Genomic DNA, 72,089 nt, shown 5'->3' on the forward strand with positions numbered 1-72,089 from the left:
GTGTGATAAAATTTTAATATCCATGTAATCTTCTTATGATTTGTATGAATATCCACTTTGTCCCTTGTGATTTTTATATTTATTCATATAATCTCCCAATATTTTTATACAAGGTAGTTAAACTGTCGATTAATTTAACTTTTAAGTAAGGGCACTATTAATATTTCAACTAATGATGTTACATAGATATTTTTCGTCAAATTTTTATAAAAAATCATAAGGAGATGAAGTGAACATTTTGAAACATCAGAGAAGTCGTGTAATAATAGATGAAAGCACAAGGGATAATCAAATTTGAAACTTTAACAATAAGTAGCAAATGATAGTGGACGATCTAATAGTTTTATTTCTATGGATTGATTTTCATAGTGAAGTGCCAAAAAGTAGTTATAGGTACCACTATAACAAGTCTAGCACACAACTCCTTATCGTAGCAAAGTAAGTGAATTAATCATTGGAGGTCAATTGAGAGAATGGTTTCCCAAAGGAACTATAAAATCTTTCAAGGGAAAAAAAAAGAAACAAAGAAAACGGCTTTGTGGCAATCAATGGGTTCCTAATCCTCTGAGACCCAAAAGAGGAGTCCCTGGCCTTCAATCGATATAGATATATAGAGGAGCCACTATTAGGTTTGGTTACAAAAAATTGATAAATGAGAATAATAGGATTCTTGTCAACTTAATAAAGATAATAAGAAAACAAATAAAAAAAACAGGAAGATACAAAATTTTATGTGATTCGATTGAATTGACTTACATATATGGGTGAAGGGGCAGCAGATTTACTCTAACAAAATAGAGTACAAAATCTAGGAAATAATTCCAAAGTCTAAAGGCACCTAAAATTGAAACACGCAAGAGGCAAAAGAGTATAAATAGTGCAAAATGTTTAACGATCCTAGGACCCGCTAATTTACTTTTTTGCTTTGATTCCTAACCAAAATTTCTTTTAAATCAGGGCATGAGCCGCCCAAAACTCTCTTGGGTTGGTACCTTTAGCATACTTAAAATTATTTAAATCCAATATATTTATAACCACCAAAAGGAGAGATTTCTTTGTAAAAATTTTAATATGGGATACAAAGGCAAACTCAATACCCATTTTGGCTTATAATTCTAAACCAAGTGTTCATTCTTAATCTAAGATTGCCCAACTAAGAGAAATTTTATTCTTCTAATTAATATTTCGAATTCACGCAATCCTACATGCTTCCATCTTAGCTGCTGACAACAGAATCTTCAACTAGGTTTTATTAGAATTTACACGTTCTAATGGCCCTGATTAGAGGTGGCTAATTGAATTCATATCCATTTATCCCCTCAATAAACCAAGCTTAAATGGATTTGGATGAATAAAAAAATGCAGAACGGTTTTAAATAGATGACCATTTATGACCAATTAAATTGGTGGAATCAGACTAGTGAAGAGGGATCTTTATTGAAACCAGCTGATGGATTGGAGAAAGACGTTCCTATTTTCAGACTTCATCCTAAGTAAAAGAAGAAGTTTCCTCGTGGGCCTGCTTGAATTTGAAAAGAGAATATGTTTTTAGACAATCACAATCACTGAAAATAAAAATACATGTAGTCAAACATTTGATACCGGTTTACAATTTAAGAAAAATCTTTTTCTTGTCTTTACTTCATTTTATCTTGTTTTCCTTTTCTTGATTTTCGCGTAATTGCTAACTGCTCACATGTTCTTTGTTTTCAATTGAATATGTGCTAATTATTAAATACATCAGAACCAAAAGATGCGACTTGTAACCACAAGTTGCTTTTTTTTTGCCCTTTTTTTTTTTTGATAAGATACTTTGTCTAAATTTCCATCCCAACACTCGGGTAAAAAATTCTTTTACACATAATGGAGATGGAAAAAGAATCGCTCTAATCTTTCCTTTCTCTAATTGGTAATAATATGGGATACATTTTAAGTATTAAGAGTCAGAACATTTTGATAACATTAATTTTATTAGATTTATTGGATTGCATTCTAATAATTTTCAACAAATACATTTAGTGGATTACATTCTAATCGTTTTAACAAATTATTAATTTAATAAATAGGAATAGAATAAGTTAAAAAAAGAGCTATGATAAAAGAATTTTTGTCAAACACCATCATCAACTAACCATGAAAAAATTCCAAGCAAAAACTAGTCTAGTATAGATGAAGAGATATTGTATGGACTGGAACTAAGAAATAACATACACTACAATTCAAAGGCAATATACACGGGAATTAAAAAAGACCACAATAGAATGCATGGAATCTCACTAGCCCTAAGACTAGTAAATGGTAAAAGGGGTGGATTATGGTTTTATTCTATCCGTTTAAATCCAAACCATTTGTATCCATTTATTAAATGATTGTAACTGGATTGAATTAAACTTATCCACTATCCATTTAAGAAGATCCATTTATCAACCATTTACCCATTTTACAGCTTATAGCCCTGATGATACATTTTTTATTGTGATACAGATAAAAAGGCAAAATAATATTGCAAGTGAAACAGAACCTTGACCTAATTCTTTCAGTTGTTTGTTCTCATGTGATCCAGTTGGCTTTTGCCATCAAGTTTGGTGCTTAGCATCAGTCTGACATAGTCCTCCAATCCTAATGTCTTGTATTGTGCTCCATTTTCTTTGACAAGCTCCGGTAGAGGACCGATTTTTGCTGTCAAATTTGCAATGTGAAATGCAGCAATTGACAGCCTTTCTATCTGGAAATCCACAACAGCTCTATGCTCTATGCTTCTATATTCCCCATTACTCATTATCTGCATTCCACCAAAAATAAAAGCAACATGAACTGAAAAGCAAGTTATAGATGTTCTTCAGAAGCACTCTTAACTTCTTTTTTTCCAGTTGTTTAGTCTTTATCTATTCATGTATCGAGTTATTATCTTTTTATGGTTAGGTACCTCCATCATATCACCAATGTTGACTATAATTGCTCCAGGAATGGGTTTAATGGGCACCCATGTATTACTTTTCTTGATTTGCAGGCCTTGAACATCATTCACTTGAACTAATAAGGTCAGTCCTGTTCCATCAGAGTGTGGAGAGAGGCCAATAACTTTGTCTGATTGCCTGCAGGGTGGATAGTAATTCATTCTTATTCCTTGCGTGCCGTCCTGATAAATGCTGCATAGTTTGCCTGGCTCCAACCCAAGATTCAACTCGATAAGTTTGAAGAGGCTCATGCAAACCTTGTGAATTTGAAGTGAGTATTCATCCAAGGTTGATCTGACATCATCGGAAAATTGCAGTTAGCATTGTGATGAAATTTTTGCGCACAACTTTTTGGCTTTTTGTCGCCTAAAAAAATCCTCGTCGCTTTCTAATCGAAGCAAAAGATGCTTCATCATAACGACTAAAATGTCTTATGTTTTATAATTGTGCGCAGATAGAGGATAAATTCCCATGACTAATGGGAGATTATCAAAGCAGAAAGGACCTTGAGTCCTTGAAAACAGGACTAGCCATCAAGATTGATTAGGCTATTGAAGAGACTGATTATAGAGCAGTAGTTATTATTATTTTTTTTTAAAAAAAATTCTTTTAGCGGGGGTGCGGTTGAGTATAAAAAGTGGGGACGGAGAAGAGTAGAATTCAACCCATGACCTCTGATTCCTTTTCTTTTTTTTTTTTTTTCAACGACAACATTTCATTCATAAATTTGACATGGTCCAGAGCAACTGCCCTTACAATCCGCTTGAACTAACTCAAGCAACCACACTGGGAAGTCAGACTTCCATTCAGCCGTATTCTGCAAGCTTAATGCTACTTAGCTAGACCATGACCTCTAATTCCTTGATCTTCAATTTTAGCCACTAGACCAAGGCCTCCTTGGCCAATAATAAAGTAAGATAATTTTGCTGCAAATGTGGGGGAAAATTGTGATAATGTGTACTATTCATGGTTTACCTAAAAGATGTTGGCGAATTAGGCCAGAATCTCAAGTTTCTTTGAGAAACTGGCAATGAATTGAGGAAGAGCATGTCCCCCCAGTCAAGCTTTTGATCCTCTGATACAACAAATGCTTGGCCATAGCCTTCAATACGATTTGGTTCTTGTGCTCAAGCCATTTTCTGCTGTAATGGCAGCTTGAAGAAATCCTCTGTCACCACCTTCATTTTCTCGATTACCATTGAGGCCCCATGGTTGACTAACTGTTGCAGGATTACTCATGGATCGATAGTTAATTCGCAAGGGAAATTAATCGCACTATCTAGGTATTGCAAGTTATTCTAAACGAGCAAAATTTCGTACAAGGAAATTGTGCCTGGCAAAAGTCTGTGATAAACTTAACTGATAAGGTAATATACAGAATTTTCTTGAATTTACCTGAAAGAAACCCCACTCTTTACATGCCTGATGAAGTTTTGCCATTTCATTTTGGTATTTTGAATGACTAGTTGCAAGTTTCTCCATGTCAATGACTGGAACCTGTGAAGGATCATCGGTTGAAATTTCATCAAGGATCATTTCAGGCCGGATGTATCGATGCGGGATCTCTTTGGAGCAATTAGAAGCTAGTTCTTGCACATTCTCCACAGGGAGAGAACCACCAAGGTCAGCTCCATTTATGGCTACCTCAGTTTCCATCGATCAATAATGTCCCAGATGTCAATCACCATTCCCTTAGTGCTGTTGTTGTTTGATCGATCTTTGGCTTAATTGTATGACGAGAAAGAAATTTTGCTGTCTACAACTATGTACTTAGATGGACAAGAGAATGCAGCATTAAAAGTATAGAATTATTTCCATTGTGGACTCCAAACTATACCTCCTTTTCTATTCTTAAACTTAAAATTGTCTCATTATAGTCCAATTATTGATGGAATTATGCATGTGTCTTTCTTTAATTAATTCAATGTTCCATAATTTTTTAATGTTGGACAGGTCATGATTCTCCATTACTAGCTCAATATTGTGCTAGGCTTGTCTGGTCCAGCTCATTTGTGGGCCAAACCACAAAACAAATCCCGTTAGGTTAAAATCAAATTTGACTTGGAAAGCTTGACTTTTCTTTCTTGAAAAACAAAGGACAAAAACTTCAATCAAGAAATTAATCAACAGGAAAAAAGAGTAGCCACCATTTTTTGCCTTGTCTTGGTGAGGAACGAAGAGAGAGAAATAACTTCAAGATCTTGATTTGAGGGTGATTCGAAATCTGATTGAGACGAAATTTTGTCCACGCGATTCTCTCGTCAAACTCTATCCATCTATTGGTTCAGATTTTTGGATTTCCTCTTCGTTTGGTAACACCCTTCTAAACCTACTTCTTTGATAATTGTAGGTTTTTGGGGTGATTTTGTAACGATTTAATTTGGTTGATATTGGTGATATTATTGTCATCTGGATATTCTAGATAGATCTGTGCATTTCCATTATTGTGATAGTCAAGATTTTTTGACTGGATTAGATCTCATGATTTTTTCAATTTGGATTTTTACGTAAAAATCTTGGTGTCCTATACCTTTTATTTTTCTATATTTTATTATTACTGTTGGTATTGTTATTTGGTGATTTGATTTATTCCTCTTTTAATTGATATTTGGAAAAAGAGTAATTTGTCCTGAGTTAACTCGGATATTGTGTGTCCGCACCAGTACTCCTTTCCCAACAAAGTGGCATCAGAGTAGATAGGTTGGGTTGCTCAATTGTACAGGTTAAAATGGAGGACTCAAATAGTGGTTGTATGATCAAATTAAATGCAACTAATTATTCGACTTAGAGGTCTAGAATGGAAGACTATTTGTATTCTAGAGATTTGTTTGATCATGTTATAAGAGATATGGCTAAAACAAAGTGACATAAGTGATGATAAATGGACAGTTATGCATAGGAAAACTATTGGTAATATTAGAAAGTGGATTGGAGAGAATATCTTCCAACACTTTGCTAATGACACCAGAATTGCTGTATTGTGAAAAAAGCTTGAGAGTGTGTACGGACAGAAGATCGGTTTGAATAACGCTAGTTGTCTGAAGCAGATTACTCGGATGAGATATAAAAATGAGGAAGATATGACTGAGCACTTGAGTAATTTCTAGAGATTGATAAACCAGGCAGCTACGTTGAATTTGAATTTGGATAATGAGGTGTAGACTTTATTATTGTTCAGTTCACTATCAGATAGTTGGGAAACCATGGTGGTCTCCATCAGCAATTCAGTTCCTAATGGTGTGTTGACCATAGTTATTGCAAAAGAAGCCATGATGAATGAAAAGTTTAGGAGGACGGAACAAGGAATTATTTGAGTCCCAAACCCTGGAGATAGAAAAGAAAGAAAGAGAAGAAGCAAAAGCAGAGGACTCCACAACAGGATTGACAAATCCAAAGGCAGTTCTAAGTTGCGAAAAAATATTGCATGCTTTTATTGCATAAAGAATGAGTATTATATGAAGGAGTACAGAATTTTAAAACGGGAACAAACTGAGAAAAAAGGTAAGTTAAATGAAAAAGATGATGAGGAAACTACACCAGTTGTGGCAGCTCATGATGGTATATTTGTGTTATGTGATGATGATCATGTGAATATTATCTGTTATGACAGTGATTGAGTAGTTAATTTGAGTGCATCCTATCATGTTATTTCTCATAGGCATTTCTTCTCAGCCTATACTGAAGGAGACTTTGTAATATTAGGATGAGAAATGACGTCTCATGCAAAGTTGTTGGCATGAGAGACATATATTTGGACACAGATATTGGTGCCAGTTGATCTCAAGAAATACGCAACATGTTATCCTACACTTTCTTGTGTGAATGAAAAATTTGGTGGTTAGAAGAAAAGCTCAAGCATCATTTAGAAACACCTTTATATCACTTCAAATGATCTAGATTCCATGGAGTCACAATTCTTGACTTGTGAAGCCAACTTTTGTCAAGAGTTTACATTAGAGGACACAAAGAGGTTTGAAAATTTCCTTATAAATAGGGATTGTGTCTTTCATTTGAGCTAAGTTTGAGAGATTGGAGAGAAGAGAAGCACCATAAAATATTGCTCTTAAGCTCCTAGTTCTTTAATTTAATGTAGAATAGGTTAGTATACTTTATCCATCTTATATTGTAGTTAAACAAAGATAAAGTTGAGGATGAAAATGGAGTGTTTGGAACTCAAGTGACATGGGTGACATCTTTTTTAGCACTTTATTTCTTGTATTGATTCTCATGTTTAGTGAGTATTCAAGTTTGGTTCTTGTTGTGTTTTATTTATGTCTTGCTAGTTTTTATACCTAGGGAATGGATGAAATTCTATTATTGTTATGTGGGGTTTTTCATGGTCATTTGAGCTTATTTCTTATGCAAGTTATTTAGTACTATCGTTATTTCAATCATGATTAACTTGATCCATTAATTGTGATTATCTAAAAATGTTGTATCATCAATAACTATTTTGATTCAATGCTAGTTCATGGAAGTGTTATATTTAGGGAGTTAACTCACTAATATACGTTGCACCGTTGAAGCCTTGGTGGCTTGTCTATGTAATTTTGTAGAATTTAATGAATCTATAGCTAGTTTCATGTCATGTTAGTAGATTTGAAGTAGTTATTGGTATAGTTGGTACATCAGCGATAGCGTGCATCACGTATATTTGAAAATTACACGATAACTACCCAAGGTAAATAAACTTAATTAACTGGTAATTTCATTTGCATGAGTAGTTGGTAAGTCCATGACTCTATGAGTGTCTTAGTTGTTGTTTTTCCTACTTTCATTGCATGTTGGTAGAGTAGATTTACATGCTTTATTTGCGGTAGTCTAGATAATAGAGAAGTTGAAAATCACTAGTAGTTGAATATCTTTCCTGTGGGATCGACATCTTAATTATCTCTATACTTGTCTCGATCCGTACACTGTCGTGAAAGTGTGGCAATTGGGCATAATTAATTTAATAATTAAAAATTTTAACTTGTAAGATGTAAACCACTCCAAGTTTTGGCACTATTGCTAGTGAAGATTTGGTTCAATATCAATGTTAAGAATGACTTTGTTAGTTTAGGTATTTTGTTGGTATTTCTTTTGCTTGAAGTTTTGTCTTAGTAGAGTCTTTTTGTGTGTTTTTTTAATGTTTTGTTTGTGAGTTTTATTAGCTATTCTTCTTGATTAATTTTGCTTTTGAATTGATTGAAAGAATTTTTAGGTTCTAAATGAGAGTCAAAAAAGGAGAATCAAGACTTGAGAGAAAGAAGTTTGGCAATAGATCCCAACTACTTGAATACTTCTACACTAGTGGTAACTAAGGAAGACCCATAAGTATGTATGAAAATGATGGTATTAGTGCATTAAATGCTCAAGTAGATATGTTGACATCTATTCTTGAACAAAAAAAGATACTATTGCTTTCAATTTTAATCATATGATTTGTGACTTGTGTGAACGTTATCATGCAAGCATAAAATGTGGATTACTATGGTGAATTTGGATATTAAATTCTTGTTTGATCAATGCAAACTTAATTGGGATAATTCTTATGAATATGGTTGGAATACTCAATGTATATATATAGTAATTCTTCAATTATTTATTATTATCAACCCGAATGTGTGTCCAATATGAATTTAAGTCATCTTGGAGATTAGCTATAGAAAAGTTAGCTAATACATTTTTATCTTAGAAGAAAACTAGTGAAAGAGTAGCTAACGAATCTAAACCATCTTGGGAGATAACTATAAAAAGGTTAACTAATCAAATTCAGTCAAATTTAGAAAAGTTAGCTAATGCATCTAATGGCCATTTTGATAGTGCTAAGGAAATGCTAGATGAATTAGCTTCTCATTTTAGCACAATACAAAACTAATTGCATGTTTTGTGTAAAGCTATTGCTTCTAATAATATACAAAACAACCCTAACATAAATGACGGGAATGTTGCATGTTAAAATGGATATCTTTATTGTGAGAATGATGAAACTAATTTGCATTTTAGTGAGGAAATATCTACTTCACATAATAATATCTATCGAGCTAACTTTCAACCTCAAGAAGCAAGTATAAATGATGTATATTTAACTTCCCTTGAGGAATAGTTTGAAAATGTAGGTTCCAAAAGTCATAATTATCCAAGAAAGTCTTGCAGATATTGCTTTGGTGAGTTCTCAAGTGGTGTAAATGTAAGGTGAAATCTATGAAACATTTGAGATAGGTAAGCCACTCTTGACTCTCAAATCATTTGGAGATAGGGTTCATGAGGTGGAGCCATTGTTCATTGACCTGTCACGTTCAAAGTTGATAGATTATTCACTAACGAAGCCACCTTAACAAGGGCACAAGAATAGTTAAGTTAATAATTATAAAGAAGCGCTTGTTGGAGGCAACCCAACATTTTTATAATTTTATTCCATTTTGGTGTATTTTTACATTTCTTATGGGTCTTAAAGTTCATTTATTATGCTTGTTTTGCAGGAGTTCGAGAAAGCAGCAAAATGTGCTTTTAAGAGGAGCGAAGATGAGGGAACTTTCATGCTCAATTTGCATTTTCAAGTTTCTAATGTTAGTTTCATTGAAATGAGAATGGAATCATTGAACACAAATGTGTTTTTGTAAATAAAAGATGGTTTTGAAGTGAAATTACATATTTGAATCAAAGTTGGAAAAATGACCTTTATGCATGTGAAACTAGGTTTTGTGTTAAAAAAATAGGGGAGAGAATCAGGAGAATAAACCATTTGATACTTCACCTGATTTTAGACTGGTTTCTCTTGAATGATTTTGCAAAAAACTCAAAAAACCAATCTAACAGAAATCAATCAATGAAAGAAGCTGAAGGTTCCATGGTTTTGTGTGAATAGGAGAAGAAACCAGTTACAGAATGGGCTGATGTAACTCATGATTCAAAGATGGTTATGAGCGTATGAAGTTTGTATATCCTTTTGTTCACATTGAATTTCAATTTAACACTTCCCTCCTTTCTTCTTTACTTCACACATTCACACTTCCTCTTCATACCATCTCCTCAATCTCCAATTTCATCCATGTTTCTTACTAAAAATTACCATAAAATCATTCTAAACATCTTGGGAAGCAACTCCCATTGATTTAAATCCAACAAAAATAACTTTTGTGGGATTTTTGCTCAAGTAATTAGGATTTTCAAAATCTAAAAGTCTTGAGTTTGGAGTTGTTTTTGAAGCAAATTCTTGGGCCTTTTTGCATCAATAGCTTATTCTAGCATCATTCTACAGATTAGAGGTAACATCTTTCAACTTAACTCCATAGTTTATATTTCAATATTTTTGCATTTCTTGAGTTTTTTTTATTAACTTTGCAATGCTGATTATATGATGCTTTTTGTTGAAGTTTTTGGACTTCCTTGAGTTTATTACCATCTATGAACATGTCAAAAAGGATAGATTAGGAAAATTGTTGAAGAAGTTAAATTGTCAAGTTTCTAATTTGTTGATCATTGTAGATATTTGGCATGTGGTGATGTTTATTGATGTTTATGGGCTTAAATAGACACAATTGGACCCTATAAATGTTCTTACTTTCTTAACTTTAGAAATAGGGTGAAAATTGTGAAAATACCAAATTGTCGTTTTCCCAAAATTTGACAAAAATGAATATTGTGTAGAAAAAAGTACCTAAGTTTCATTAGGCTTTATTGTTAACTCCACATGACCTGATTATCATCTTTAAATATCTATATTTTGTGTGTATGGAGAACTTTTGGGTGAAATTGGCAACTTAAGGATAATTTTGCATAAATTGGGGAATGGTGAATTTGAGCATTGGGTGAAATTTGTGATGCATATTTGTAACATAAAAAAACTTGTTAAACGTACTTTATACTACCTTTTTATCTTATATAGGTACAATGGTGATGCCTAGGACTGTCAATGGGGTTGGGCAAGCCCGAGCTCAGCTTGTTCAACCCAACAAAAAGCTTGATGAGCCCGACATTTTAGTAAGCCGGTCTGAGTTTGAGTCTAAAGACTCTTCCATAAGCTTTCTTGAGAGCCAATATTAGTGATGCATAACTGAATCTCTAACTTTTCTTATTGGTTGAATAAATTTTTGTGTTGGCATAATATTGGTTGATTTCTTTTTGATCTACAAACACATATCATCAAGCATGTTTGGATTCAAATCACAAGATTATGAAAAAAGTTTCAACTTTTAAAGATGTATTGGCTTATGATCGCATGTTTTATTACTATTTTTCATGCATTTTGAACAAATTAAATGTAAATATTGTTGAAAAAGTTTTGGTTTATATAATTTTTAAGAACTATTATTTGTTCATGTTTAGTTTTAATATTATAGTCTTGTAAATGTTAAATTAGTTTTACAACTTAATAGTTGTAGTTGTTATATTAAGAAAATTAAGGAGTAATAAGTGAACTTGGGCTAAACCCGATTAAGCCTCACAATCCGAATATTATGTGAGTTGAGTATGAGTTTCATATTTATGAATTCGAAACTCATAACCCGAAACCCGAAAATGTTCCAAATTAAATGAGCTGAGCTTGAACTTATGAAAGCCCGACTCATTAGGCCCGATTGACAGGCCTAGACTGATGCCTAAGGAGGAGATGGAGTGCCGATGACTCTTGTTGATAAGCTTGCATTTTGTGTGTTTAAGTGTATTTTATTATATAGTTTTAATGTGTTTTAGTCATTTTTATAGCTAATTAATGCGGGTTCTAGTGAAGTTTACATTTTATCGTTTAAAGTGTAAAACATTACATTTCTATGGATTAAAGTGGTGAAAATTTTATGTTTTTATAGGTTTAATGATTCAATCATCAATTGGGGTGAATTAAGAAGATATTTGAATGCTTGTTGATAATTTGAAACAATATAAAGAGAATATGAAGTGCAAAATAATCAAAAGATTGAAATGCAATCAAATATAAAAGAAGAGAAATTTGACAGTTTTGATACCTGTTGGTATTTTAGTTATATCTTGAGCTAAAAGTATCATAGTGAGGTGATTCTTGAGTTATTTTGAAAATAACACATATCTCTACATTTCTTGTGAGACATCAAAATCTAGTTCATGAGTTTTCCTAGTCAAAAAGTCGAAATACAGTCATCCATTTTTGTTGTCAAAAGTTGAAATAGGGGATTGATTAATCAAGGGTATTTTGGTCATTTATCAGTCTACAGAGCTCCAAATTAGGTGATTATTAAAGCATTGAAAAGCCAACTCAAAGGGCTGAAACTTTGATGTTTTGTACAAGAGCTAGTTCAGCCTCTATTATCAAGAAAAAATCAGTTGAAATTGATACAAAAACATAGTAAAGTTGAAAATTGATAAAAAATGAGGAAATCTGCAATAAGGCAAAACAAGGGGTGATACGCAACCTCATGCCCATATTTTATGCCCACGTAATCTTCAAACAAACCTGCAACATACATATCAACTTGTTCTGCATTCACACAGCTATTCTAGGTTATCTCCAGCTCAAAATTTCAGTTGTATTTGTAAAGAAAAGTGTGAAAACTTGTAGAAGCATATTTGGGAATCTCAAGATGTATTTTACATCAACTTTAACAACTCATTTGTAACTTGAATTCCTCTATAAATAAGGGACTTGGAGAACATTTTTCATAACTGATGAATGCCTAGAGACACTATCAAAATGTAGTTTTTGCTAGTTTTTCTTAGTTCATTAATTTAGTTCATTAGTATAGTATAGTTAGTATAGTTTATTCATCTTGTACTTGTAGTTAGATATGGATGAAGAATTGAGAAGCAAAGATAGAGAGTTGGATCTCATGTGACAAGAGTGACTTTTCTCTATCATTTTTTCTTTTGTATTTGATTTCATGTTTTGTTATAATACAATTTTGGATTTATCACATTTTGCTGAAGTTTATGTGACGCCCCCACTTCTTCCAAGGGCGAACCCAAGGGTATTGGCGAGACGCCTGCCTAACTCTCGCCAGGACTCGGTACAATTTCAATTCAAGATTAAAGATAAATAACCGAGTAATAAAAGTTGAAGGTAATAAAGAAAAGTTGCTTCCTTAATAAGTATTCAATTCTTACAGTTCAAGATACCAAGTACATCACGTTACCCAAAATATAGAACTTTCAAAAGTCATCTAATCAATTACATTCAAAACCTTAATCAAAAGTGCATCAAGTCAGCTTTTCCATAATTCCTTTCAATTCGGTTCTTGTTAAGGAAAACAAATCTAATGGGGTGAGCGAATACTCGTGAGACCAAGAAAAAATGCAAAACACATAGTTCAATCAACGATAGCACTTATACGAGAATTAAAGTTTTAACATTCAAGTAGTTCACATTCAATAATAAAAAACACTTGATAAGGATACGGGAGCTCTTAAGAGCTATATTCCATTTGCTTCGCCAAGACTCGATCAAATACTGCCCCCGCGATGACACTCCGTCAACCGGGTGGGTATTAAATCTATAGAACTTCACTTACACTTCTCCATTCACCGTTACACCTCTGCTCCGGCCCGTATTTCTTTTATATAAGGCGATACAACTCGAGTATGCCCAGTGAGATCTCTCCAATAGATCAAGTTTATCACTTTTTTTTTCTCATGACTCACCAAGCTTCATGACCAAGCCCATGCTGGCTTGAGTTGCAAGGTCGACTGATGAGTTTGGACGTCCCCCACTATTATCACTATAAGTTGAGGAGATTCACTTCAATCAACATATGTAACCATAGTATAATTCACTTTTGCAACACTTCACTTAATTCACTTAGCAATTCAAATACACTTCACTTAAACGAAAGCGAGTGCGATAAAGTACACACTCGACTCGACACTTTCAAAATACTCAATCAATGAGAACAATTAAGCACGTAACAACATTTCATACACTTGACACTCACCAAGTCAAAACAAAAGTGAGTGAGTGAGCAATTAAGTCTTTAGGCATCCGCTTCGAGATTCTCTTGAAAATCTCCTTGAGCGCCTGAACAAATAACAAGTACTTTCGCTCATAATCACATATTAACCAAGAAAGAAGATACACTTATTTAAACTAATTGATGCCTCAAAAGAGAACCTTAACCACTCAAAAATAGAGGTTCAAAAGTGAGGATTTATTGATACAAGAGAATCTGATTTCCTCCATGAAATCGAGTTTAAAACGATCAATCAATATCAAAGGATAGGGAAAAGTCTCCAAAAACTCATTTCCCAATAAGTCGGCAAATTTCAGTTTTACGCGTCAAATTTAAAAAAATCAGAACTTGCACTCAATAGGTCCAAAACTGGAAAAATTTATATCGTTGAAAATCTTGGTTCAGAGTACTAAAAGTTCCTAGAAGACACCTTTCCAAGATTCTAAATGGAAAGCACTCATTTTTCAACTCAAATATTCAGTTCTAATAGGATAGGTTTGAACCAGTCTTGGTTTTGCAGTCATCTTTGGAAATTCGATATAATTCGTAGAAAGCAAACTAGCCTTTGAAATTTGTAGTACAATAAGAGTTCCAAACAAGATTTTCAACACGGCAAACGGAACTAAATTTGGAGTCTTGAGTAGCAAGATATAGCAATTCAAAGTCGGTAAATTTTCACTACTAAAACAGTGGATTTCCAGATTTAAAAGCCAACTTTGGGGCATTATTTGGGTATCAAAAGGTTATTGAAATAACACCAAATTTAGTACACTTAAATCTCTATAGGTGGACTACCCCTATATCAAATTCACGCAAAAACTCACGTGGGAAGGCAGCTAACAAAATGACTAAAGTTCGTAAAATGTTTCAAGAACAATCTGCCTTCTTGCTTTTATTTTTTTTCCAAACATTTTGCACAATGAAATCAGTCCAAATTCAATCCATTTTTGAAATCAAGGTCCTAGAAACCTTTAATAAGCGCTTGATGGTTGATTTACATCAAAATTTTTGAATTAAAGTATCCCACAACAAACTAGACTAGTCGGCCAGCAAGAAGGAAAAGCTTTCCAGTTTTCCAGCTTTATCGCACTTTCAAAATCAGGCCATATCTCACTCAATACAAGTTCAAATTATGAATTGGTTGGTGGTGTTGGAAATTAGGTTCAAAATACTTCATTTCATCAAAAGAAAACATTTCCAGAATCAGTTCACAAGTAGTTTGAATTCAAGCCATAAGTTGCAGATTCTCATGTCCATTCGAATGGAACAGGCAGACAGAACAAAACAGAACAGCCGAATTTATCAATTCACTACAGTTCACTCAGATCGAACTAGCAAGTGATTTTTATACCGTTAGAAAGCTACGGATGTCTATTTTTGAATTCCGCTAACGGCACTTAATTTTGACTTTTATACAAAGAGTTATGTTCGATCAAAGGATCACTGTACGACTGCCCTGAACCCATTTCCAGATTTCTTTTAATTTCGAAAACTTGAGTTTTGCTCAACCAAATCAAATGATTTTCGGACGAAACTTTGCATACAAAATATACCACATATAACCATAAATTTCACAGCAAAATAAGTACCAAAAATTCAAAATAATCACTGAGCAACAAGGACAGATTTTCAGCCAGCTCTAGTGCACCACTTCTTTCGATTTTTCCTTTACTTTCTAACTGTATTCAACTCAATTAACACATAAACAATCACAAATAACTAATTACACCTCAAACCAGCTATCTAAAGGTATCATCAAGCCCGCTAGCTTAGAGTTAAAATAAGATAAAATGGGTTTTCTCAAGTCCTCTATCTATTTCATGCTTTGGGTTATCAAACCCATGAAATCTAAACTTGATTCTTGAAGGAAAATGGGGAGATTGTAAAAGTCGTTGGTTACCTCCTTAGTTCTTGAAGAAACCAGAATTTTCACCACAAAAACCTCCAAGAATTTCCACTAGATGATGTCTTCCACCAAGCTAAAGTTAATCTCCAAGAAGTATGGACGTTGGATGGTGATTTGTGAGAGATGGAAGCAAATATGGTGCAAGATGAAGGAGCTTTCTTCCTCTTCTTCCTTTGCTATTTTCGGCCGGCTCCAAGAGAGAGAAGAGAGAGGGTTTTGTGTTAAGTGAAGCTTCTCTTGGAAGCTTTAAGAATTTGTGGCCAAAAGTTGTACAAAAATCAACTAGGAATAGTGCGCGAATAGTGTCATGAACTACCACTTTTCTCTCTTGTTTGTTGCACTTGTGTACTAATTCTTAAATGTAATTCCTTTAACACTATAATTATTCACTCTTAGTAGTCTAGTATAAGTTTCTTAAATCTCAACTTAATCGATTAGATACAAAATACGCGAACCTCCGATTCGCGCGCGATAGTGCGAAATTTGAACTCACTCACCTCAAATCCCTCAATTAACTTTTCTTAGTCTACTATTGATCATTCTTAATTCTCCAAGATTATTGTACTTTCGAATCGAATATTGCCTTGAAAAATGTGTATTCACTATTTCTCGTTAAACGAGCCTTCAAAAAATTAAATTTGCTAACGGAACGTTTTAAAAATATGAGTGAGACATCGCTCCATATAAATGGATTTAAAATAGTCGAAATAAATTTTTTGGAAAAAATGGGTGAATAAATAATTAAATAGACCTGTAAAATAGAATTAAAAGTAAGAAAAATTCGGGTCCTCAAATCATTTCCTCCTTAAAAGGAATTTCGTTCTCGAAATTCATACTTAAGACAACATCGCACCTCTTAATCACTAGGTTTATCAAATCGATCAACGACTTATACTTTCCATCCCATATCTCACATTTAACAATTAAACTTTGATCCCCAATAGGCATTTGAACTTCCAAGTCATAGGGTAACTTAATCGGTCTCACGTCTACCTCATATAGGTAATGTCTCCACTTCTTTAATGCAAATATCGCCGTCGCTAAATCCAAATCATGTGTTGGATAATTTCTCTCGTGAGATTTTAACTTTCTGGAGGCATATGCAATCACCTTATCATGTAGTATTAATACATATTCTAAACCATCCTTTGAAGCATTTGTATAAATCACAAAACTATCTCCTCCGCTCGGTAAGGCTAACACAGGTGCATCGGTTAAGCACTTTTTTACTCTTGAAAAATTTTCTCACATTTAGAATCCCAAATAACTTACCATACTTCTTAGTCAACTTAGTTAAGGGTCTTGCAGTCTTTGAAAAATCCTTGATAAATCGAAGGTAATATTCAGCTAATTCTAAGAACTCCGAATTTCGGTAGGGTTTTCTGGTCGTTTCCTCTTAACACAACCTCCACTTTAGCTGAATCTATAACAATTTCTTTTTTAGATATTTTATAACCTAGAAAGGCTACTTCTTTCAATCGAACTCATATTTATTGAATTTAACGAAAGTATGAGCTCTCTCGGGTTTATAAAATGATCATCAGGTGTCTTTCATGATCTTCTCGAATTTTAGACTATACCGATATACCATTAATAAATGCCACCACAGATTAATCCAAATACGGTTTAAAACTTCAATGCATTAGGTCCATAAATGCTGCTAGTGCCTTCGTCAATCTTAAGGACGTAACTGAAAATTCAAAGTGCCCATATCTTGGATTGAAAGCGGTCTTAAGCACATCAGTTTTTAGGATCCTCAACTGGTAATAGTTCTACTTTAAATCCAACTTAGATAGTATCATGGCTCCTTACAATTGATCGAATTCTTACCCATGTAAGGTAAAACGGTATTTGTTCTTAATGGTCATGTTGTTCAAGTCTCGATAGTCTATGTATAGTTTCAAACTTCCATTCCAAATATTATATCCAGTCCCTTAATCGTTAAATTCATTAAATTTATCAAATATTTCTTTTCACCCACTCGAATCTCACAATTTTACTATATCAAGTTGGCAATCAAGCATTGGGTCCCAGTTTTAACCCTAAGTTCTTGATTTTTGGTCTACCGCCGATCCCTGGTCACCTCCAAGACCTCAGGTTTGCCTACGCTCTCAAGTACAATCTCGACCACATCTACTACTGGTCATCTCTTATCACCAATCTAAAGGTGTGGAGCAAAGTTTAAATATACCTGTAAGTCATGAAATTAATTGAAAGCAAGTAAATTATCATATGTTATAAAATATCATAATAGTTACCTCAAGTTGAAATAAGTTTATCAAATCATTTCAAAAGAAAAAGGGAACAAAAGATCAAAACAGAACATGCCGAGTCACCAAAATACAAAACAACAAAAGGACTTTTTCCTTTTACAAAAGATTACCACCTCTAAAATGCCAGTTTAGACTAGGTAAAACTACAACCTCTATTCCTTGAGTGGAGTCAATTCCATCCCCACTTGTATTACTTCCATTATTTGGATCTCTCTCACAGCCATTAGCATTAATCACCCCTTCTGGCCCTCGACTGCTTTGCTATAGATCTAATAGACTGCCGAGTATTTTTTCTTTTCTTAGAAACTCTAAGACAATTCGAAAACTTATACTCGGTACTACCGCACCTCAGACATTTTCTTTACTTTTTTGAGCACTCGGCCTTAGCATGGTTAATCTTGCCACAGTTTTCACAAGTTACGTGAGCAATCACGGCTTGATCAGTTTGAGAATTTCATTTGTATTTCTTCTCCAATTCTACGTTCTTGCGTAGCAAATCAATTTTCTCTGCATATTCTTGTTTTCACTGTTCTTCCCATTAGTCAACCAATTTCTTTTGAAATTCTATTTCCTTCCGAAGAATGTCCATTTTCTTATGCATCTCTCCCAAATTTGTCATCTCACCGGTTAGATTAAGTCAACTGCTAGCCTGCCAGGCAAACTAAGGAATCAAAATAAGTATTATTTACAATGGGAGCTCTGGCCATATTACTCTTTTATTCTTTTACTTCTAGGTTACCCCAAAATATAAATCTTAACTATTCTCTAGTTAATATAGACGAGCTCTTGAGTCTCCACCAGATTACTATTACTGCTTATAAACATAACAAAATACGGAGATCTTATCCTTAATATAAAAGTTCCATGCCCTAATTCATTCTCCAATTCTCATCTACAAAGTTGCTCGAGAAGAAAACCTAATCTCTTACTTTCACTAGTGCCTCATTTCATCCTCTCAAACCAATCTACTATTTTGAGGTTAGACCCTCCGTGAAACTTAGATGGGCGAACTTCAAGAATCGTTCAATTTTCACACCTCTCTTGGTTCCTAGGTTGGTTGACTGGTTTAGGGCTTTGGTGCTCAACTAATCATGCTAAGATATCAATCATATAGTTAATAACAATAGCTACTTAATTATCTCCTTCATTCCTAGGGTTTCGATTTGGTCTAGATGCCATTCTCTAGTCATCCCCTTGAACTTAGGGTTTGCCCAGTCCCACACCCTTGGCCCCTACCACTCTTTCGAGCATCCATGATCTTAGTTATGTCCAAATGCAAGAATAGAATTAATCACTTGAGAAAATATTTAAAATACAAGTCAATGCGAAAAACATTTGAAATAACGATAATTAGCATATATTAACAATTAAAGATCCATACAAGATCAGTAAGTCATGGGGTATTTACAAAAATATAACACATATGTGTCACAAAAGTGCAATTAGTCATGTAATAGACGCCAAGAGCTTTACAAGCGTCACCCTAACTAATTCTAATCACAAAAGTCAAAAGTCAACATCCTAGTCTAGTTCGCATCCGAACCACTAGTTTGAACATCCTCCTTCGAATCTCTTCGAAAGGTTCCTCCTCAGGAGCGCCCTCACAAACCGGGCTCTCGACAGCCTCTATCGTCTCCTCTATCAATATGGTGATGTTAACTAAAATCCTGGCGGCCCGATCCCGAACCTCTTCGCCTATCCTAACCAGTCGAACCCTAATCCTCTGGAGCTCAACACCAGCGGCCCTAGCCCTAGTCCTCTCCTCTACCATTGTTTCCTCAAGCTCAATGATCCTAGCATCTTGGGTATCTATCATAGCATTTAGTTCCTCGATCTCCTGAAGTAAGGTTCTGTTGGTATTCACCAACTGCTGACGTTCATCGTCAAGGGACAATACCAGCTCATTAGGGTAGGTGTACATCGTCCTACAGGAACAACGAAAAATTCTTGAAGAAGGCGAGTATCGGATACAAGATTCTCCTTCATGCACTCTATATCGAATAGACCTAAGAGGCACCACATGTCCATTAGCATGCCCATTGTCATTAGCAGCGTGACCTCCGTTACCATTCTCCATCTCTACAAAACAACCATAAATTCTAGGTTTGAAATTTAAAGTCACTAATTCGCTCAAATATCACTTACAGTATAACTAAATCATTTAATCCCTATTCTCAACAGTAAAGTTTCTAATACATTTTTCAAATAGATCTCTAAACCTAGTCTCTTTTCCACCAATGCCGTTCAAAAAAACTCTCGAGTACTAATTCTCTTTAACCACTGGAATACAATAAGTTAATGTTCAAGTGAATCTCATGGTTCGGTATCCTAAAATTTTAGCCTAAAATACACTACAAAGATCTGAAACCTAAACTCTGATACCAACTGTGACGCTCCCACTTCTACCAAGGGCGAACCTAAGGGTATCGGCGAGACGCCTGCCCAACTCTCACTAGGACTCGGTACAATTTCAATTCAAATTTAAAGATAAATAACCGAGTAATAAAAGTTGAAGGTAATAAAGAAAAGTCGCTTCCTTAATAAGTATTCAATTCTTACAGTTCAAGATACCAAGTACATCACTTTATACAAAATATATAACTTTCAAAAGTCATCTAATTAATTACATTCAAAACCCTAATTAAAAGTGTATCAAGTCAGTTTCTCTATAATTCCTTCCAATTTGGCTCCTGTTAAGGAAAACAAATCTAATGGGGTGAGCGAATACTCGTGAGACCAAGAAAACATGCAAAACATATAGTTCAATCAACGATAGCACTTATACGAGAATTAAAATTTTAACATTCAAGTAGTTCACATTCAATAATAAAACACACTTGATAAGGATAGGGAGCTCTCAGGACTTATGTTCCACTTGTTTCGCCAAAACTCGATCAAATACTTCCCCCGCGATGACACTCCATCAACTGGGTGGGTATTAAGTCCGTTGAACTTCACTTACACTTCCTCGTTCGCCGTTAAACCCCCTGCTTCGGGCCCGCACTTCTTTTATATAATACAATACTACTCGAGTATGCCAAAGGAGATCTCTCCAATAGATCAAGTTTATCATTTTTTTTTCTCATGGCTCACCAAACTTCACGACCAAACCCATGCTGGCTTGAGTCACAAGGTTGGCCGATGAGTTTGGGCGTCCCCCACTATTATCACTATAAGTCGTGGAGATTCTCTCCAATCGACATATGCAATCATAGCATAATTCACTTTTGCAACACTTCACTTAATTCACTTAGCAATTCACTTTAAGCAATTCAAATACACTTCATTTAAACGAGAACGAGTGCGATAAAATACACACTCGACTCGATACTTTCAAAATACTCAATCAATGAGAACAATTAAGCACGTAACAACATTTCATACACTTGACACTTATCAAGTCAAAACAAAAGTGAGTGAGCAAGCAATTAAGTCTTTAGGCATCCGCTTCGAGATTCTCTTGAAGATCTCCTTGATCGCCTAAACAAATAACAAGTACTTTCGCTCACAATCACGTATTAACCAAGAAAGAAGATACACTTATTTAGACTAGTCGATGCCTCAAAAGAGAACCTTAACCACTCAAAAATAGAGGTTCAAAAATAAGGATTTATTGACACAAGAGAAATTAATTTTCTCCATGAAATTGAGTTTAAAACGATCAATCAATATCAAAGGATAGGGAAAAGTCTCCAAAAACTCATTTCCCAACAAGTCGGAAAATTTCAGTTTTACACGTCAAATTTAGAAAAATCAGAACTTGCACTCAACAGGTCCAAAATTGAAAAACTTTATACCGTTGGAAATCTCGGTTTGGAGTACTAAAAGTTCCTAGAAGACACCTTTCCAAGATTCTAAATGGAAAGCACTCATTTTTCAACTCAAAGATTCAGTTCTAATAAGATAGGTTTGAACCAGTCTTGGTTTTGCAGTCATCTTTGAAAATTTAGTATAATTCACAGAAAGCAAACTAGCCTTTGAAATTCGTAGCACAATAAAAGTTCCAAACAAAATTTCTAACATGGCAAACGAAACTAAATTCGGAATCTTGAATATCAAGATATAGCAGTTCAAAGTCGGTAAATTTTCACTACTAAAACAGTGAATTTCCAGATTTAAAAGCCAACTTTGGGGCATTATTTGGGTATCAAAAGGTTATTGAAATAACACCAAATTTGGTACACTTAAACCTCTATAGGTGGACTACCCCTGTATCAAATTCACGCAAAAACTCACGTGGGAAAGCAGTTAACAAAATGACTAAAGTTCGTAAAATGTTTCGAGAATAATCTGTATTCTTGCTTTTATTTCTTTTCCAAACATATTGCACAATGAAATCAGTCCAAATTCAATCCATTTTTGAAACCAAGGTCCTAGAAACCTTTAATAAACACTTGATGGTTGATTTACATCAAAATTTTCGAATTAAAGTATCCCACAACAAGCTAGACTAGTCGGCCAGCAAGAAGGAAAAGCTTTCCAGTTTTCCAGCTTTATCGTACTTTCAAAATCAGGCCATATCTCACTCAATACAAGTTCAAATTATGAATGGTTGGTGCTGTTGGAAACTAGGTTCAAAATACTTCATTTTATTAGAAGAAAACATTTCCAAAATCAGTTCACAAGTAGTTTGAATTCGAGCCACAAGTTGCAGCTTCTCATGTCCATTCGAATGGAACAGGCAGATAGAACAGAACAGAACAGCAGAATTTATCAATTCACTGCAGTTCACTCAAATCAAACTAGCAAGTGATTTTTATACCGTTAGAAAGTTACAGATGTCTATTTTTGAATGCCACTAACGGCACTCAATTTTGACTTTTATACAAAGAGTTATGTTCGATCAAAGGAGCACTGTACGGCTGCCCTGAACCCATTTCCAGATTTCTTTAAATTTCGAAAACTTGAGTTTTGCTTAACTAAATCAAATGATTTTCGGGCAAAACTTTGTACACACAATATGTCACATATAACCATCAATTTCACAGCAAAATAATTACCAAAAATTTTAAAAAATCACTGAGCAACAAGGACAGATTTTCGGCCAACTCTAGTGCACCACTTCCTTCGATTTTTCCTTCACTTTCTAACCGTATTCAACTCAATCAACACATAAACAACCACAAATAACTAATTACACCTCAAGGCAGCTAACTAAAGGCATCATCAAGTCCGCTAGCTTAGAGTTAAAACAAGATAAAATGGGTTTTCTCAAGTCCTCTACCTATTTCATGCTTTGGGTTATCAAACCCATGAAATATAAATTTGATTCTTGAAGGAAAATGGAGAGATTGCAAGAGTTGTTGGTTACCTCCTTAGTTCTTGAAGAAACCACAATTTTCACCACAAAAACCTCCAAGAATTTCCACTAGATGATGTCTTCCACCAAGCTAAAGTTAATCTCCAAGAAGTATGGAAGTTGGATGGTGATTTGTGAGAGAAATGGAAGCAAATATGGTGCAAGATGAAGGAGCTTTCTTCCTCCTCTTCCTTTGCTGTTTTCGGCTGGCTCCAAGAGAGAGAAGAGAGAGGGTTTTGTGTTGATTGAAGCTTCTCTTGGAAGCTTTAAGAATTTGTGGCCAAAAGTTGTACAAAAATCAACTAGGAATAGTGCACGAATAGTGTCCCGAACTACCACTTTTCTCTCTTGTTTGTTGTACTTGTGCACTAATCCTCAAATGTAATTCTTTTAACACTATAATTATTTACTTTTAGTAGTCTAGGATAAGTTTTTTAAATCTCAACTTAATCGATTCGACACAAAATACTCGAACCTCTGATTCGCGCGCGATAAGGCGAAATTTGAACTTACTCACCTCTAATCCCTCAATTAACTTTTCTTAGTCTACTATTGATCATTTTTAATTCTCCAAGATTATTGCACTCTCGAATCGAATATTGCCTCAAAAAATGTGTATTCGCTATTTCTCGTTAAATGAGCCTCCAAAAAATTAAATTTGCTAACGGAACGTTTCAAAAATATGAGTGAGACACTGCTCCATGTAAATGGATTTAAAATAGTCGAAATAAATTATTTGGAGAAAACGGGTGAATAAATAATTAAATAAACTAGTAAAATAGAATTAATAGTAAGAAAAATTCGGGTCCTCACAGTTTATGTCTAGAGTTATGGATACACTTTCTATATCTTGTTAGTGATATTTAATTGGTTAATTGATGATATTATTTTGAGCAAGTTATTTATCACTTTTGATTTTTTAATCAAGATTTACCGGCCATTAATTGTGATAATTTTAAGGTGTTAAGTTTGCAATGAAAATTGAGATTTGACGGTAGTTTAAGAAAGTGTTAAATCTAATGAGTACATTCACGAGAATAGAGGTGCACCTTTATGATTTTATTGGCGTGTTCATGTAATTTATAGAAGAAATGAGTTTGTGATTAATTTCATAACTCTGAGAGTAGATATGACTTAACTACAAATATAGTTGATTCACTGCGAGAGTAGATTTCACATACATTAGGCAATTACGCCATAACTGGCCAAGATAATAACATTCAATTAATCGATAATTCACTTGCAATAGTAGTTAGAAATTCTATAGCCCTAGGAGCTTACTATTGTTACTATTATTCTATGTTTATAGTTTAGATTTAATTTCTTGCACTTGTGATAGTCTAAATAATAAAGGAGTTCAAAAACTACTGGTAATTGACAATCTTCTCTGTGGGATCGACACCTAATATCCCCTATACTCGATAAACGACCTGTATACTTTTAGAAAACGAGGTGTTTAGGTTTTATTAAAATTTGGTGCATGGTAGAACCTTATCACTGGTTCATTTGTTTGCTCTCTTACTTATCTCAAACTTTTGTAGTTTGTTTTCAATTTTTCTTTTATCTACCAATGAAACTCATGAAAATTTTGGCTTGGATTTAGTAGATTTTGGATCATTGGCTCGTGAATTTCATGTCTATTTGCTACCAATCGCTACATAAGGGAGTATTACTTTCTTACCTTTCTTTTGCTTCTTACAAATTGAGGACCATGTGTATTTTAAATGTTGAGAGGGGGGAATTAAGGTTATGTATGCACTATTGTGATTGATTTTTGTTTAAATTATTTGGACTTGTCTTGGAAATATTTCCTATGCTTTAAATTGTTTTAAAATGGGCTTGCTGTCAAGTTACAAGGAAGACTTTGCTGAAAATTATTTCAAAATCTTGTCCAAAATTGTATAATTGCCCAAAATTTTTCAAAATTTTTTGATTTAATGCAAGGGTAACAAGTTCCAAAGCCATTAGTTTTTAAATTCCCTTACTTGTTAAAATAATTACATGTACCTTGAAAAATTCATTTCTCGATTAACTTTGAAATAGTTATTATGTGATTGGGAGTTTTTTGCTTATTAAGGAAGTATATCTTGTAAAGTGGAGGAAATTTTGCCTTAATTTTTTGCATATTTATTGAAAATTCCTATCTTTACTTGCTTTTACAAAGTTTAGTGATAAACTTGGTCAATAAATGTAATATTTTGCCTAAGATTATTTCTATATAAATTTACAAAGAGGGAATATGTCATTGATTTAAAAAAAAAAGAGAAAGAGAAAAAAAGAAGGAAAAATAAAAAAAAATGAAGAGAAAAAATGAAGAAAAAAGAAAAAAATAGAATAAGAGCTATTCTACTCCAATGATTCATGTTCTTATCAACTGGGAGTTTTAATTGAAACTTGTCGACTTTTGCGTAAAATAGTATTTGAATTAAGAATATGCAAAGCAACTATGTGAAATGTTGAGTAATTGGAGATTTTTATCTAAAAATATCAATTTTCATGTCAAAAGGGACTTTCATAATTTCAGTGGATATGTTATATGAATAAATCCCTCTTTGCCTTTGAAAAAAAGATGATCATAGATTGAGGAAGCATTTTTATGGATCTTGTGAATTCCTTGTTTGTAAAATTAGGTGAGAATAAGAAATTGAGATGATATATTTAAATTATAGTATAATCTTGCCTCCTTTACTTTATATTATGAATACTTGGGATAAAATGAATAATTGCACAATGGTTGTTTTCTTAGTTTTAAGGAATTGAATTTGAAATATGCACGTGCTATTTCAAAACTTTTGAGCCATTATTTTGGATTGTATTTTTTTAAAAAAAACTCCAGAAAATAAATGTATTATAACAGACAAATGTTTCAAAAACCAGAATCAAAGTTGTTATAAGCATAAAGTTGCAATACAGTAACACTTGATATATTTATTGGTGACGACAGAGAGCTCAAAATGAATACTGAATGCCGCTGCCTTTCATCAAGCATCACCTGCACGCCCAAGATTCAAAGCTAAACAATATCTCACACTGACTATTCTCAGTGAGAATGAGAACCGGCAGCGGAGGATGAGGCGTGAGAGTGAGAATGAGAAGGGGCATAGATCTTGCTGTAAGCAGCTTCTCCGACAAGGTAAATCCCGAAGGCCACGAGAGCGATGCCGAGGCCAGGAGTGGCGTGGCGGAACTGGTTAGTCACTTAGTCAGCATCGGATGCTTCCTCCATTCATCCCTTCTCCTGAAGAACTCTCCAGTAGGACCCCGTGGCTTTGCCATGGTAAATTTGACACTACTACTACTACTACTAGTATGATCTTTCTTCAATCGAGACGTCCTTTCTTCAGTTCCCCTTCTGGGGTTTGTCGATTCGATGTCGATGATGATGGTGAGGTAACGCTGATTTAATTTTAGACTTCTTAGATTGTATTTCTTATTGCTTGAGAATAAGCAATAATTTAAGTATGGGAGAATTTGATAAGTGCTACTTATGTAATATATTTTATGGCTCTTTTAGCTAGTTTTAATTTACTTTTTATTAGAACCAAGAGTTGAAGTGAGAGTATTGATGGATTAATTTTACTATCTTTGTCCACTTTTACTTGTTTTGAGTGATTGATTTTGCAGAAAAAGGGACAAGCAAAATGAATATACCAAGTCACCAAGATAGGTGGTGAAAACAAGAAACGTTATGCGTCAAAGTTTAGTTGTGAGTTAGGAGAAGAAACCACAAGAAGTTGGAGTGGTTTCATCTCTCAATTCTAGTCAGATTGCTTTCTCCCTAGCACTTCAAGAACAAAGCAAGAACCAGGTGATGAATCCTCGCGAGTCTCCTTATGTTTCATCCTCACGAGTCGAAAATTTTGTGCAAGTTGCACAACTTATGCAACTTGATTTCCTTTGTCATACATGACAAGGTTGTACCATACACCAAATTTTAATAAAAGTTAAACATTCCTTTTTTGTAAGTATACAGATCGTTTATCGAGTACAGAGATATTAGGTATCGATTTCATAAGGAAAATTATCAATTACTGGTGATTTTTGAATTTCTTTATTATTTAGATTGTTACAAGTGCAAAAAATTAAATCTACACCACGAACATGAAATAAAAGTAACAAAAATAATAATAGAAAACTCCTAAAGTTATAGAATTCCTCACTACTCTTGAAATTGAAATTACCGGTTAATTGAATATTATTATCTTGACTAGTTATGGCATAATTTCCTAATGTATGTAAAACCTACTCTTGTAGTGAATCAACTATACTTATAACTAATCCAAACCTACTCTCGTAGTTATGAAATTAACTACATGTTTATTTCTTCTATAAAATTAAATGGATCAACCGACTAAAACCACAAAGGTATACCTCTACTCTTGTGAATATACTCTCTAGGTTTAGCACTTCTTTGAACTAGTATCAAATCCTAATTTTCATTGTATACTTAACACCTTAAGATTATCACAATTAATGGTTGGTTAATCATGATTAGAAAAGCAAAAGTGATAAATAATTTTCTCAAAATAATACCATCAAATAATCAAATAAATGTCACAAACAAAATATACAAAGTTCATTCATAATTCTAGACATAAACTTTAACAAAACATGAGGAGAATAAAAGAAAAGACCATACTTGTAATATAACTAAACATGAACTCAAATATAAAAGAGAAAGTAATAGGAGAGAAATCAACTTTGTCACATGATCCAAGCTCTCCATCTTGCTTTTTATTTCTTCATCCAAATCTAAATGTAAGTACAAGATGGATAAACGATACTAATTATACTATACTAATGAACTAAAAAAAACTAGTAAAGACAGCATCTTGGTAGTGTCTCTAGCCTTTCAAAGTTATGAAAAATGTTCTCCAAGCCCCTTATATATAGAGAATTCAAGCTTCAAAATGAATTGTTAAAATTGATGTGAAATGCATCTTGAGATTTCCAAAATATGTTTCTACAAGTTTTCACACTTTTCTTTACAGCTGCAGCCGAAATTTTGAGCTGGAGATAAGCTGGAAAAAGCCGATTAACTAATTATTAACTTAACTTGACTCATTCTAGCTCAACTAAACTAATTACTTGGCCCATTAACCAAGCAAGCCGATTATTTCCTCTAATAAACTAACAAGACTCATGGCCCACCAAACATGAGCTGTTGGCTTTTATTCAACATACAAACAACTAAATAACATAACTAAGTATCAAATGACTCTAGAATAGAGCTAAGACAATGACTTAGAACTCCCCTTGATACCAACGAACTCGAGCTAGGGTTGATCAATCAATTCTTACTCCACTTGAATTAAGGTAACGAATGACGAATTACCACGATCAAGTCTTTCAATTGATTTAGGTACTCTAATTTGCTCTTGGATAGCCCGCACCAGTGCTTGGAATGACTCTTTAAGCCGCCTAGCACGAACGCTAGTGATAGGACCTAAAGGAACCTTCACTTGAAGATTGAACGGCTTGATTTGCCATATCACATTCTTTGCATATTGGTCTAACATATAGACATTCATTAAATATTTATCATATTCCTTGCACATTGGTATAATATATAGACATTCATTAAATATTTATTGACTCTTAATAGTTACACGTCTTCATCTTCATCGGTACTGATTACTCAATCTAGTGATTGACCCCACTAGAATGGAAAGTGAAAGGGACCTCCAAAGTACCCTTTGACTAACATTGCACTTTACTTTTCAATAACATTGATAGGACTATAAACCCTACCGATAAAGACGTGACCATTAGAGCTATCCCATCAACATTCACATTTAATCAAACAATCAAGTAACATTTCATATACGTATAGCTTTCATAAAAAAAAACATTTAGATGCAACAAATATAGCCATACAAATTCCATTTTCATATAGAAAGTAACATTTTATTAAACATTAGAAAAACATATTTAAGAAAATAAAAAGGAGTAGATTCCACTCACCTCAATTCACTTGACAGGAAGCCCAATTAAGGTTCTTGATCCTTGCCTTCTAACCCAAGAGAAATGACATGTAAATCAATTACTTTGTGTAAATTGATCGTTCATCATTTATTTCTTAATGCATCCCCTAGAGACGTTTGACTAAGATAATTAACATTCCTAAACGAGTAAAGTGTATATATTTAACATTTCCCTTTTTAGTAAGTTTTCTATTTTAGAAAGTTTCCTTCTAAGAAAGTTATTATTTTTGGTAAGTCTTCCGAACTTTGGAAAGAATCCTAACTTAGGTCCATATTCTTGGAAAGCCAATCATTTAGGGAAAGTTTTATTAAATTAGTGCTCTTTATTTTAGGAAGGTCACGCACTTAAAGAAGTCTTTAAATTCGGAAAGTCCATAACTTTAGCAAGTCGCTTATTTTGAAAAACATTTATTTTAGAAAATTTTCTCAAAATGTCGGTGACTTTGACTTGCAAATTCATTGTTTGTTTTGTCGTTACTATCACAATCTTTGTGTTTTCTATTTTTGTACAAAATTAGAGTTCTAGCACTTTCAAGACATCTTAAAATAAAGCCTTTTAACTGACTTAACTAATTAGAGCATTACCATTATTAAGCTACTATTAGCAGCCCATAACGAACATAAGAATGTCCTTGAAACAATTGCAATTGCTGCTGTAACCTAGTAGTAACTTTAGTACATTAAAGGTTCAAAAGTTAACCTTAAAACTAAACGAGACAACTTCTAGTAATACTGTAACTGTTGTAAAATTAGGCTGCTAAATAATAGTAAAAGTAATCAATTTTAGTGGTAAAAATGATCATATTACTTTGCTTCAAAGTGGTTATAACCAATAACATAATTAAAAAGCAATAACACTTCGTTTTCCTTCTCGATTTCTGTATATGGCTAGAGAGACCATTACGCACATGACTATTGGAATTTGATTTCTTCAAGGATGCAACCTAGGAACAGATACTTCTAAATAATAATTTTTTCCCAATTCTAGTTTTATGTCTTCTATCGGTTTGTTTAATTTTGCCTACTAATAGTGCATTTCACACAATAATTAGTGAAAAAAAAACTTCTAGTATGCGCAGGCAAAATAATTTCATGAGTACAAAAGATTACGTTGCTAAAATGAGAAAGGAACAAATTTTCATTTACTTAAATGCTTTTCTTGATTAGTAGCAGCAAAATGTTGTGATGTGACGTCATAAAATTATTATTTTGACATACACTTTCAATTACAACGTAAAAGTTAGTTTAATCATTGTAATCATGAAAAATAGTGAAAATTTGAATTTCCAATACAAAACGACAGTATAATTCAATAAGTGGCAATGATTTGGTCTTCAAAACGAGAAAGGTCCAATTTTTTATACATTTGAACACTTTTCGCAATCAAAGAAACCAAAACTTTAATTTTTTGCGTTGCAAAACTATTTCTTGACAAGTACGACTATTTTTAAACCATAAACATGATCTAAACACTGTAATTCTCATTTTTGTGCTACTAATTATTGAAAACGTAGTTGATTAGTGAAAAATAAAAAATTTCTAGGGTACAAACAAAAATAGTATAAGATTGGAAAATAAAATGTCAATTATTCACCATAGTGTAATTTTTATAAAACGACAGTATAATTTTGCAATTTATTGTCGGAATATCGTATGTTATTTACGTTGTTTCAGTGATCTAAAGGCAATTAGATGTCCTTTAAGACAAGGCATGGGACATCAAGCACGACTTTTGATAGCTTTTGATATTTCTTTCATTTAAAATAACTTTTTTTGGGCGAACAATTTCAGAGGTCCCGGGGCTCCTTGTCTGGACATTTTGAAGGGCGTATTATGGTCACCATTTTTAGAAGAACTGGAGGAAAGGAAAATTGATTTTATTTCTCATATGCATTTATAAGAGATTATGCCTGTATTTATGGACCTGTACAAAGTGAATATTGACAACTAACACAATGAATTTAGACTACTCTCTATAAAATAAATTCTTAATTGATATTAATTAATTAATTAATGCTATTTGACTAATTAGTGCACTAAATTGATGGAATATACTAATTGATACAATAACTTATTTACAGTAACAATCCTGATGTATTGCTGCTAGATTAAGCTTTAATTTTTCACGCTCTGTTTGGTAAGACGTGCAACAATGATTTGAAGTAGAAAAAACAAAAAAATTCTACACTCGTATTAGTGGACAATCACGTACAAGTTCAAACTCATAATATACAAGCTCTTAAAACTTCGATACATATAAACCAGGTGTATGCAAAAGAGACAAACGTTTAATTTATGCATTCGCCTCTTCAATCTGGATGCTTATTTGCCAGATGCTAGTTTTCATCGTTTTGCCAAACTTTTTTTTTTTTTTTTTTTATGGAGATTCCACTAACTACATGTCTTAAGATACCAGCAAAGATAATACAAATCCAATGGGTTTTTTTTCTTGGGGGGTCTATGATCACTAATCACTAGATGATGACACAACTTTAGTTTTGACACCTTTATAATATTGAATTCGATGGGGATAATTCAGTCATCATCTGTTCTGCGTCTTTTCTTTGGGATAATTTTCATAAACCTCCCTTGATATTTCTCATAACATCACTTAGCAACTTTTAGGTTTTTAAAACCACACTTCCCTTCCTTGAATTGACTTTTTTTTTAACATTTTAGCCCCTTTGGAGGAAATGCAAAAAAGATAAAATTTTTATTCCAATATTACCGTTATGTTATCTTATTTATGAAGCTTATAACAATAATAAAATATAAAATAAGGTTAACAAGTAAAAATAATGAAAATATGAACGAGTATAAATGCAATAAAGAGTAATTTTGTAGATATCCAATATCTATTACCTAGTATAACAAATAAAATTTTAGCAAAAAAAAAAAAAGGATAGTCCTAGATATATATTTGGTCATGCGATCATTTTTGATTAATTTTTTAAATTCTAACTTATTTATATAATTTTTTCTATAAGTAGGATTTATATTACAAACCACACATATAAAGAGATTATTTTAATTTTTAGTAATTTAAATTACATTATGCATTAAAACATATTTCCTAAAAAAAATTTCTTGACTTGTATGTATTTAACAAAAATTTTCAAGATGTTAATTACTTACCAAAATCCTTCTAACTAGTTGACTTTAACTAGATTTTAATTTATCCATGTCTTTTGCTGTCCCACTATCACCTTGACACAAAGAAATATGGACCAATATTAGATAGCAATTTAGTTATTTTTCTATATTTTTTGGTTCTTTAAAAATTCTCATTTTTTTTAGTTTTTTGATTAAATAGTTATTAAGAGTGCAAGAATAATTTTGTAAATTTGTGACTTTTGATAGGGACATTTGATTTTATCAAGTTGATAGGGGAGATAAGTGAAATTTTAAAAGGCATAGGGGAGTTGAGTGATATTATAAGAAACCTTAGGGAGGTTTCTGAAATGATCCCTTTTTATTTTTTATTTGTTATTATACATGCACAAAAAAGAAATGATATCCGTTCGTCGTGTTGGAATGCCTGCAAACAGTATAAGTAAACGCTAAGTTCTTAATTCTTTGACTAAATCGTCATAAAGAAATTGTCACTTCTCAGAAATTAAACAACCACCATTAGGCTTCAGGCTGATCAAAAGAAGCACGGATATGGCTCAAGAGGCATTAGACAGCTCCACATACCCCATGGTTGGTGGTGACGGTCCACATAGCTACGCTAGAAATTCCAATTACCAGGTAATAATCTGCTATGCCACAGTCAAATTTACTTGCTTAATTCTCTTGGATACCAAAAAGTGAGGAACATAATGTGTAAGTGTTTAACATGATGCAGAAAGAATCACTGGATTCAGCTAAGCAAATGATGAATGAACTGATTGATCAACATCTTGATCCTGGAAACCATCTGTACTCTTTTAATCCTGGCAATAATTCATTTCGAGTTGCAGATTTTGGGTGTTCTGTTGGTCCTAACACGTTCCGTGCAGTGCATAACATCATTGAAGCTGTTGAAAACAAATACAAATCCCTTCCGGTGGAAACAGAGATGCCAGAATTCCATGTCTTCTTCAACGACCATGTCAATAATGATTTCAATACTCTATTCAGAAATCTTCCTGCTACAGGGCGGTACTTTGCAGCTGGAGTTCCGGGTTCTTTTTATGGGCGCCTACTTCCTAGTTCTACACTACACTTTGCACATTGCTCCACCGCGCTTCACTGGCTCTCCAAGATCCCAGTAGATGTGATGGATAAAAACTCCCCTGCTTGGAACAAGGGCAGAATTTGTTATAGTGGAGCTGCTAAAGAAGTTAAAGATGCATATTCAACTCAGTTTGGAAAAGACGTTGATTCTTTCCTGAGAGCCAGAGCACAAGAGCTTGTTCCAGGAGGATTGATGATGCTTGTAGCAGATGGACTCCCTGATGATGTCCACATGTGTGAGTCCAGTATAGGCGAAAATCTTAACGTTCTGGGATCCTGTTTCCTGGACCTGGCCAAAATGGTAAAAGTGGTCCGATTACATCAAATTTCACAAAATCAGTTTTTCATCTTTTAATAGTTACATACTTGAAAGTTGACACCATCATATCCTTGCAGGGAATGATTGCTCAAGAAATGGTGGATTCGTTTAACTTGCCTTTTTATTATCCATCGCCATCTGAGCTGAAAACACTGATTGAGGTGAACGGATTGTTTGAGGTTAAGAAAATAGAGAAGCTAGATTCTTCAAGCGCCAAAAAAGGGGTACAGCTTGACGTTGATGTCTGTATCCTTCACATGAGAGCTGTCCTTGGGGAACTCGTCAAGAAACATTTTGGTGAAGGAGTAATTGATATCTTGTTCGAACGTCATAGAGAAAAATACATCGGGAATCCTGTCCTATCTGATGAGAGGTACATTAAAGACGCAAGCTACGTTGTCTTTCTCAAGCAGAAAATAAAAGTTACTTCCTAATTATTCAGAAGAAATTCCATATGATCAATTGACAAAGCTGGGTCTTGTGTAGATGGTGCAGAAACAATGAGAGTTATTGGATTGCAGATTACTTCAAGAGTTGTATTAGTTGTAACATAGTGTATGTAAGATGAAAAGGTTGTCAGAAGAATGATAAAGTGGCGAGAAAACGTATTTTGAGAATTTCAGGAAAATATTTTGGCTCGTAATTACTATCCAAACAAAACCTTTATATTACTGATCAGTAGTTGTATGAACTTGTCTTAACTCACAATAAAATTAGCTTTTTTTTTGGGAAAGATTTAATAAAACTTAAAATTAAATGTGAGAAATTTATTAAAGAAGGCATCAAGAGACTGCTGAGAAACAAAGAGGCAATGCTTCTTGGATTTTACTAGCCATTTTTTGAGCCCTGGAAGCATTATTGTTGTTGAGTTTGTTTTTGTATCTTATATTGGGAGTTCTACAAAGAAGCACGCCCCTCTCCTTGGTAGTTATAAATATGTTGAGTTTAAGTAAATTTAAGCGTGTCAAGGCACAAGTACAAGAGAATTTTGAAGAGTCCATACTCCAATTTAAGAGAGGTTTTTGGATCAAGCACCAAATCAAAAGAGCTAGTTAGACGGCTATTTGGGTCTTTGGATTGTTAAGCCTTTTATGTTTCTTGGGTTCTCTTGAATTTCATATTTGCACTATGAAGATTATGATTGATAAGTTTAGCGACACAAGCTTGTCTGTCTAACCCTCGAGGAAGAGAGCAGATACAAGAAGATCTTGGTCTGAGGAGCCAATGCTCATGCTAGATACAAATAGAATCATCTGATCCTACTCTCAATCTGCAACCAATATTCAAAACTTTCCAACCTTCAAGAATCCCTCTCCATGTAAAGGAAGGACGACAGCCTAGCATTGCTTGAAGGAAGTCAGTGAAAGAAAAATGCTTCGCTATAAGTACACAATGAAGAAGGTGCCTTGGAGTAGTAAGAATCCTCCAAGCTTGCTTTCCCAAGAAATTTGTGGTCGAGCACTCGTAAAGTTGTCCCCTTCTATCCAAGAAATGAAACAAATTCGAAGACCAATTGTGGCGACCCCACTTCCCCCTGAGGCGAACCAAAGGGTTGGCGGGGCCGTCTGCCCACCTCTCGCCAGGACTCACGCAAGCATTTTAACCCAAATCCTTTCGAATAATAACCTAATCCATTACAAAACGATTTTCCCCAAGTAAGATCATCCCTAAAGCCACATTAACTTCAGAGATAGCAAAGATAAAATAACCCGTCGATGCACTTAACCGTCCCACATGCTACGTACCAAAATAAAAAGTCGAACCAATCCGGATAGATAAATACATAAATCCATAATACAACTCACAAGCCAAGTAATCGAATTAGGGTTTACACATTTTCCAGCTTCAAGTGGCAATCCAAAAAGGAAAATACATCAGACCAAATAACACATTACAGCCTACAGAATAAGTATTAGAGTTCAAATACAATCCAAAAGGAAAACATGAGTAAGCATCCAGCTTTCAGTTTCCAGAACCTGTTAAGGAAAACAATAAACGTGGGGTGAGCTAAAGCTCAATGGTGCCCCAAAACATGCAATCACGTAATAACAAACAGCGGTTAATAACTTGGCAAAATTAAACAATTAAGAAAGAAGATAACAGCACAAGGTAGGATACGTGGGCTCTCAGGAGCCATTTTTCCTCGCTTGATCACCATTTATCGTAGTTGACCCTCCGTCAACTCTCACTACTTATAATCCATGTAGAGCGTCTCATTTTGATACCTAACCCGTCACCATTCATACCCCTGTCCCGGGCCCGCTCACCGACTAAGGACGCAGTATACTCGAGATATACCCGTAGATACAAGGAAGCAGTATACTTGCGTATACCCTTAGATAATTGAGAGGAGTATACTTAATATACCCTCAGGAAATTGATCGAGGGTTTCACCCAGCGACATTTCCGTAGTTGGATTCAGGAGTCGAGGGATTCACCCAACGACGCAACTACATTTTGATTCGAGGATTCAGGAGAAAAATGTTTTTGCACAAGTCACCACTCGAACGGCTAGTGCGATAAAGTACACACAGCTCACTTCGATGGATCGGAAACCAATTTTTCAACTTATCACATAACAAGTCAAGAAAGTACTTTAAGCAGGTAAGCATAGAACAGGCAGGGACACTCACCAAGAGTGGAGTTCAGATATCAAGTTGGGGATCGAATTCCGAGTCCTCGAAAAACCCTAAAAACCAAAATTTGAAACTATAAGTTTCTACTCAGTTTTTAAGCTTATAGACATTGAGGTATATCTAATATACTACTAGTTCACTTTCCCTTAGAAAAATCAAGAGTCCCTTAGGTTAAAACTTGACAAAAGTAGAAGAATTGTTTCCTAGAGTTTTCCTTGAGTTACTTTTCTTATAAAAGGGTAACTAGTATTATTTTCTTGGAATAAATCGACAAATCTCTTAATATCAATGTTAGAAAGTTACTTTGAACATTTCTCTAAAGTTACGGCTTTTGCAAAAATTATCCCTAAAAACTATTTTTCCTAAAATAGGGTTTCTTGCCGAGCAAGTTTCCCAGGCTTTGCACTAAAATAAATAAAACTCGTACTTGGAAATTTTTCCTATAGTTAACTAGCCAAGAGTAATACTTAATGAAAAGAAAAGAAATAAAATAAGACTTAGGGTTTTCAAAAGCTATAGAACTTATTTACTATAGCTATCAAGGCTAGTTTGAGCTAAAGGAAATTATCGGTTGGAAAGTTTTAGGCAAAACACTAGATATTGAGTTTTATAATATAATACTAGTTGGGAAATATTTTTGATTACTTTGATCACAGTTACTCGAGTTCGCAAGGTCGATACAACTTCCACAGCTCCGATTCCGTTTCGAAATCATATTATGGATCAAAATATGGCAAAAATCACATAGCAAATTACTAAGGCTTCGTCAATCATTAGCCCTAGATTTCAACAAATGCATTTCTGATAAAAATAAAATGAACAACCAAGGTTTCATCAATCATTAGCACTTGGTTTCAGCAAGCCCATCATAAGCAAATAAAAATAAAAGTAATGCCTCCAAGACATTTCGGCAATTAACTTTCATCACCCAATAGTACTTATAAAGTCATTCAAATGGCCAAGGCTTCATAAATCATTAGCCCTTGACAACATCAATTACTTCCAACCACAATTTAATCCAGAATTTAAACCACAAGTAGCCTACAAGATCAAACCAAATCAAAATTTAGTTTCACGAAGAACAGGACATTCATACCAAACCAGTCTACTTCCAAGATTCACAGACAGCAGTACACATGGATGAAAAATACGAAATTTCTACAGGACAAAGGCCTATGACTCTAGTTTCAATGCCACTGACGGCGCCTTAAACGGATTTTTCTACACAAAGATATAAGCATTTTACTGAGACTGGTCAGGGACATCCGAAAATCTGAAATTTCAATTTTTCACTTGTGAAAACTCCTTTTTCTCTTTTAACACTAAAATGTTTTTATTCAAACCATCCATACACTTCTTATAGAACTTCAAAACAACATATTCCAAGCATTTCCATCCATCATGATTCAAGGAAACATTTAAAAATCAAGCTAAGATTCCAACTCAACCTTTGACTATCACATAAGAAATTCCAGCAACTAATATACTTTAGATCCAGTTTTTCCCTTGGTTTAAACAGGGTGTTAGGTACTCAAATTCAGCATTTAAACACTTAGCTAGCTATTAAAAATTTCCACTTCAAAACCAAATTCATTTAGTAACTAAAATCATCCAGAAAAATCCAGAAATAGTTTAAAATCCAAAAGAAAACAAACTGAAAATTTCTGATCAAACCTCTCGGCTATTCCAGAATTTTTCCAGCACTTGGGTGTTTATAAATCCAATTTTCCTCAGCTAAAACATGGTTTTAGATACCCAAATTAGTCATGCAAAAACTTATCTAGCTAATTAATATTTCCAATTCAAAATTTAACTTAAACAACAGCTGCAAATCCCCAAAACTTCCAGAAATTTTGTACAGCTAGCTTCGGACAAACATGCATGCAACAGATTGCATTTCTATTTTATTTTTCTGGTTTAAACTAACTAATTAGCTGCATGCAGAGCCTAATTAACTTGTTATTAACCATCTAATCATGGTTATAAGTTTAAACAACAACATCAACAACAACAACAACAAAATCGAACCAAGTTAGGCTGCAATAATCCAGCTAAGCTCTCGGTAGTTTCTATACTAGCACATATCAGAAATTCTTTTCTTAAAAATCTCATCCGGATGCCTAACCCCCACATGCAAGTTCTTAGATGACTTAACCTTATTGTTATTAGTTGGTTAAACACCAAATTGAGCTCAGATTATCGCAGGAAGTCAGAAATAAAATTACAAATTCAAACCAGTTCCTCGGCAGAAATTTTCTTAACCAAACCAGAAATTTTCTCTGCTTTAACACATCATCCGAATGCACAATTCAACATGCATGGTCTAAATCTTCAAGTCTTCACTCAGTTAAAGGCACTTAGGTGTTCAGATGCCACAGAAAAACACAAATGGAGTTGCATTATCTCCTCAAATTCTCGGTAGCAACATTTTGACAAAACAGAATTTTTTCTAATGGTTGGATTTCAACATCCGACTGCATAATCTGAACATGCAAGCTCAGATGTAGCTTGCTCAACTAATAATCATCCTACTTAGACCAGAAATTACCTCAGATAGCAGCTAATCCTTCACACGAAATATTCCAGAAATTTCTTCCCTAGCTCTCGGCCAAGTGCAGTCGGTGGATCCTGGCTCCTAAGTTGCGGCTGGAATTGGTTGTGGCTGGTGGATTTGAGGTCGGTTGGTTGGAGTTGGTGGGGATGAAGGTGCAAAATGGTGAAGCTTCCTGCAAATCTCCTCCCTGGCTTCACTCCAACTCACGGCAGGACCAGAAAATTTCTGGCAGCTCACGCTCGCTCCTCCTAGCTCTCGGATGTAGCTCACCAAGCAGCCCTCTCTCTCGGATGCTCTCGGTCAAGGCAGAGGAAGAGGTATGGTGTGGTTGTGGAGAGAGATTGCAGTGGTTTCGGTGGAGTGTGCAGAGAAGGAAATTGAGACTCGGTGATGGTGGTGTCTCGGTATCAAGAGAGAAAGCGGTTTGTGGTTTACTTGTGCAGAGAAGAAAGGAAGTTGCGGTTTGTGTTTGTGATATGAAATGTGAATTAGAGTGAATGGTTTTGTGGGTTTAGCCGTGAGATAGAAAGGATGGTTTGGTGGTGCCGTTGTTTAAGAAATAGAGGTTTCGTGTAAGAATCGATTTCGTATAACAATTGGTTGCGTATCGAATTGGTAATAGCAAATGTGATTTGATTTGCGGTCAGACGTCTTGTTTGGTTTGCATGGAAAGGTAAGGTAAGGGTATTTTAGTCTTTTCACTTTGCTCCCCAATCTCCACTTAATTTCTCAATTCCAACTTAATTCTAAAAATTATCCCCAAGTGCGATTTGAACGCCTAATTATACCCTAATAAACCTAAACCATTTTTTTTATCGAATAATTATCGCTTAAACTTGAATATTAAGGTTCCTAGTAATTCTTATATTATTTAGCGATTAAATTAATTATTAGAATTTCCAATTATTATTTCTCAAGGAATAGAGTTAGACTAACTCGAAATTTATCGATTTAGTAATATACAGTCGAGTGAAATAATAATTTAATCCAAGGGTGTCAATTTGCACATAAAAATTATTTTTACGCACTTATTTGAAAATAAAGAGAGATAAGGGTATATTTATTGAATTTTCACGCATTAAGTATGTTTAGTATATTAGAATCATATTTATCTAAAATTCATTGGTTTTTATCTTAACGCGGAAATTTTTTATTAACATTTACCATTAGGAACTAATTGGAATTAATCATAGGGCTTTAAATAATTTATTTTAAGATAGTAAATCTAACGATTCAATTATCATTAATTTAGCATAAAGGAATTAAGTATTCTAACATTTTATTTTAAGGCGAAAAATTATTCCAACCCTAAAGATATTAATTTAGTCAAATAAAATCAAGAAATTTCATAACTTTGGAAAATTATATTATTTTTCACGTAAACCTATTTTTACGTACTTAATTGTGAACAATTAAAAGTAATGCTAGAAGTTATTAAACAATAAAAGAAATGCAAATGAAATATGCACTAGCTTATATATATCCATTTTCAGGGTTCTCACACCAATGAGGTCAAGAATCAACAAAAGGGAGAATTGATTTAAATTATATATCAATTTAGCATACTATCACAGATCAGCATGTGCCAACAACATCTAAGCACCAACAATCAAAAATCACTATTTTGTTACTTGAAATGTCAAAATATACTGTGGTAAATGAAAAAAGCTTGCTCATAACTTTTCTTAATCAAGACATTGTTGGATAAAAAAAAAATAAGTGGAATGATTTTACACTACTAGTGTAATTGTTGCATTCTTGTGCAAAGACTTAAATAGTTGTATCAAAATTTTTGTTGTATTCCTTAACGGTAATTGATATCTAGTTCGTTATTAATGTCACTATGTAGTACAAATTCTCCTTTGAGACCGACTGTTGAGGCCAATTAGCATTTGATATCGGTTGCGACCTGCATTGACGTGCCCAAATAACTCAAGCTATTTTGCCAAAAAAAAAAAAAGAAACTAAAATTTTTAATCAACGAGTTTTTTTTTTTTGAGACAATCAACGAGTTAAATCAAGTTGCATTGGCCGTTGCTCGAACCCTAATTGTTTTTTGCAGTCAATTGAACTCTGAAAAAACGATATCGTCATCTTGAAGGACATATTTTTGTCAAGCCGGCTGGTTTCTGATATTATTATTGGTTAAGTTTGGGAAATCCTCTATCTTTTCTTTGTTTTGTAGAATTTAATAGATAAATACAGATTATATAACAGACCGAGTGTCATGCCTCGTGTGACAATGACAACGTTGTAAAACATATATAAAATAATAGTAAGAAGAGTAGAAATACCTAAAATAGTTGTAAAAGTGTTTAAAATGTAAGAAGAGTAGAAATACCTATAATATAGAGATAAAGAGATAAGATAATGATAGATTTGAGAGTTCTAGTAGTCAAGAGTCAATAATTCTGGAGTATTGATTGACAGATAGTACATGTAAGATGTTACCAATAATTTGTTATTAAGCATTTTGAACCCGTTACTTTTCACTAAAAATATTACTTGGTCAGCAGCTTAACATCCGGGTTATTACAAGTTAATTTTGTCTTGAAGCTTCCTTTTCTAACATACAATAACATTGCATAGGCTCTGCCTTTCTTTGTCTAATATATTTCTTACCACGTCAATCAACTTTTACTAGTTGCTTAAAATAAATAAAAATTCATGTGAAACGATAGAATCTTCAAATTTTTGGGTGCACGTTAAAAGGAAAACATCTTCCTTTTGTTGAAACTTCCATTTTTTGTATTGGCTGGTACCAAAGGGACAATTTATGAGCCACTACATCTAATGGCCCTATTGATATACATTTTTTATTGTCATGAAGATAAAAAGGCACAATAATATTGTAAGTGAAACAAAATCTTCAACTAATTCTTTCAGTTGTCTATTCTCAGGCGATCCAGTGGGCTTTTGCCGTCAAGTTTGGAGCTTGGAATCAGTCCGAAAAACTCCAGCAATCCTATTGTCTTGTATTGTGTTCCATTTTCTTTGACAAGCTCTGGTAGAGGACCGATTTTTGCTGTCAAATTTGCATTATGAAATGCAGCAATTGACAGCCTTTGTTTCTGGAAATCCACAACAGCTCTATGCTCTATGCTTCTATATTCCCCATTACTCATTATCTGCATTCCACCAAAAATAAAAGCAGCATGAACTGATAAGCAAGTTATAGATGTTCTTCAGAAGCACTCTTTAACTTTTTTTTTTCCAGTTGTTCTGTCTTTATCTATTCATTTACTGAGTTATTATCTTTTTGTGGTTAGGTACCTCCATCATATCACCAATGTTGACTATAATTGCTCCAGGAATGGGTTTAATAGGCACCCATGTATTGCTTTTCTTGATTTGCAGGCCTTGAACATCATTGACTTGAACTAATAAGGTCAGTCCTGTACCATCAGAGTGGGGAGAGGCACCGAAAACTTTGTCTGCTTGTCTGCAGGGTGGATAGTAATTCATTCTTATTCCTTGTATGCCGTCCTGATAAATGCTGCATAGTTTGCCTGGCTCCAGCCCAAGATTCGCCTCGATAAGTTTGAAGAGGCTCATGCAAACCTTGTGAATTTGAAGTGAGTATTCATCCAAGGTTGATCTGATATCATCAGAAAATTGCAGTTAGCATTGTGATGAAAGTTTTGCATACAATTTTTTGGCTTTTTGTCACTTCAAAAGTGCTTTGTGGCTTTCTAATGGAAGCAAAAGATGCTTCATAGTAAAGAAAAAAGAGTCTTCTGTTTTATATTGTGGGGGTATTTTGATGAAGAATACAAATATTAAAAAAGTGAATTATTTGAGTTTTTACGTTACATAAATGGGTAACGGCTATAACGGTCATAATATGAATGTGAATTTAACCATTACACAGTTAAAATAAATCATTATGTTTTGTAACTGAAATTTGTATGATGTCTAATTTAATTTACCTATTTATAACTCTTATTTTCCAAACCTATAAATAGAAGTTCTAGCAATAGATTACTTGCTTCTATCGTATATATAATTTTTTAAGTCTATCCCCTATAAAGGGATTCTTTTAATATTTTTTTACTACCACAAATATAATACATAAATGTGTTACTAGAGTATTATATGGGGCAAAGTACAGGACAGGTAGGTTTCTATGTTATTCTATTGGCATAAATAAGAGTGGATTATAGTGGAAAAAACTGTACTGCTGTATTCTGGAGGCTACCTACTGAAACTTATTACACCGGAAGATACTTTGTAGAAGTATTAGATCTTAAAGAGAGTTACCTAATACATGCCTCAACCCATACCAAACAAACATTATTGGTACAAATTATTTGCATTTTTTTATACAATATTGAAGTACGAGAATTTTTGTTAATTTCCTTGTTGAATTTAATTGGAGAAATTATTGTTACTTATATGATTATTTTAGCCCAAAACCAACATAATTGTGCACACATAGAGGATAAATTCCCATGAATTATGGGAGACTATCAAAGCAGAAAGGACCTTGACAAACAGACTAGCCATCAAGATTGATTAGGCTATTGAAGAGGCTGATTATAGAGCAGTAACTTGTTTTTCTTTTCGGTAGCGGGGATGGGGTTGAGTTTAAAAAACAAGGAGGGGGAAGAGGAGAGTGCAACCCATGACCTCTAATTCTTTGATATTCAATCTTAATCACAAGGCCAAGGTCTCCACGGCCGATAATAGAGTAAGATAAGTTTTCTGCAATAGTGGGAGAAAATTGTGATAATGTGTATTATTAATGGTTTACCTAAAAGATGTTGGAGAATTAGGCCAGAATCTCATGTTTCTTTGAGAAACTGACAATGGAAAGAGGAAAAGCATGTCCCCCCAGTCCAGCTTTTGTTCCTCTGATACAACAAATGTTTGACCATAGCCTTCAATATGGTTTGGTACTTGTGCACAGGCCATTTTCTGCTCTAATGGCAGCTTGAAGAAATCCTCTGTCACCACCTTCATTTTCTTGATTACCATTGAGGCGCCATGGTTGACTAACTGTTGCAGGATTAGTCATGGATCGATAATTAATTTGCAAGGGGAATTAATCTCAATATCTAAGTATTGCAAGTTATTCTAAACGAGGAAAACTTTCATACAAGGAAATTGTGCCTGGCAAAAGTCTGTGATTAACTTAACTGATAAGGTAGTATACAGAATTTTCTTGAATTTACCTGAAAGAAACCAAACTCTTTACAAGCCTGATGAAGTTTTGCCATCTCATTTTGGTATTCTGAATGACTAGTTGCAAGATTCTCCATATCAATCACTGGAACCTGTGTAGACTCATCGGTTGAAATTTCATCAAGGATCAGTTCAGGCTGAATATATCGATGTGGGATTTCTTTGGAGCAATTAGAAGCTAGTTCTTGCACATTCTCCACAGGGAGAGAACCAAGGTCAGGTCCATTTTTGGCTACCTCAGTTCCCATTGATCAATAATGTCCCAGATGTCAATCACGACTCCCCTAGTGCTTTTGTTGTTTGTTCGATCTTTGCCTTAATTCTATACTTCTATTTTGGACTCTAAACTATGCCTCCTTTCCGATTCTTATACTTGAAATCGTCTCATTTTAGCAAGTAAAAAACTATTATGCGTGCGTCTTTCTGTACCCAATTCAATGTCCCATGACTTTTTAATGTTGGAAACCTCATGATTCTCTATTACCTGCTCGATGATGTATCAGATACCAATCCAACCTCTTGTGATACTTACTATGCTATTTTTTTTTTTTTTTTTTTTTGTTTTGGCCGATACTGTGAGAGTGACTAAAAGGACAATTTATAAGCCACTAACAACCTCTGACTCTTTGAACATGCAACCAATTTAAGACCAAAATGGAGAAAGTTTATTGGTTGAAATTCCATTAATCATTATTCAGGTCGGATGAAAATTGAGAAAAGAACACATTACCTCACAACAATCTTTACAAGCCTATGAAGTTTTGCTTTGCAAGCTTTGCCATGCTAATCATTGGAATTTCTGAAGACTAGTCGATTGACATTTTATCAAGCATTAGGCTGGATATTTGAATTTTATTTTCATCAAACTTTAACCAAATTCTTCAAAGAGACGTAAGAATTAACATATTGTCATGTGATTTCATTTCTAGTTTTCGTATCCAAACCAATTGAAGAATTACCCTCAGCAGCATATGACATAATTAATTAGTTCATTAGTCCAATAATTCAGCATACACGGCCATTTTACAATTCATAGTCATCCCCTTTCACTTATTAAGTGGACTACCAAGAATAGTTGATAGAGTCCAATACCAATTATCCATGAACATTGCGGTACTTAATTTTTTTAATACAAAAATCAAATAACAATGATGAGGTGGACAGCAAAAATAACAAATGCATTTAACAAAATTTTCTAAATATAAGGTAATATTAAGATAGTTAATATTACCCATGTCCAGCTATTCATAAACAGGTATGAATAAATTTAACTAAATAAGTTTGTTTGCCACCTATAGTTATTGGATTTACCAGAGTTTTGAAGCTATGATTATTAGATTCCACCTACTGGTTATTATTATATATTTGATCACAATAGGAAATGACGTTTGCACCCTTTGCTCTTGATATAAATAACAGAAAAAGTCAATATTACCTAAAATGCATATCAAACTGTAAACTTGAAATGAATATCTTTATGGATTAATTTTTCTTATACTGACAGTGTATACACTGTCAACGTTGGATGAATGACAACAATGCAAAATTTGAATTTAAAATTCAACTTTTGCACACATGTCATGAATCAAACGGTGATAATGTATACACTGTCGGTGTATATAAGATTTACTCTATCTTTATTCGGAGAAGTTCAGTTCATTGTTCTAATGTTTGGCTTAAATTCAAATTTTGCATTGTTGTCATGAATCAAACGGTGATAATGTATACACTGTCAGTGTATATAAGATTTACTCTATCTTTATTCGGAGAAGTTCAGTTCATTGTTCTAATGTTTGGCTCATGTGCCAAAGTGGTTTTAATGTTTTGATCAAAATAAATTTGGTCACCAAAATTTCTCCTTTTTTCAAATTTAGGACAATAGATAATAATTCAATAATTCTCATGGTCAAAATCAATTTAGCTTAGCCAATAGTTTTGACTTTGCATTTTTGTCCCCACTATTTAGAGCATAGTTATTAAACCCGACCCGGCCCGACAGTTCAATCGGTCAATCCAGTGAACCGGTCATGAAACCAGGCTGGGTTGTTAATTGGATCGTTTGTACAAGAAACCCGTTGACTTGTCAACGAACCAGCGGTTCAACCGGTCAACTCGGTTGAACAGGACGGTTTTGTAAGAACCCGGTTGTTGTGTTAAAAATTTTTAGAAGATGTTGCAATGGAGAATCGAACCTCGGCCACAAGAATGAAGCGCGCTCAACACTGAACCAACAAAGTCATTTGGTGCTTGTTTTGCCCTTCTACATTATATATTAGACCTTTATTCTTATTTTATTTCTTCAAAACAAAATTTTTTTAGAATCTTTTAATAAAATTTTATTATTCCCCAAATTCTATAAGTTATGAATAGATTTAAAAAATAGCATATTACACAATTCATTTTAAAGACAAATATTATTCTTAATAACTTTTTGCACTTAAAATTCGTAAATAAACTAGATAACTATACTTAGATAAAATTTTATACTTGAAATTTGGTGGATTACTAATTAAATTTAGATTTTGTTAATTCGTATAAGAATTTGGTGGACTAACTGAGTATATACTATGACATAGTTTATTATAATTTCAACCATATTAATAATTATGAATTATAATATTTAAGTATATTTAGTGACCCACTGGTTGGACTACTCACCCACTGGTTGAACCAGTAACCTGTTGACCCACTTCTTTTACCGGGTTCCTCACCGGGCCAGGTTTACTAACTATGATTTAGAGTTTGAATTATTATAGTTTCTTAAGTTTTAAGTATGGATTAATTTTTCCTACACTGACGGTGTATACACTATCATCATTGGATTCATGACAACTATGTAAAAGATGAATTAGATCCAAGTTATTTTAGACGTGTGTTACGAATTCTAATCAAACTTCTTTTTCATTTTCTTTATTTTATTTGTTTATGCTACTATTTCTCATGTCTTTCTTCTCTTTTGGATTTATAATTGGTCTCAAATTGGGCATACTTCATTTGCTTATCATTTTGCACTATGAATAATTAATTGATCATGACTTTTCCCCTTTCTTTCACTTATATTAATTGTTAAACACCCAATTAAATATCTCTTTAAATTTTGAGCAAAATATACTGTATGTAATAATCTAACATATATTTTCTTTCTTTCTTTCTGTTTACATTTTAATAGATTATCAATTAAGTTTGAAATGAAATATTTATTGTATAAAATTATTTAGAATATGCAATAAATTTACTCACTTACATGAATGTCATAATAATTAATCACTTATCATTGGAAATTAGGTTCTAATATGAAGGGGAGACACAAAAGAAAAACTAAATTCCTTCAAATGATTCTAAATTCACATCCCCTTAGTCTAAATCCACACCCCTAGATTAGATGACAATAAAGCCCATAAGAGTTCAGTAGAAACTTTTTTCAATGCAAAAACTTGTCTTTTATGCAACAAGAAATGTTTAAAAAATTAATTACAAATTTTAATTAATTAAAATTATTTGATACCATCATCTAAATTATTGATCCGCTAGTTTTTTCTAAAATTATACTTTATTTGTCAACTTTGAAGTGCAATATCCCAAAGGTAAAAATATTTTCTTAACACAATTTTTTTAAAAAAAATTCTCTTCTATCCTCTTACATGATAAAAAGAGATAAAAACATTCTCACCACCAAATAAGAGGAAAAAAATAAATGCCATCAAAGTGAACGAAAAAAATGTCAGAAATTTTAGGACCATTCATAAGGATGTAAATTTTAAATTCAAATTAACACCATCTCTTTTCATCATAAAATAATTTTTTATTGAAAAATTTCTCCCAAGCCTCATAAATGCTATGGGTTTTGTTGGTGAATTTGGTTATAAGAGTGTGGATTTAGATTTAGAAGTTGCGGATTTAGCCCTACCTAATTCTTTTTTCAAAATTCATAAAAGCATCTAATATTCATACTTAACCTTCACTAGCTATTTTAATCATAATTTTTAACTAAAATAATTTCAAACATATGTTTAGAAGTATTGCAATAATTTATGCAATTATAGTTCAAATAAAGTTATGTATTAGAAGTATAACTAGTTGTACAGCTCGCAGAAGTGCGAGGCATGCCCAAAATTATAACCACAGTGAAATAATCTACAACAGCTCAATATAACTTTATCACGAACCTACAACAGCTCAATATGGCACTGTTCTTCTAAATAGTCTAATCGAAAATGAACTCCTACCCTGATGGCTTATGCTACTCAATCATGATGCATATCTCATACCAATGTTGTCATTTGAAGCAGAAGGCCATCCAAATATATTCCAATGGAAACATTTTTACAGTTTGATAAGGAGATATAGATTAGTTTGTCAAGTCTTCTTTGGCTTGCAACTATTGATTTTTTCTATAGGCAAAAATAAACTATTTTATTGATATGCAATCCTGCTGTACAAGAAGGAAAAAAAACTCCTCCTACATCTAAGATGCTTTAGTGATCAACACTATACACAAATTTGTCTCTCTATAGCTATTACTGCAACTATTACATTAGACACTCCATAGACAACCCCCATTCAATCATCAGCTGCCATTCTCTTGAGTTTGTGGAGCTTTAGGCTACGAAACAACCACCATTTGGACCACTCTAGTGATAGCTGTAAGGACTTATCTAGTACTTGTAGGTACATGTTGAAAAATCCTTCTATTCCTCTCCTACCAAAGACATCAAACAGTGACAGCTAGAGATAGCCTTCTAATCTTAGTAGCAAAGGAGTATGAACTACCATAGTGACACCACCAATCTACTTCTTGTTCTCAGGGTAAGCATCCCCTATGTAGCAAGCACAATCTTTGCACTTTATCCCACATGCACCTGGAGAAGGAACACTTGAAAAATAGATGTCTAACAAATTCAACCCCTTGATCACGTAACACACATCTAGAAAGTATATTAGTCACACCCCACTTGATAAGTCTATCTTTAGTTATCAACGTTTGCTGTAACATCAACTACAGAATAAATGCATACTTGGGAACAAAACCTTTTTCCCAAACCAAGGAATGCCATATCACTTTACTATCTGCCTGATAAAGTTTCTTCAAAGCAGATTTAATAGAATAGACACCTGAACCACATGCGGTCCACTTCATAAGATCCTCTCTATTCATTTGCTGCAACATAGAATTAGGAGTAGACTCTTGAAAGTCCTGAACTCTTGCATTCAACTTCCTTCCTTTAGGCTAGGACCACCTTCCATCCTTTACCGAATCACTTACTTTAGAGGTAACAAACAACCCGAAATTCTTCTATAAAGATTCAAGATATCTTAAATACAAAGGCCCAAGTGCATGTCAATTGTCAAACTAGAAAAAATTGCTCTTACCATCACCAATACTTATTTTAATTCATGGCTGAGCAAGATGGCTAAATTGTAACTTTCTCCAACACCATGAACAACCAATAGTAGTTTTTACTTCCCATAGACTATGTCCTTTCAACATCATAGAATATAGCCATCTAACCCATAAAGTATCTTTTTTTTTTACTTAGATTTCATCTGCGCTTAAAGTTTAAACACTTGTTCCAATTGGCTATGTTTTGCACTCCTAGTCCACCATTCTTCTCTAGTTTGTAGACATCTTTCCACTTTACTTTTGCTGCATAGTGTGATTTAATTTCACCAGACTATAGAAATAAGGGTAACATGCTATCAAGCCTTTTGAGTATTGCTTTAGGTAGTATAAAAACACTAGTCCAATAAGGCAAATACCACTAAGAATAGATAAGATTAGCTGCAACCAACCTCTATAGGTAAGATGTTTTCCTGTCTAACTTTGTATCTTGTGCTGAATCTTTATAAAAACAGGTTGGCAATGCTTGTAGTTGAGTTTTGTTGAAATAAGAGGTAGACATAAGTATTTAACTGGTAGTTCATCACTTGGCATCTCCAATATGTTACACAGCTATTGTCCCACTTCATCACTCACACTAGCTACAGATACACTACTCTTACGAAGATTAGGCATCAAACCAGATAAACTTCCAAATTCGACAACAGTGTCCTTGACCATAAAAAAAGAATGCTCAGTAGCTATAGATTTTAAAAACAAATTATCTGCAAATGCAATATGGGAAAATTACAAATCCAAGAATTGAGGATGAAAATCAAATCCTCTCTCAGCAATGCACAACTTCAGTAATCCAAAAAATACTTCCATAGTAATTAGGAATAAGTATGAGGAGATAGGGTTTCCTTGCCTCAATCCTCTTTCACTATGAAAGAAACCAACCAAAGCCCCATTCATATTATTGATAGAAAATTGTGCAGTAGTAACACACTTACTATCCAATGCACAAACTTTTAAGGACAACCCATAGACAGCATGGCACTCAACTGTGTCATAGGCCTTCATTAAATCAACTTTCACCACTGCCCTTGGATTTCCCCCCTTTCTATGATATCCCCTTACAAGTTCATGCATCAGAAGAATGCTATCAGGAATCTATTTGCATTTTATGTTATACAAATTACACCTGGTAGCACTTGTTTCAACCGAGCGGCTAATACAGCAGATAGGCATTTATACAAGGTGTTGTAGCAGGAAATAGGCATAAAGTCTTTCATAAAAGCAACATCCTTGATCTTTGGTATTATAGTGACAGAAGTACTATTTAGAGGAAAATACATATAATTCTGGTCAAAACAATATTTCGATGCATCAATGACATCTTGCCCTAAAATCTCCCAACCACCTCTAAAAAATTCCACAGTAAACCCATCAAGACTAAGAGCCTTACAATTCTTCATCTCAAAAATAGCCTTCTTAATTTCAACTTCAATTACTAGAGCCTGTAACATCAATTTGTGCTCTTCATAGATAGATGGTAGAAGTACTTTGTTCAGTCTTCAGCTTTTTCTAAAGTAAAGGATTCAACCTTACTAAATAGCATTTGATAATACTGCATAGCAATTTCCTTGACTTTCTCATAGTCGTCCACACTTTCTCCTAAATCTGTACACAAGGACACAATCCTATTCTTAGCCATATGGCCTTGACCTTTTCTGTGAAAGAAAGTTGTATTTCGATCTCCTATATTCAACCATTGAACTCTTGATTTGTCTTAGAAGAATTGCTTTTTTGCAAGTACCAATGCAACATACTTCCTTCCAAATTCAAATCAGAGTTCAGAGGGTCAGTCTGCAAAGCAATTTACATATAGTCCAATTGTAACTTTTTCTTTGTAACTCTTAGCACTGATAGAACTATAGTACTCCTTGTTCAATGCTTTTAGGGCCATCTTCATATATGTTAACTTTTTACATGCTTTCTTAATAGGATTTCCCTGAATCTGGTAAACCATTGCTCCTCCTGAATACTGCTATACTGATCATGCTTCAACCAAAAACTAAGAAATTTGAAACATTTAGCTCCAAAGTTCACATCAATGCAGGAATGATTCGATACGCTGAGATGTAAAAGTTCAACTTCCACAACTGGAACAGAAGAAAACCACTAATCATTTACCAACAACTTATCAGTCTTATTATAAATCCTCACCCCATTATCTCTAAGATTGCACTAGGTGTAATACACTTTTTTACTAGGAAATTCTACAACAACCAACGCTTCAATGTAATTATCAAATCATTTATTGTATTAAAATCATAATCAGAACTACCATGCCTTTGCTCTATATGTCTAATAGTATTAAAATCTCCCGTAATAATCCAACGATTCTCTCCAATTTGTTGTTTAACTTCTAGCAAATGCTGCCATAAAGGCTTTCTATTCTCTAGTTTGTTCATACCATACACCATGGTTATTACAAAAGGATCCATATACTTTATAGTTTGAACCAAACAAGAAATAGCCTGTTGATACAATACAAGGGGCTAACAATGCACATTCATCTCATTCCAGCAAAATAACACTCTAGCAATAATTGCAGTAGTAACATTACAAATGTATCTCTATCCAGGAAACCAAGTATTCAGAACACTATCTATGTTCTGCATTTTCACTTTATTTTCAACTACTCCTATAATATCTATATGCAAATCAGACACCAACTTTCTTATAACTAATTGTTTAATAGGTCTATTAAGACCTCTTATGTTCTAGTAGACAATTTTCATAATAATTGAAGGATATTCTTCCCTTTACCTCGTGCCTCTGTTTTGCACTCTAGTAGTTTTAGGTATCTCACTAGTTTGCACCTCCATTGTAGTTGTTAGGGATGAGAATCTATTCTCAATGGGTAGATCAATCACAATGCTACTATTAATAGGTAGAGTTATGCACTAATAATTAGTAGAAATTATTTCACAATCATTCTTGCACTACTGAGACATAGGTTTTCAACAAACTATTGGATTTAGCATTATCAACCATAACACCATCAGAGTCCTCTACATCCTCTATCACCTGCATCACTTCATCGACAACAAATTGTTAAACCTCATATTGCACTTGTTCTAGTTGGGTAGGCAATTTTTCTTGCTAAACTTTGGGAATCCATTTATTAACCACCCAAGAGTGACATGGACATTTATTTGAAGTATGCCCAAAACACTTAACAGTGGGCACAACTGGCTAGGATCCATTCATACTTGATAGAATGTATATTGGTTAATGAAATTGCTAATATTTTTTTGTTACTTTGGCCAAATATTGCATTATTGGATTGATTATACCCATATTTGGCAATTGATGTTGATTGTAGGAATTTGGAATGAAAAAGTGTGAAAAAGGATTAAATGAAAAGATATTTTCGGCAGAAGACTCTTAGCTTGTTCCACATGGGTGTGCCTGAGTCAGGTACCCAAGTCCGAAGAAGCGGGATTCCAGCTGACAAAGAAGTTGCCTATTCCAATTCAACTTCTAATTGTATCTTGGCAAAAAGGTGCAGACGTTAGTCCTTATTAATAGGTATCGGTGGTTAGTTAGGAAATAGATACTCTTTTCCTATAAGGAGTAGGATTTTAATTTTCCTTTTTAACAATTGATGAGTAGCAACAAAGTAGGAGAAGAGAGACATCTTTTGTTTCGGGGAAAATTGGCTATTAGTCTTGGCACCAAAGAAACAACGAGCCTTTCTTCTTTTTTCTTTTGTTTTCTAATTGACGAATGGTGTTTGCAACTTTTATCAAGGAATTTGCATGGATTTTTCCCAATGAAGAGCAACTAATTTTCTTATTCTAATCAAGGATAATAAAGGATTTGGTTCAATTACAACTGTGAGATCTAATTGTTTTTATCTATTCTTTTATTCGTTACTATTTGTAAATTTTCTGATTTAATTTCTCATGGTTGCTTTGTTATTTAATTTGAATATCGAGGGCCCTATATTTAATTCAACCTAACAATCTATTGCCAGTTAAGACAGTTAAATTTGTAATTGTTAAATTGTGTTAAATTAGTGATAACTAGCATGATTGGTTTCATGTTAGAGAAACATATGATCTAATTTAAATAAACCCTCGTAGTGTGTTTATTGATTAGAACAGGGCTTTTCTAGTTTTTAATGCAACTAAGAAATTAAATCCTACAGGCATACCTAGGGTTATTTCTTGATTAGAGAAATAGTTAACGGGCATACCTTAACTATCGACACGGTAAGAAAAAGTTGATTAGCATCACCTGTTTGGCAATTATAACCTGTTTGTTAATGAATATATAAAATAATTATTGCATCAATAAACAATTGTATGAACCACTTCTGAAGTTTCTCCTTGGCTAGAACTTGCTTATTATTGATTTAATTTTAACTCTCTTCTATTTGGTTGTTTTTATTTATGGTGATTATTTATTTTAATTTTCCAAAGCCCCATTTAATTCTCACTTGGAAGAAAACAAATTTTCCCTAATCCCTATGGAGATGACCCTACTTATCATTATATTCAATTATATATTTTCATGAGTAGAAATTTATTATTGAATAATTTCGACACCTATCAATACTCAACTAGCTTATTATCTTCCTCGCCGAATTCATTAACAAATAGAATGATAGAAGGCCTCAAAGCATTAATATCTCATTCTACATATGCATGAGCACATGCAACCCTTGTTTGTGATGTAGTGAACTGATTTGTATACAATGGCCTAGCCACAAAACTAGCTAGTTTGCTAAGGGAACCAGAGAAGTAATAATGCAACTTCAAACCAGGGAATCTAATCCAAACAGGGATAATTTAGGAATCATCCTTTTGCATATCAACTTCTGGACTCCTAGTACTAAGTTCAAATTTTTATATTCTATTTGTTCAATTATTAAATAGTATGTGATTTTGTGATATAGAGCATGGATGGGAAAAAAATTGGTAATCAGACTTATTGAGAATTATAAGTAAATATTTAAAACTAATGATCGGTGCCAAGGATGGTATAAATTAATAATTTAGTTTGCAAAAATTAATTTAAATGATTTTACAAAAAGTTAAAATAAATGGGTTACAAATAGGTAATTGGGTTACCCAACTCATTTTTTAACTTACCCATTTATATCCACCAAATTAAATGGGTATAAATGAGTTGATTCACTTATACCCATTACCCATTTCAACCCGTCTAAATCACCCATTTTGACACCTCTACTTATGATGAATTTGCTCCAACACTAAAGGCAATCTTCTACAGGATGTAATAAAACTATTCTCTTGATTTCTCAAAACAAAGTGTAAAAACCGTACTTCAATTCTGATTGAATCCTCATTATAGATGTTAAAAGAGGTGTTTGAAGAGTTATTTTTATGTTTTAGATAGTGGATAATAATGGTTACAAGTACCCGACTTGGAATGACAGAACATTTGAGTCCAAACGGATCATAATGTCTAGAGAGCTACGCCTACGTTAAATCTTGACACAGTTCGGACTTCAAAACATTTAGTTTGGGCCACGAACATCCACTTTGACAGATTTGCATAGTTTTTGCAAACAACTCAATAAACCCCCACTAATTTGCAAAATTTATGCATCTTAACCCATGGAGTCTTCAATGGTACAACTTTAACCGAAGAATATTAAGCATAATTAGAAGTATATCTTGATCTAAACTTCCAACGGGTGTAGGTGACTTAAATTTTGAATGGAGTTAGATGTGAGCGTTCTTAAATTAAACTATAACTCTTATATGTCAAAAACCAAAACACAACACAATTAACGATTGTCTTCTTTTTTGAAGAGGTTAATATGAACTTTAATTAGAACTATTTTAGCCACATGCTAATCCTAATTTCACAATCATCTACAAAAGCATACTCAAGCTCTTGTTGAGATGACATCACTTCAATATTTATATAGGTGAAATTGTACTTGTAGAGTTCTATGTTTATGTCCTTCAAAAACAACAGCAGTCCCACTCATGGGAGTACTTGTAATATCGTGGTTGGCAGTTATGATTGTGAACTAAAATGCTGCACCAATTTTGCTCAAAAAGTCACTATTTAGGTTCCCAAACAGCAACAGGATGCTATCCACTAAATCTGAGGTATGATAGGTAAAAACTACCGTCTTTTTAAGACAGAATCATCATCAAGCTGGGTTGAGAATATACCACAACCAAAGCATGATAATCTAAAAATTGCCGATTAAACCTCCATTCCATTCTCAATATGCTCAGAAGGGGAGGATTTTGATAGATTTTAAATTGTAAAAACACATTAAGGTTTTATTTGTCTCCATCATGAATATGGTGTGCTTTTGAGTTCCGACAAATTACATTCAAGATATAAAAATAAAATCTAAAAAAAATTAGACAACAAAATTTATGTTTTCTTATCTGTAGATCAACAAATGCAGAAGTTAATAATCCTTGGGTTTTTTTTTTTAAGCAAGACCCGCGCTACGGGTAGGGATGCCAGCCCCAAATTTTATTAAGAACCAGCAACATTATAACAAGTTCGAATACACAAACCGTTAAATCCCCCGATCACTGAGAGACTACCCTTTGTCCACTTGCCTGCGTACATAGCAAAACTCTCGACTATCAAGGCTTAGAGCTGCACGAATCCTTCCAGGAAGCTGATCTTGCGAGGTACAAAACAACTCGGTTGGAAGCCTCAGCTTAGATAGCATATCAGCAATGGAATAATCCTTGGGTTAATAATCCTTGTAGAATATTTTTTATTAAATAGTTATGCCATTCTATTTAATCATTTTCAAGAGTTGAGCTAAAAAAAAAATTTTATTACTGTAATGGTCATGAATTTTTTGTATTTAATTACAATTTTCTAACTTCAAAAATTGTTTGCATGATTATATCGGTTGTACAAATTAGTTCATGGTTGAGAAATCAATTTTTTTTGTCTTATAGTATGAAAACCAGAATTGTCTACAACTTTTGATGGTTAATAACTGGTTAATGGTTTCTCGATTAAAAATGTTTGTTCATGATGCAAAATATCTATTGCATGCTTACATTGCATTGGAACTGATATAAGGGTTCACTTTTTGGATGGTAGATGAGACTATCTCAAGATCGTGTTAAGAATAAAAAATGGTACCACGTGTAAAAATTCCTATCAGAGATTTGGGATTGCAAAAATGACTTAAAATTTGTATCGAACCACAAAATTCTCTATCAAAGATTTGGGATTGCAACATGACCAAATAAATACGCACATAACTGTAATTCCATCCACCAGAAGTGCACAAAACCACTCCTGATGTCCATCTTACTTACGCATAGGATCAAACATCAAATTGCTTGGCAAATCTCTTGTATAGTTCCAAATCCTTGTGAAAGAATGGCCTCATAGCCAAGCCAGACACCAATATTATTGACTAGGAACGTATGTCAAGCAAATTTCTTTATGATTTACAAAGTCGAAGGTATCGAACCAGTGAGGCTGTTTCTGCCCAAGTCCAAATGAGACAGATATTCCAAAGAAAACAATGACCTTGGAATGCTTCCAATGAAGTTACTGCTCTTCAAACTGATGTATGTTGTGCTTCGGTAATTCATCCAACAATCAGGAATTTCTGCTGATAGAATTCTTTTTAAGATCCAGAACTATAAGACCTAGTTTTCTATTCTTGACTTCACAAAAAAAGTGAGAAATATCTCCTGAAAACAAATAGTTCGAAAGGTCTAATTGTATGAGACAATGAGAAATTAATTGTGCTAGTGGGCTACTGAATCTGTTTGACTATAGTACATATATAATCTTTTAATAATTTCAAAGAAATTTGAACTCTTACTATGAAGTTGATTATGAGAAAGAGATATGACTCCTGTTGCTGAGTTGAATAACCAAGGAGGGATAGTATTTGAAATTCCTGTGGAGGTCAAGTTCAAATACTGAAGGTTTTTTTTTTTTTTTTTTTTTTTGCAATTGGAGCTAGGAAATTGAAGGCCAAGATTCCAAGAACCTAATCCAAGTCTTCCAAATTGGACAGGAGGATTCCAACTTGCACTTGCTTTTAAGGTCAAGGAGTTTCTAAATGCATCAAAATACTTTAAACTTGTCAAATTGTCAAGTAAAATCCCACTCACCAGGAAGCCGCAAAGGAGAGCCAGGATACCTATTTCATAAAGGTACCCCTACGATCACAGGAGGGTGAGGGTGGAGGGTCTTTCCCCTCCTGTGACTAGTCAAGACCATGATAACTCCTCGGGTGGCCACCCATTAGGGAATTATGGGGAAGTACCCTCTTCGATAATTACGACTGGAGCTGGCCCAAAAAAAAAATTCCCATGACGGGTTCATGTTCTCATCAAATATTGTGGAGCCCAAAAAGATGCAGAACTCATTCTGATCAGCTAGTGTTCAGCCCAATCTGCGCAGGGTGGCTTGAATAGCATTATCGCAACAGCCTATCAGTTTATTATTAAATTGATTTTGACCATAAGAATTACTTAATTATTGTCTACTGTCCTCAATTTGAAAAAAGGAGAAATTTTTGGGACCATATTTATTTTGATCAAAACATTTAGGACCACTTTGGCACATGAGCCAAACACTAGAATAATGAACTGAACTTCTCCCAGTAAAGATATCCATTTCAAGCTAAAATTTTGATATGCATTTTAGGTAGGCCTGTCAATCGGGCCTAATGAGCCTGACTTTGATGAGTTCAAACTCAACTCATTTAATTTGAAACATTTTCGGGATTCGGGTTATGAGTTTCGGATTCATAAATGTGAAGTTCATACTCAACTTACATAATATTCGGGTTGTGAACCTTAATCGGGCTTAGCCCAAGCTCACTTATTACTCCTTAATTTTCTTAATATAATTACTATAACTATTAAGTTGTAAAACTAATTTAATATTTACAAGACTATAATATTAACACTAAACATGAACAAATAATAGTTCTTAAAAAGTATATAAACCAAAAAATTTTTCAACAATATTTATATTTAATCCGTTCAAAATGCATGAAAAATAGTAATAAAACATGCGATCATAAGCCATACATCTTTAAAAGTTGAAACTTTTTTTATAATCTTGTGATTTAAATCCAAATATGTTTGATGATTTTTGTGTTTGTAGACCAAAAAAAAAATCAACCAATATTATGCCAGTACAAAAATTTACTCAACCAATAAGAAAAATTAAAGATTTAGTTATGCATTACTAATATTGGCTATCAAGAAAGCTCATGAAAGAGTCATTAAATGTATTTTTGTGTTTTGTAATTTATATATATATTTAGTATTTAGTAATAATATATTTCGATATATAATTATACATAATATCAAAATATAAATATTATATATATAGGTAACTAAAGGGCCGGGCCTATATCGGATTTGAGCCTAATAAAGCCCAAGCTCGGCTCACATTTTAATTCGGGCCTAATTTTTAGGCTCAAGCTCAGACCAGCTCACTAAATGATCGGGCTCATCGGGCTTTCTGTCGGGCCAAATGAGCAGAGTTCGGGCTGGCCCAACCCTATTGACAGTCCTAATTTTAGGTAATATTGATATTTTCTTTCATTTATATCAAGAGGAGAGGGTGCAAACGTCATTTCCTATTGTGATCAAATATATAATAATAACCATTAGGTGGAATTTAATAATCATAGCTTCAAAACACTTAACTATAGGTGGCAAACGAATTCATTTAGTCAAATTTATCCATACTCGCCCATGAATAGTTGGATATGGGTATCTTAAGTTTTTACATATGGGTATAAATAAATTATCCAATAATATCCATTTAATAAATGGGTATAATTGGGTAACTTACCAAACTCAATTAACCAATTTAGAATTGTCTTCTCCAAACGTCCTCTCTTCCCCCGCCCATTTAGAAGAAATTTGAGGCTTGTGTTTGATTATTGAACTCATTGTTGGAGACTTTTATGCATTAATATTGCTCAAACCTTGTATATAATGGAATGTTTTATTTTTCAAGCTTAACAAATATTTGATCCATTTTTGACGCAGATAGATATCCTATTTATTTTTTTCAGATTCTTGATTTTGTCATGATGTTAACTACTTTTGTTGCATTTATTATTATTATTTGTCGGTTTTATCTTATCATTTTATTTTCTTAGAGCTTGTTAACTTGTTCATTTTTCAACATTACCAATTTATGACAAGTTTGAACCTCCTTTCCTACCTTTTCAAAATGAAAATTTAAATTTACAGTCGAAAAAAATGTTAGGGGTTCAAGGTTTTTGGATTAAGTTTTTATGTTAACTTTCATAGTATTTAGTTCAAATTTTTATATTCTTATTGTTCAATTATTAAATAATATGTAATTTTGGGACATAAGGCACGGATGGGAAAATTTGATAATTATGCTTATTGAACATTATAAATAAATATTTAAAACTAATGGTAGTGCAAAGGGTAGTATAAATTGATAATTTAATTTGCAAAAATGAATTTAAATGAGTTTACAAAAAGTTAAAATAAATGGGTTATAAATGGATAATTGGGTTATCCAACTCTTTTTTTAACTTGTCCATTTATGCTCATCTAATTAAATGGGTATAAATGAGTTGACTCATTTATACCTATTATTCATTTCAATTTGTCCAAACCGTCCAAATCACCCATTTTGATACTCTGTACTTTAGTGATAGCATTCTTTGCTTAGGAAGTGTGTCAATAATGTATGACTGAGTCAAATCAATACTTTCAATTTTGTATTAGTAGAGGTCATTACCATTTGATAAAAAATGCAATGATGCATGACTAAGTCAAATCAATACTTTGTCAAATTTTCGCATGTTAAAATTGTCAAATCAATACTGTTATAGTGCTGATCATGACTATGGCTATTATTAAATTTGCACATTCCACACGTACAGAATTCAAATCAGATACTTTCAATATGAAGCATGCTGTCTTTGACGCCTTGATCCTTTCTATACGGTATTCAATTAGCCATTAATGTGATTAGGGAAGGAATATAGGCATCATTGATTCTATTGTAGAGCCTAACATAAATTAAGTGATTCACCTTTGCATCATAAATTCTAATTTGCAAATAAATCACTACATAAACTTGAAAACAATAACAAAATTAATCGGGCCCTCATTTTAGGGTTTCAATAATGAATTTACTTATTTCCAATAACCACCAAAAGTAATTGACAAAGTAAGAAAATATTATCCAGAAAATGCAGATGCATACCATTTATTTTGTATATGAAGCTTTTTTGAAATTGCAAGACTGAAAAAAGCTAGTAAAAGAGTATTTTGTTAATTTCTTATATATATATATTCATCTCTATGCATAGGATGTTATGGCATAGGTTTCAAAACACATATCATGATTACATGTGCTCTCAAAATTCAGTATTATCATTCATAACTACGTTTTATTTAGAAGTCGCTTGAGTTTACTTTCTTCATTAATCAAGCCAAAAATGAATAAATCTCATTCTAATTAAATTCCAATCTACATTACTGAATTCTACTTAAAAGTCTATACCTATTAGAAAGAAACCTCAAATCTGAACTAAGAAACAAGACTGCAGGCGTGAATGTAATATAGCAGAAGTGACTTATTCTTTCCAAGCCTGATGTTGAATGCCAAGTCAAAGTCTCTAGAGGCTTTAATAGTTTGAGTAGCACTGCCAGCTCTATATATCTACTTGCAACATATGCAAAATGCAGTGTATTTCTTCCAACATTCATATGATTATGGGTGGATTAAGGCTTTTCTCTGAGTTCTTACTCATCGCAGCAATTTTACTTTGTTTTCCCAGCATAAATACTGATGCAACCTGCATCACAAGTGAGAAACAAGCTCTTTTAGACTTCAAGAAAAGTTTGATAGATCCTTCTGGTCGGCTTTCATCTTGGAACGACAATGTTGATTGCTGCCAATGGCAAGCAGTTATTTGCAGCAACAAAAGTGGCCATGTGATTCAACTTCGCCTTCAAAATCCTGTTGACGATCTTGAATTGGCAATAAGTGGTAATATTAATCACTCTTTGCTCAATTTGACACAATTGCGCCACCTTGATTTGAGTCTAAATGATTTCAGCGGACTTCAGATTCCAACATTTTTAGGGTCTCTCAAAAGTTTAAGGTATCTAAATTTATCTCAAGCTAGATTTCAAGGAATGGTTCCCTATCAGCTTGGAAACCTCTCAAGTTTACGCACTTTTAGTGTCGTTGGAGAATTTTGGTCTTCTCTCCATTCTGACAACCTGCAATGGTTGGCTGGCCTCTCAAATCTGAAGCACTTAGAGCTGAGTCACGTGGACCTTAGTCCAGCTTCTAATTGGCTACAGGTGATTAACATGATCCCTTCTTTGGTAGAGATACGCTTGTCCTCTTGTCACTTGTTTCAAATTTCTCAACTCATCCACAGCAACTTTTCTTCTCTTACTGTCTTAGATCTTTCTGGAAATGATTTCAGACATTTCATACCTAGATGGATTTTTTATCTTCCTTCCCTTGCTTCTCTTGATTTAAGTAAGAACTTGTTTCTGGGCCCATTGCCCAGAGGTCCTTGGAACATGACATCTCTCAACTGCTTGGATCTTTCTTCAAACCATTTGGACGGTTCACTGCCGGATGAGCTTATTCATCGTAACAATCTCATCTCTCTCAACCTTCAAGGAAATCAATTTGAAGGTTCCTTGGATGGAATTCAGAATTGGAGTTCCCTTGTATCTTTGAATCTATCAGATAATCACTTCACTACCATTCTCCCAAACGTATTATTCACTTTAAGTTCCCTAGTTTCACTTGATCTTCGCTCCAATCAGTTTCAAGGTTATATCCCAGGCTCTATTGCCAACATTTCCAACCTTCAAAATCTTGATCTATCTCATAACAATCTTAGCTCCTCTTTGCCAAGTGAACTATTCACATTGAAGGACTTGGTTACAGTCGATGCAGGTGGTAATCACTTGAGTGGACCAATTCCGAGCACTATTGGCAACTGTACCAAGCTAAAACACCTTAGATTAACTGATAATAGTCTTACTATGTCCAAGTGGTTATACAATTGCAAAAGTCTAGAATTACTAGGACTCCGAGGCAATGCTCTCTCTGGTTCAATTCCATCTAATCTAGGAAAACTGTCGTCCCTGGAGTACATTGATATATCTAAAAACAAACTCACTGGAACTCTTCCTGAAAGTCTTGGGCAGCTTTCCAAACTTGAAACGCTTCTTATTTACAATAATTTGATGGAAGGCATGGTGAGTGGGATTTTACTTGACAATCTGACAAGTTTAAAGTATTTTGATGCATCTGGAAACTCCTTGACCTTAAAAGCGAATGCAAGTTGGATTCCTCGTGCCCAATTTGAAACACTTGGATTAGGTTCTTGGAATCTCGGTCTTCAATTTCCTATATGGCTCCAATCACAAAAAAACCTTCAGTATTTGAACTTGTCCTCCACAAGAATTGCAGATACTATCCCCTCTTGGTTATTCAACTCAGCAACAGGAGTCGTGTCTCTTTCTCACAATCAACTTCATGGTAAGAATTCAAGTATCTTTGAAATTGTTAAAAGATTATATATATACTGTAGTCAAATAGATTCAATGGCCGGCTAGCACAATCAATTTCTCATTGTCTGACACAATTAGACCTTTCGAACTATTTGTTTTCAGGAGGTATTTCTCACTTTTTGTGTGAAGTGAAGAATGGAAAGTCAGGTCTTACAGTTCTGGATCTTAAAAAGAATTCTTTATCAGGAGAAATTCCTGATTGTTGGATGAATTACCCAAACATAACATACATCAGTTTGAAGAGCAATAACTTCATTGGAAGCATTCCAAGGTCATTGTTTTCTTTGGAATATCTGTCTCATTTGGACTTGGGTAGAAACAGCCTCACTGGTTCGATACCTTCGACTTTGTAAATCATAAAGAAATTTGCTTGACATACGTTCCTAGTCAATAATATTGGTGTCTGGCTTGGCTATGAGACCATTCTTTCACAAGGATTTGGTACTATACAAGAGATTTGCGAAGCAATTAGATGTTTGATCCTATGGGTAAGATGGACATCAGGAGTGGTTTTGTGCACTTCTGGTGGATGTAATTGCAGTTATATGTGTATTTATTTGGTCATGTTGCAATCCCAAATCTTTGATAGAGAATTTTGTGGTTTGCAATTTCAAATCTCCGATAGGAAGTTTCACACTTGGTACCATTTTTTATTCTTATCACGATCTTGAGATATTCTCATCTACCATCCAAAAAGTGAATCCTTATATCAGTTCCAATGCAGTGTAAGCATGCAATAGATATTTTGCATCGAGAACAAACATTTTTTAATCGAGATACCATTAACCAGTTATTAACCATAAAAAATTGTTGACAATTCTGGTTTTCATACTATAAGACAAGAAAAAAATTGATTTCTCAACCATGAACTAACTTGTACAACTGATATAATCATGCAAACATTCATGACAGTAACAATAATAAAAATTTTCTTTTAGTTCAACTCTTGAAAATATGATTAAATAGAATGGCATAACTATTTAATAAAAAATATTCTACAAGGATTATTAACCCAAGGATTAATAACTTCTGTGTTTGTTGATCTACAGATAAGAAAAAATAAATTTTGTTGTCTAATTTTTTTTAGATTTTGTTTTTATATCCTGAACGTAATTTGCCCGAACTCAAAAGCACACCATATTCATGATGGAGACAAATAAAACCTTAATGTGTTTTACAATTCAAAATCTATCAAAATCCTCCCCTTCTGAGCATATTGAGAACAGAATGGCGGTTTAATCGGCAATTTTTAGATTATCATGCTTTGGTTATGGTATATTCTCAACCCCGCTTGATGATGATTCTGTCTTAAAAGACAGTAGTTTTTTCTTATCATACCTCAGATTTAGTGGATGGCATCCTGTTGCTGCTTGGGAACCTAAATGGTGACTTTTTGAGAAAAATTGGTGCAGCATTTTAGGTCACAATCATAATTGCCAACCACGATATTACAAGTAGCCCCATGAGTAGGACTGCTTTTGTTTTTGAAGGACATAAACATAGAAATCTACAAGTACAATTTCACCTATATAAATATTGAAGTGATGCCATCTCAACAAGAGTTTGAGTATACTTTTGTAGATGATTGTGAAATTAGGATTAGCATGTGGCTAAAATAGCTCTAATTAAAGCTCATATTAACCTCTTCAGAAAAGAAGACAATCATTAATTGTGTTGTGTTTTTGATTTTGACATATAAGAGTTATAGTTTAATTTAAGAATGCCAACAACCAACTCAATTCAAAATTTAAATCGCCTACACCAGTTGCAAGTTTAAATCAAGAGATACTTCTAATTATGCTTAAGATTCTTCGGTTAAAGTTGTACCATTGGAGACTCCATGGGTTAGGATTATACCTGGCAATTGGGTGGGTTGGACGAGTTTTTGGCGGGTTAATATTGGGTTTTCATTTAAATGAGTTACACCCAACCCGCCCAACTTTAGATTGGGTTAATTTTGGGTTGGGTCATATTGGATCAACTCAAATCCATGACCCAAATATGACCCAATATATTAATTAATAAATTTTGATCATAAACTCTCTCAAATACATTTTCACATACAATAAAAAAAATTTCACTAATTGTTGTCCATAGCCATTTCGAACTATATATAAGACATGAACAAGTCTGTCGAATAAAACTTTGGCCAGGAGATGTTTTGTTTGATCCAACATTTGGCTTCATTACATGATTCCAGGTCTTTTCTTGTTTCTTGATTTTAATTTTTTATTTATTTTTTTAACTTAAGTTAGGTAATGGATACCCAACACAAATACCCAAACCGCCCAAAATATATGTGAATTTTTATTACCCAACCCAAAATTGACCCAAAATCCAACTACCCAACCCAACCTCTCAAATTAGTGGATAGGTTGGGTGGGTTGTTAGGTTTTGGGTATAATTGCCAGGTCTTAGGATGCATAAGTTTTGCAAATTAGTGGGGGATTATGGAGTAGTTTGCAAAAACTTTGCAAATCTGTCAAAGTGGATGTTCGTGGCCCAAAGTAAATGTTTTGAAACCGGAACTGTGTCAAGATTTAACGTAGTTCTCTAGACACTATGGCCCGTTTGGACTCAAATGTTCAGCCATCCTAACTCGGGTACTTGTAACTACTACCATCCACTGTCTAAAACACAAAAATAACTCTTCAAACACCTCTTTTAACATCTGTAACGAGGATTCAGTCAGAATTGAAGTACGGGTTTTACACTTTGTTTTGAGAAATCAAGAGAATAGTTTTATTACATCCTGTAGAAGATTGCCTTTAGTGTTGGAGCAAATTCATTGTAAGTAGAGATGTCAAAATTGGTGATTTGGATGGATTGAAATGGATAATAGGTATAAATGAGTCAACTCATTTGTTTCCGACTCATTTATACCCATTTAATTAGATGGATATAAATGGGTATATCAAAAAATGAGTTGAGTAACTCAATTACCTTTATTTTAACTTTTTGTAAAATTATTTAAATTCATTTTTGCAAACTAAATTATCAATTTATACCACCATTGGCACCCATTATTAGTTTTAAATATTTACTGATAATGCTCAATAAACATAATTACCAATTTTTTTCCATCCATACTCTATATCGCAAAATTACATACTATTTAATAATTGAAAAATAAGAATATAAAATTTTGAACTAAGTACTATGAAAGTTAACATAAAAACTTCATCCAAAAACTTTGAATCTCTAACATTTTTTTTTTCGTGTGTATATTTAAAATTTCATTTTGGAAAGGTAGAAAAGGAGGCTAAAACTTATCATAAATTGGTTATGCTAAAAATTGTGCAAGTTAACAAGCTACGAGAAAATAAAATGATAAGATAAACAAACAAATAATAATAATAATAAATTAAACAAAAGTAGTTAACATAATGACAAAATGAAGAATCTAAAAAAAAAATTAGGTAGGATATCTATTTGAGTAAAAAATGCATCAAATATTTGTTAAGGCTGAGATACAAAACATTCCACTCTATACAAGGGTTCAACAATATTAATGCATGAAAATTTCCAAGAATGAGTTCAATAATCATGCATGAAAGTCTTCAACAATATTTTGTTTCTAACCATGTTATTTTTCCATGTACATTACATCATAAAAAGTGTTACGGTATTATTCTCAAAAAAATTTTCTGAATAATCTTTTGCCACAGTAGATATCTACTATGAACAGGAAAGCGAATTATTAATGCAAGATTATGCATATGATTTGCTGGTGCTTTGTTTGAATTGCCATTCTTGGAAAAAAAAAATTTTCATATAAAAGCAATTTCCAATCACTTTTTTTTGTTTTTTTTTCTACCTAAATCATACTACAAAAAGTGCGACATCATTGTTCCAAATGTTTTTTCTGAATAATCTTTTACCTCATAATATCATAATTTTGTATGCCAGAATATATATCTACCAAAAACAGGAAAGAAAATTATCCTTTTTTTTTGTTTTTGGTAGGTTACCAAGAGAGATACTATGGATGGTCCGGAAGTATGGAATAATTGGAATTGGAGAAGCTCGAATGATGTGTTCCTTAATGAGGCTTATTTTGTTCAATCCGGAGCAGGAAGCAGCTCTCCTCTGTATTCTGGATCTCAATTATTTTCTGTGGCTTCAGGAGATTTGGTTCCTTGTTTGATCTCAGATGCTGGTCCTCTCTATTGTTTACCTGGAGTAACTTGCTGATCTAAAACAATTAGATAAACAGCACTGCGACACGATTAATATAATTTTTTTTTTATGAAGAGACATAGAAATTGATTAATTCAACTAATATACCTTATCCATTGTCTTTTTCTTTCAAAGCAATTATTTTCTGGCCATTGCCAATTGTCTTGGAAATGTATGATGGATTAGAACCTAGTTAGTAAATACTCGTAGTATTCGTATAATATACATTTGTATGTATAATTCCAAAAAGCTTCCTGTAATTAGCTTGTGCTGTGAGTTGTCTACCGTTTCTTACTGGACTAGTTTCTCCTAATCTTGAAGAGGGTGAAGAATTCATTTCAAGATGAAAAAGCCGGGTTTGAATACTTATTGTTAGGCAAATGTCCTTTGTGTTGGGGCAAATTTGTAGTTACAGGGAAAATTTTAGTTAGCTTTATCAGAATGATTGTCATCCTAGACTTTTGGAATGGAACAAAGTATGTTCTTGTGACCTTTTGTTGATCATTTTGCAAACTTTGTCACTTAAGTTTGGTGCCATGGTAACTTTACATTACCACATAAATAGCAGATAAAACAATAAGTTTCCCCTATAACCATTAGTTTTGGGCTAGAACTTGTCAGTTTATTAAGAATAAAAAAGAGAGAAATGACTCAAATTTGGAACAACAAATTTTATCAAGTTGAAAATATAACCTTCCATGCCATTCACAGAACAGATGTTGTATTACACGAGTGGCAATGTACAATAGAACAGAAAGAGTAACTATTGAGGGCTGTCTTATTTGGAAAGAAAACAATCATCCAACCAAGAACATCCAACCATGTCCCATGTGGCAGTAATGGTGTGCCCTCTTAGATGCTTTTCAAACAAGGAATCATGAAAACAAGAAAAGATACATCATAAGGCCAGATAAAGGTGCTGAACAATCTGAATACATGTATGGAAACTCAGTAAGAGAAACAGAGGAAGGGTGGTAGTAAGGAAGCGATGAGCATGGATATGAAGAAAGGAGGGGAGAAGTCAGCGGCAGCAGTCCCCCCATTGCCAGGTTGAGGAGATGGCGCCGATCCTGGAGAATGAGTGCTCCCACGATGAGCACTAGGATGAGGGGATGAACCCGGTTCGGCTGCGGGAGAAGGTGCTGCTCCTGAAGAAATGGCCATCAATATTATCAAGACTGTCACCTGTATGCAAACTGAGCAAAATGGCGAGAACGATCTTGCATTTGCCATTTTCCAAGACGAGAATGGTCCAGTAAATTGTAACCAGTTGCACTCTTTTATAGTTGTGTTCCAAGCTCGGGTGTGAGCTAGCTTCTGGCGTGGGTAAGGTGATTGAAAAACACTACTTGGGGGTGTTAGTTGGCCAAGTCTTTCCTCCAAGCTAAGGTCAACTATACAGTTTATTTGCGCATGCATGGCTTCAGACATATTTGAAAAGGCACCGGATGATACAATCCTGTCGAAAGTTTAGGTCATTGCAGACTGTTTCTTATTTTATGAAGCCAAAAATATCAATAGACAGAGATCTGATGTAGTAGCCACTCTCCATTGGTAGTGTTGTGTACAAATAACGGGAAATTTGACGATTTTGAATGTTCTGTACCTTTTTATTCCACCAATTCTATTAAAGTCCGGCTATAGCAGGTGTCCAATTTTATTTCCAGTGTCTGCTCTATGGAGATTATGTATCGATTATATAAAAATGCACTTGTTGAAAAGCTGTATAAACAAGGTTACACTTGTTTCAATATCGATCATATAGAATCCACTTGTTGAAAAGCTGTATAAACAAGGTCACACTTGTTCCAATTCCTGTCAGGATTAGGTAAAGCTCACGTTGTAACCTTGGACTTTTTCAAACATGGCTCTTTTCTGAGTTGGACAAACCACAATCACTAGGTGCAGCTGGAAACATGTTGCTAATTCAAATGAACACGAAGGATCAACAAGAAGAAATGACCTATATTTGCCTAATTGTTGTTACACAGTAACAGATCCTACATTAATTTAGTTTAGCATGAATTCACATCCCACACCTAAACCGACAAATAACAGAACATAAAAAAGAGGTTTAAAGAAAGTATTCTTGCAGTTTCCTAGGTAATAGGGGGGAGAATTACAAATAATTTCAATGGTCTGGGGTGAATTGATAGCATGAGAAAATTGTTAATCAGGCATGCAATGCAGTTCAAGGAAAGACGGGGGAGATCAGTTTATTGCGTGGTGCCATATTTTCAAAAATGATTGTCATGTTCACATGAAAGAAAGGAAACCAGGGAGAAAGATTGCATCAAGAAGTGCTAGATCTTCTATAAAACACCATGATTGCACTTAAAATTCTCAAAATGACTTGGTATGGGAACAAAAAATGTTCAAATCTCTTCTTTTCTTGGCTGATTCAACATAGTCTTACAGCTATTCGCATTTGGAATCCGTACCTAAAAGTAATGTTCTTGTTCCATTCCCTGAACATCACACAGTTGCATTTGGCAATTGACATGTCCACATCATGGCTCCTTAGCAACTTTATGACTATAATAAGGTAGTGGTAGAACTTGAAACCATTTTTTTTTTTCAGCGTGGTTGAAAAATCTTGAGACATCTAATTAAGGTTATTTCCATTGAGGAAAAGGATACCAAGCCAACTAGGTATACAATTGACAGAAAATGCCAGAAGACTAAGCAACAAAGTAAAAGTGCAGAATATCTCTAATGCTAGAGCCCTCTAGCTCTAATGGCCCGAGATGCCATAGCCCGCAAGTTAGCTCTTGCTATTGCAAAAGAGTTTCTATATTCATCATCAGGTCCCCTAAATGCCCCCATAAACTCTTCTCTTTGCAATCTCAAAGCCAATGCAGCATCCTGATCCTGGCTTGGCAACTCATTTCTCCTCCTCGACAACCTAGAAGGCTGGACACTCTGTCTTCTGGTAATCTGATAACCCCTTCTGCTGCTGGGGCTGTGATTTCCTGACTCGGGACTGCTTAACGCTTGAACAGCTCTGTTCCGAGCATTAGTATGATTCGGTCTTGTTGGACTCTGACGCTGAGCTTGGCGACTATTTAAAGCACCGGCTGCCTTTCTGGCTTCAACTTCTTGTGGAAATAGCATCTGAATTGTGTTCCAAAGAACTGTATTCACCGTGCAGGACCTTCCATTGCTGCAACATGATTTAGAATCGTCAGCAAAATCAATCTTAAAGTTGCTGAAGCCCCCATCCAAGGACTGTATATCCAAGATAAATTTCATTACTCATCAAGATTATATTACCTGATTAGCTGCCTGCATTTTGGGCATTTCTTTCCACATTTATCAGCCGCGGATCTCAAACACTTTTTGCAAAAACTACGCCAAAAAAAAAATTACTCGCAATCGATTGACAGTTCTAAATAAAAGCTTGGCCAAAATAGTTACTAATCAATTCAGGATCATACCTATGCCCACAAGGAGTTGTGCTGGGCTCAAAACAAACCTCCAAACAAACCTGCCGAATCAAAATGAAACCTTTCATTTTTCCCACAATACAACAGGAAATACTCTTAATCAAAGAATCTTATGAAAGAAGCTACGGACAGGGAGTTATCAAATAACAGGAGTTTTGTAGCTCTTACTGCACAAGAAAGCTCTTCACGAAGTCGATCGATGCATGGAATAGCTGAACTGGAAGAGGAATTAATGGAACTCTGTGCATCGGATTGACTTCCACTTCTTTTATTCTCTTTATCTCGAACAGTTGTTGATTCTGTCATCTCTTTCTTGGTCTCTACTCACAAATTTATTTTAAAAAAAAAAGGTCTAAAAAGTCAAAATACCCAAGAAATCAAATATATCTAAAAGAAAGATTTAAGAGAATCAAAGAAAAAAAAAAAGAAGAAATCCCTGATCTGAGTATATACCTGATTCTGTTGGAGTCTCGTCATCCTCAAGATCAAGAGCAACCACTGGCAGACAAGAAGGACTCCTCCTTTGCCCTCTGCGTTTTCTGGAAATACCTCAATTTTCTTACTCAATGGTATGAAAATGAATCGAACCAATACATGAATCCCATAAAAAAACGTGTTTTACCTTCTTGAATTCGTAGGGGGAGTCTTGAGACTTTGCAAAGTGGGGCGTTTCTTTTGCTTGAAATGCCTATCTGGGGTGTCTTCAACTACAATACTGGCCATCATAAGAGCCTCCTCGTCCCAGCCAGCCATTGCTGCCACGGATCTGAACCTGGGGCTGAACAAGGTCTCTTTTCCATCTCCTCCATTTTGGGCAACTCCTTTTGATTTTTGAGGAGGGTTCCTTGAGTTTTGATGCGGGCTCTTGATTACAACTACTTCTTCATTCACCATGTTTACGTTCAACTACTAAAGTGGTGTTTTAGGATTTGATAGATGCGAGAGAGAGTATTGCAATGGGTTGCAGAGAGAAAAGGAGGAGACTGGAGCAACGGCTTCACATAACGGTCAGATTTTCAAATTTGGGCTCTATCGACTTGGATTTGGGGCTAAATGGTAACGGCCATCGCTGGATTTGGACGGGACCGTACCCCAAAAAAAAAAGTTGAAAGAAAAAAATGGTTAATGGCATCAAACCCCCTTAACGTTTGGGGTGATTTGTGTTTTGCCCAAAACGTGTTATTTTCTTAGCACATTGCCCCCTTGGTTCAGTGAAGATCATGCTTTGATTGTAAAATAAGCCTAAATTGCCAAAATTGGCCTCATTTTCAAATTTCAACCATAAGGGAGTGTGTTTGGATTGTAAATC

At 33.9% G+C, this 72,089-nt stretch overlaps 6 protein-coding genes and 1 long non-coding RNA gene across 7 annotated transcripts in view; 2 read left to right on the forward strand and 5 right to left on the reverse strand.

Annotated features, from left to right (window-relative positions):
• Positions 1–2,380: 2,380 nt before the first annotated feature.
• Positions 2,381–4,743, reverse strand: LOC113688771 (S-norcoclaurine synthase 1-like). Its single transcript, XM_027206561.2, has 4 exons — positions 4,353–4,743; positions 3,933–4,177; positions 2,927–3,251; positions 2,381–2,782 (listed from the first exon to the last, which is right to left on the reverse strand). The coding sequence occupies exons 2-4, from the start codon at positions 4,004–4,006 to the stop codon at positions 2,537–2,539; spliced, it is 645 nt and encodes a 214-aa protein (XP_027062362.1). The 5' UTR covers positions 4,007–4,177; positions 4,353–4,743; the 3' UTR covers positions 2,381–2,536.
• Positions 4,085–4,613, reverse strand: LOC140007162 (S-norcoclaurine synthase 1-like). The gene is made up of 2 exons (XM_072049847.1): positions 4,353–4,613; positions 4,085–4,177 (listed from the first exon to the last, which is right to left on the reverse strand). Exons 1-2 carry the CDS (start codon positions 4,611–4,613, stop codon positions 4,085–4,087), a joined length of 354 nt encoding a protein of 117 aa, XP_071905948.1.
• Positions 4,744–32,889: 28,146 nt separating the features above from the next.
• Positions 32,890–34,468, forward strand: LOC140007413 (loganic acid O-methyltransferase-like). The gene is made up of 3 exons (XM_072050172.1): positions 32,890–33,064; positions 33,162–33,833; positions 33,929–34,468. The coding sequence occupies exons 1-3, from the start codon at positions 32,978–32,980 to the stop codon at positions 34,283–34,285; spliced, it is 1,116 nt and encodes a 371-aa protein (XP_071906273.1). The 5' UTR covers positions 32,890–32,977; the 3' UTR covers positions 34,286–34,468.
• Positions 34,469–35,603: 1,135 nt separating this feature from the next.
• On the reverse strand, positions 35,604–39,518 carry LOC140007629 (uncharacterized). Its single transcript, XR_011814942.1, has 3 exons — positions 39,036–39,518; positions 36,485–36,540; positions 35,604–35,827 (listed from the first exon to the last, which is right to left on the reverse strand). It is a non-coding gene; the product is annotated as an uncharacterized lncRNA (long non-coding RNA).
• Positions 39,519–41,766: 2,248 nt separating this feature from the next.
• Positions 41,767–44,633, reverse strand: LOC113689078 (S-norcoclaurine synthase 1-like). Its single transcript, XM_027206909.2, has 4 exons — positions 44,216–44,633; positions 43,795–44,039; positions 42,315–42,639; positions 41,767–42,169 (listed from the first exon to the last, which is right to left on the reverse strand). Exons 1-4 carry the CDS (start codon positions 44,471–44,473, stop codon positions 41,924–41,926), a joined length of 1,074 nt encoding a protein of 357 aa, XP_027062710.1. The 5' UTR covers positions 44,474–44,633; the 3' UTR covers positions 41,767–41,923.
• Positions 44,634–61,325: 16,692 nt separating this feature from the next.
• Positions 61,326–63,508, forward strand: LOC113689079 (uncharacterized). The gene is made up of 2 exons (XM_027206910.1): positions 61,326–63,123; positions 63,258–63,508. Exons 1-2 carry the CDS (start codon positions 61,326–61,328, stop codon positions 63,506–63,508), a joined length of 2,049 nt encoding a protein of 682 aa, XP_027062711.1.
• A 6,418-nt stretch (positions 63,509–69,926) lies between these two features.
• Positions 69,927–72,089, reverse strand: part of LOC113689080 (glycosyltransferase family 92 protein RCOM_0530710) — a 12,225-nt gene continuing 10,062 nt past the window's right edge. Inside the window, exons 3-8 of the mRNA XM_027206911.2 lie at positions 71,403–71,686; positions 71,234–71,319; positions 70,949–71,100; positions 70,772–70,821; positions 70,608–70,682; positions 69,927–70,497 (exon numbers count right to left, since the gene is read on the reverse strand). Of these exons, the coding sequence (XP_027062712.1) occupies positions 70,053–70,497; positions 70,608–70,682; positions 70,772–70,821; positions 70,949–71,100; positions 71,234–71,319; positions 71,403–71,686 (1,092 nt within the window). The 3' untranslated portion in view covers positions 69,927–70,052. The remainder of the gene's footprint in view (positions 70,498–70,607; positions 70,683–70,771; positions 70,822–70,948; positions 71,101–71,233; positions 71,320–71,402; positions 71,687–72,089) is intronic.

The sequence above is a fragment of the Coffea arabica genome, chromosome 5c (assembly GCF_036785885.1).
Source record: "Coffea arabica cultivar ET-39 chromosome 5c, Coffea Arabica ET-39 HiFi, whole genome shotgun sequence".
Classification (NCBI taxonomy): Eukaryota; Viridiplantae; Streptophyta; class Magnoliopsida; order Gentianales; family Rubiaceae; genus Coffea; species Coffea arabica.

Coding starts and splice junctions, on each gene's coding strand:
- LOC140007162 (XM_072049847.1), bottom strand. CDS start 4,613: ATGGAAACTGAGGTAGCCATAAATGGAGCTGACCTTGGTGGTTCTCTC. Junction 4,178..4,352: donor AAGAGTGGGGTTTCTTTCAG/GTAAATTCAAGA, acceptor ATCCTGCAACAG/TTAGTCAACCATGGGGCCTC.
- LOC113688771 (XM_027206561.2), bottom strand. CDS start 4,006: ATGCTCTTCCTCAATTCATTGCCAGTTTCTCAAAGAAACTTGAGATTC. Junction 3,252..3,932: donor AATTCGCCAACATCTTTTAG/GTAAACCATGAA, acceptor CGATGATGTCAG/ATCAACCTTGGATGAATACT. Junction 2,783..2,926: donor ACATTGGTGATATGATGGAG/GTACCTAACCAT, acceptor GGTGGAATGCAG/ATAATGAGTAATGGGGAATA.
- LOC113689079 (XM_027206910.1), top strand. CDS start 61,326: ATGGGTGGATTAAGGCTTTTCTCTGAGTTCTTACTCATCGCAGCAATT. Junction 63,124..63,257: donor TTCTCACAATCAACTTCATG/GTAAGAATTCAA, acceptor ATTTGTTTTCAG/GAGGTATTTCTCACTTTTTG.
- LOC113689078 (XM_027206909.2), bottom strand. CDS start 44,473: ATGGGAACTGAGGTAGCCAAAAATGGACCTGACCTTGGTTCTCTCCCT. Junction 42,640..43,794: donor AATTCTCCAACATCTTTTAG/GTAAACCATTAA, acceptor TGATGATATCAG/ATCAACCTTGGATGAATACT. Junction 42,170..42,314: donor ACATTGGTGATATGATGGAG/GTACCTAACCAC, acceptor GGTGGAATGCAG/ATAATGAGTAATGGGGAATA.
- LOC140007413 (XM_072050172.1), top strand. CDS start 32,978: ATGGCTCAAGAGGCATTAGACAGCTCCACATACCCCATGGTTGGTGGT. Junction 33,065..33,161: donor CTAGAAATTCCAATTACCAG/GTAATAATCTGC, acceptor AACATGATGCAG/AAAGAATCACTGGATTCAGC. Junction 33,834..33,928: donor TCCTGGACCTGGCCAAAATG/GTAAAAGTGGTC, acceptor ATATCCTTGCAG/GGAATGATTGCTCAAGAAAT.